General features: G+C 45.6%; 4 protein-coding genes and 1 long non-coding RNA gene across 9 annotated transcripts; 4 read left to right on the forward strand and 1 right to left on the reverse strand.

Moving 5' to 3' along the window:
- The first annotated feature begins 18050 nt into the window (after nucleotides 1-18050).
- On the forward strand, nucleotides 18051-18635 carry LOC125537577 (E3 ubiquitin-protein ligase RNF43-like). The gene has a single exon (XM_048700892.1). It carries the CDS (start codon nucleotides 18051-18053, stop codon nucleotides 18633-18635), a length of 585 nt encoding a protein of 194 aa, XP_048556849.1.
- Nucleotides 18636-23504: 4869 nt separating this feature from the next.
- LOC125533812 (E3 ubiquitin-protein ligase EL5-like) lies at nucleotides 23505-24779 on the forward strand. Its single transcript, XM_048697155.1, has one exon. The coding sequence runs from the start codon at nucleotides 23865-23867 to the stop codon at nucleotides 24393-24395; it is 531 nt and encodes a 176-aa protein (XP_048553112.1). The 5' UTR covers nucleotides 23505-23864; the 3' UTR covers nucleotides 24396-24779.
- A 22214-nt stretch (nucleotides 24780-46993) lies between these two features.
- On the reverse strand, nucleotides 46994-49628 carry LOC125539271. 4 transcript variants are annotated; one of them, XR_007296781.1, is made up of 5 exons: nucleotides 49392-49628; nucleotides 49214-49265; nucleotides 49020-49077; nucleotides 48538-48902; nucleotides 46994-48439 (listed from the first exon to the last, which is right to left on the reverse strand). It is a non-coding gene; the product is annotated as an uncharacterized LOC125539271 (long non-coding RNA). The 4 variants fall into 4 exon arrangements; XR_007296783.1 differs by having other exon boundaries at nucleotides 49004-49077; XR_007296780.1 differs by having other exon boundaries at nucleotides 49214-49628.
- A 2386-nt stretch (nucleotides 49629-52014) lies between these two features.
- LOC125533813 lies at nucleotides 52015-53327 on the forward strand. Its single transcript, XM_048697156.1, has one exon. The coding sequence runs from the start codon at nucleotides 52043-52045 to the stop codon at nucleotides 53165-53167; it is 1125 nt and encodes a 374-aa protein (XP_048553113.1). The 5' UTR covers nucleotides 52015-52042; the 3' UTR covers nucleotides 53168-53327.
- Nucleotides 53328-58329: 5002 nt separating this feature from the next.
- Nucleotides 58330-61111, forward strand: LOC125539272 (SUMO-conjugating enzyme SCE1-like). Of its 2 annotated transcripts, XM_048702702.1 has the most exons (5): nucleotides 58330-58578; nucleotides 58694-58777; nucleotides 60310-60456; nucleotides 60552-60665; nucleotides 60774-61111. In XM_048702702.1, the coding sequence occupies exons 1-5, from the start codon at nucleotides 58507-58509 to the stop codon at nucleotides 60834-60836; spliced, it is 480 nt and encodes a 159-aa protein (XP_048558659.1). In that variant the 5' UTR covers nucleotides 58330-58506; the 3' UTR covers nucleotides 60837-61111. The 2 variants fall into 2 exon arrangements, with proteins under 2 accessions (XP_048558659.1, XP_048558658.1); XM_048702701.1 differs by having other exon boundaries at nucleotides 58577-58777.
- Nucleotides 61112-71888: the final 10777 nt, after the last annotated feature.

Genomic DNA, 71888 nt, shown 5'->3' on the forward strand with positions numbered 1-71888 from the left:
CTAGAGATCAAGATTCATATGGTAGGAATGGAATATCTTGGTCTCAACACATGAGTAGGTGGTTCTCTCTCAGAACATATGAGTTGGAATGGTGTGTGTGTTCTGATAGCTCTCTCTTCGAATGAGAAGGAGGTGGAGGGGTATATATAGCCTCCACACAAAATCCAACCGTTACACAGTTTTCCAATCTCGGTGGGACCGAATCAATAAACTCGGTCGGACCGAAAATGTAAACCTAGTGACCATTAGTGATTTCGGTGGGACCGACTGGATCAACTCGGTGGGACCGATGTGCTAGGGTTAGGGTAAATCCAAAACTCGGTTTAACCGATTACTCAAACTCGGTGGGACCGATTTGGGTAATAAGTGAAACTGAGATTTGGTCAAGCAAACTCGGTGGGACCGATTGCATATCTCGGTGGGACCAAGAATATTGCAATGGGTAACAGAGAGTTTGCAAGCCCATCTCGGTGAGATCGAGATCCCATCGGTGATACCGAGCTGATTAGGGTTTGGCAGTGGCTTATGACAAGTGAAACTCGGTGGCGCCGGATAGGAAGAATCGGTAGGACCGAGTTTGGCTTAGGGTCTAGGTCATATGTGGATATGGGAAAGTAGTTGAGGATTTTGGAGCATATCATTAAGCACATGAAGCAAGAGGCTCATTAAGCAACACCTCATCCCTCCTTGATAGTATTGGCTTTTCCTATGGACTCAATGTGATCTTGGATCACCAAAATGTAAAAGTGAAGAGTCTTGAGCTTGAAGCTTTAGCCAATCCCTTGTCCTTAGCATCTTGAAGGAGTTCCCACAACCTTTAGTCCATGCCACTCCATTGTTGAACTTATCTGAAACATGCTAGATAGAAGTGTTAGTCCAACAAGAGATATGTTGTCATCAATTATCAAAACCACCTAGGGAGCACTTGCGCTTTCAGTCGCTACGGGTTATCGACAAGTTTAAGGGGTTGACTACAATGAGACTTTTTCACCCGTAGCAAAGCTGAAGTCCGTCCGAATCATGTTAGCAATTGCCGCATTCTATGATTATGAGATATGGCAAATGGATGTCAAAACGGCATTCCTTAATGGTTTCCTTAAGTAAGAATTGTATATGATGCAGCCGGAAGGTTTTGTCGATCCTAAGAATGCTGACAAGGTGTGCAAGCTCCAACGCTCAATTTATGGGCTGGTGCAAGCATCTCGGAGTTGGAATATTCGTTTTGATGAGATGATCAAAGCGTTTGGGTTTACGCAGACTTATGGAGAAGCCTGCATTTATAAGAAAGTGAGTGGGAGCTCTGTAGCATTTCTCATATTGTATGTGGATGACATACTGTTGATGGGAAATGATATAGAATTCTTGGAAAGCATAAAGGCCTACTTGAACAAGTGTTTTTCAATGAAGGATCTTGGAGAAGCTGCTTATATATTAGGCATCAAGATCTATAGAGATAGATCGAGACGCCTCATTGGTCTTTCACAGAGTACGTACCTTGACAAGATATTGAAGAAGTTCAAAATGGATCAGTCAAAGAAGGGGTTCTTGCCTGTATTGCAAGGTACGATATTGAGCACGACTCAATGCCCGACCACGACAGAAGATAGAGAAAAGATGAGTGTCGTCCCCTATGCCTCAGCCATAGGGTCTATCATGTATGCTATGCTGTGTACCAGACCTGATGTAAACCTTGCCGTAAGTTTGGTAGGAAGGTACCAAAGTAATCCCGGCTTGGAACACTGGACAGCGGTCAAGAATATCCTGAAGTACCTGAAGAGGACTAAGGATATGTTTCTCGTTTATGGAGGTGACGAAGAGCTCGTCGTAAAGGGTTACGTCGATGCTAGCTTTGATACAGATCTGGATGACTCTAAGTCACAAACCGGATACGTGTATATTTTGAATGGTGGGGCAGTAAGCTGGTGCAGTTGCAAGCAAAGCGTTGTGGCGGGATCTACATGTGAAGCGGAGTACATGGCAGCCTCGGAGGCAGCACAAGAGGCAATCTGGGTGAAGGAGTTCATTACCGACCTAGGAGTCATACCCAATGCGTCGGGCCCGATGACTCTCTTCTGTGACAACACTGGAGCTATTGCCCTTGCCAAGGAGCCCAGGTTTCACAGGAAGACCAGGCATATCAAGCGTCGCTTCAACTCCATTCGTGAAAGTGTTCAAAATGGAGACATAGAGATTTGTAAAGTACATATGGACCTGAATGTGGCAGATCCGTTGACTAAACCTCTCCCTAGAGCAAAACATGATCAACACCAGAACTGCATGGGTGTTCGATTGATCACAATGTAACTAGACTATTGACTCTAGTGCAAGTGGGAGACTGTTGGAAATATGCCCTAGAGGCCTAGAGGCAATAATAAAATGGTTATTATTATATTTCCTTGTTCATGATTGTCTATTGTTCATGCTATATTGTTATCCGGGAAATCGATACATGTGTGAATACATAGACACACAACACGTCCCTAGTAAGCCTCTAGTTGACTAGCTCGTTGATCAATAGATAGTATACGGTTTCCTGACTATGGACATTGGATGTCATTTGATAACGGGATCACATCATTAGGAGAATGATGTGATGGACGACCAATCCTAAGCATAGCACAAAGATCGTGTAGTTCGTTTGCTATAGCTTTTCGAATGTCAAGTATCATTTCCTTAGACCATGAGATTGTGCAACTCCCGGATACCGTAGGAGTGCTTTGGGTGTGCCAAACGTCACAACGTAACTGGGGACTATAAAGGTACACTACAGGTATCTCCGAAAGTGCCGAAAGTGTCTGTTGGGTTGGCACGAATCGAGACTGGGATTTGTCACTTCGTATGACGGAGAGGTATCTCTGGGCCCACTCGGTAATGCATCATCATAATGAGCTCAATGTGACCAAGTGGTTGATCACGGGATCATGCATTACGGCACGAGTAAAGTGACTTGCTGGTAACGAGATTGAACGAGGTATTGGGATACCGACGATCGAGTCTCGGGCAAGTAACGTACCGATTGACAAAGGGAATTGTATACGGATTGATTGAATCCTCGACATCATGGTTCATCCGATGAGATCATCGAGGAGCATGTGGGAGCCAACATGGGTATCCAGATCCCGCTGTTGGTTATTGACCGGAGAGTCGTCTCGGTCATGTCTACGTGTCTCCCGAACCCGTAGGGTCTACACACTTAAGGTTCGGTGACGCTAGGGTTGTTGAGATATTAGTATACGGTAACCCGAAAGTTGTTCGGAGTCCCGTATGAGATCCCGGACGTCACGAGGAGTTCCGGAATGGTCCGGAGGTGAAGATTTATATATAGGAAGTCAAGTTTCGGCCATCGAGAAAGTTTCGAGGGTAATCGGTATTGTACCGGGACCACCGGAAGGGTCCCGGGGGTCCACCGGGTGGGGCCACCTATCCCGGAGGGCCCCATGGTCTGAAGTGGGAGGGGAACCAGCCCCTAGTGGGCTGGTGCGCCCCCCTTGGGCCTCCCCCTGCGCCTAGGGTTGGAAACCCTAGGGGTGGGGGGCGCCCCACTTGCCTTGGGGGGCAAGCCACCCTCTTGGCCCCCCCCTGGAGATTGGATCTCCTAGGGCCGGCGCCCTCCCCTAGGGACCCTATATATAGTGGGGGGAAGGGAGGGCAGCCGCACCCTAGCCCCTGGCCTCTCCCTCTCCCTCCCGTGACACTCCTCCATCTCCCTATGCTTGGCGAAGCCCTGCCAAGATCACCGTTGCTTCCACCACCACGCCGTCGTGCTACTGGATCTTCATCAACCTCTCCTTCCCCCTTGATGGATCAAGTTGGAGGAGACGTCTTCCCAATCGTATGTGTGTTGAACGCGGAGGTGCCGTCCGTTCGACGCTAGGTCATCGGTGATTTGGATCACGACGAGTACGACTCCATCAACCCCGTTCTCTTGAACGCTTCCGTGCACGATCTACAAGGGTATGTAGATGCACTCCCCTCTCCCTCATTGCTAGATGACTCCATAGATTGATCTTGGTGATGCGTAGAAAATTTTAAAATTCTGCTACGTTCCCCAACATGAACTTGATCTTGGGCATCATTTGGTGCATCACCATCTCCATGGAGTTGATCTTGCCCTTGATCTTGTTCATTGGTTGAGGGCCTTCACTTTGTTCTTCAGAAGCGTGTGGGTCTAGCATAGGTGATGGCTCCACTTGAGTAGAGCATTGTCCTTATCCTTCAACCACAAGGGGTTCCCTCAATGGGGAGTATTTGACCAATCCCCATTGTTCTTATGGCTTTGGGAAGAATTTCATCACCTACATCACAAATACCACTTTGCTCCACTTGGGAGCCGTTATTTTCATCAAACTCCATGTTACACGTCTCCTCAATGAGTCCGGTGGACTTGTTGAGGACACGGTAAGCATGAGAGTTTGTAACATAACCAACAAAAATGCCCTCTTGAGCTCTAGGTTCGAATTTAGACAAACGAACACCTTTCTTGAGAATGAAACACTTACAACCAAACACCCGGAAGTACTTGAAGTTGGGCTTGTTGTCGGTAAGTATCTCATATGGAGTCTTGTTCAAGACTTTGCGGAGGTAGAGCCTATTGGAAGCATGACAAGCTGCGTTGATGGCTTCGGCCCAAAAGTTGTATGGAGATTTGAATTCCGCCATCATTGTCCTTGCCGCATCCATCAACGTCCGGTTCTTCCTCTCCGCCACACCATTTTGTTGAGGGGTATAGGGTGCGGCATATTGGTGCTTGTTCCCCTCGTCACTAAGAAACTCATCCAAGGTGTAATTCTTGAACTCGGTGCCATTGTCACTTCTAATCATCAAGATCTTTGCATCATGTTGACGTTTAGCTTCATTTGGAAATTTGATGATGGTTTGCTGAGTCTCATCTTCCTCTTGAAGAAGTATACCCATGTGTATCTTGAGTAGTCATCCACAATCACCAAGCAATACTTTCTTCCACCAAGGCTATCAAAGGATGGAGGACAAAGAGATCCATGTGTAGGAGCTCCAAGGGCCTCTTTTAGTAGATGATAGTCGATGGTCGGTGAGCCGTTTCATCAAGCTTTCCTTCGATACAAGCACGGTCTTTGGCAAAACTCACATTTGTTAGTCCATGCACGTGGTCCACTTTGAGGACACTTTGCAAAGATCTCATATTGACATGGGCTAGTCGGCGATGCCAAAGCCAATCCACATCAACTTTAGCGATTAGGCAAGTCGCGATCTTAGTGGGTCGCTCCGAGAAGTTCACCACATAGAGACCGTTCTCGACATGCCCAACAAAGACTACTTTAAGAGTCTTGCTCCACAAAAGTGCCACGGTATCAAGATCAAAGAATGTTGCAAAGCCCATAAGTGCGAGTTGATGAACGGAGAGTAAATTGTATGCAAGGGACTCAACAAGCATGACCTTCTCAATAGTTAAATCTTGAGAGATGACCACCTTGCCAAGCCCCAATACCTTAGAAGTTGAAGCATCATCGAATTGGACATGGGTGTGCATAGAAAGAATTGGATGCACATCCACAACTAAGTCCTTGCTCCCGGTCATATGAGTTGTTGCTCCACTATCAAGCAACCATGACACTCCACCAGAAGCAAACTCCTACAAGAGATCAATGCTTGGATTTAGGTACCCATTCTTGAATGGGTCCTTTGAGGTTAGTAACAAGGGTCTTAGGAACCCAACTAGCCCATTCAATGTACTCATAGTAAGAACCAACAAATTTAGCATAAACATGCCCATCACTAGCACGACACAAAACGTAAGAAGGGTTAAAGTCGTCGGCTTTGTTGTTAGGGGCAGTTTTGACCTTCTTGGCATTACCACCCACTCCCTTGTTCTTCTTCTTCTCATGAGTACCCTCACCCGCCTTGACAAACATTTCCTTGAGTGGGAGAGGTTGCTTGGTCTTGTTGTTCTTCTTCTTCTTCTTCTTTGACTTGGGCGCAAACCCAAGCCCCTCCTTTCCCACAACTTCCTTTTGATTCGTCAAAAGGTCATTGAGGTTCTTTTCACCTTGTATGCAAGTCACAAAGCCCTTCTCAAGTTGCTCCTTCAACTTGGCATTTTCCTCCACAAGATGCACATGCTCACAACAACGGTTAGAAGCATGGGCATTATCCATTAGAATGAAAGGAGGACACGTGAAAATCTCTTTAGTTAGTTTCACTTGGAGTTGATCATGTGACTCTTTGAGAGATGCATGAAGACCTTTCAAGACCTTTTGAGCCTTGTCAAGAGTGTCAAAATCTTCCTTGAGCCGATCATGGTCAACCCCAAGGGCAACTTTCTTAGATTTAAGCACACGGGAAAGAGTAGTAGCATGATCAAGATCTTTTTGAAATTTAGCACGATCAACGTTGTGTGACTCCCCAAGAGCCAAATGAAGACCTTGCTCTTACTCAAGAGCATTGGAAAGATCCGCAATCTCATTGGCATAATCACGACTATGTCCCCCCATATTGGAGATAGTATCCTGATGAGTCTGAATGATCTCATTGGCCTCACCAAATTGTTCCAAGAGAGCAACAAAGTGCTTCTTGGATTCACCCTTGAGTTTATTCACAAAATTTGTGAACTCATTCTCATCAACTTTCTCCACCTCACTCTCATAAACACAATTTAGCAATGAAGGAGTAGTAATGATGGTGGTTTTGATGTTAGGAGTTACCTTGTTGATACCTTTGGCCATGGGGCACTTAGCAATGGTGTTTTCGTTGGAGCGCCAAAGAGAAACACCTTGGAGGGGGTAGAAGTAGCAATGGCAATGGTTTCCGTTGCCATTCCTTCTCCACTTGTATCTTCCTCATCATCATCGGAGGTGTACTCTTCATGTGCCACCAAACCCTTTGGAGGATACTTCTTGGTGAAGTTGTTCTTGCTTGGGAAAGACATTGCTTTGTCTTTGCGAATGAGTTTGCCACCATTGTCTTCCCTCTTCTTGTAAGGACAATCCACCACAAAGTGACTCACATTGCCACAATTGTAACAAGTCCTTACTCGTTGCTTGTTCTTTGATCCACTTGAGTTATTCTTGGTGAAGTTGGGCCTTGAGTTCCTCTTGTTGCTCCAAAATTGCCTTGAAGCAAGAGCCATGTGCTCATGGTAGGCATATTTGGTGTCCTTGGGGCCACACTCCTCTTCTTCTTCCGGAATGGCCTTGGCCTTCAAAGCAAGGGAGGGAGTGCTCTTATTTGACCGGACACGAGCAAGAGCATTGTCAGCGGTCTTGTTCATGATGTTCATGGCAATGAACTCATCCAACACTTCAATTGAGGTCAAGGTGTGGAAGTCCGGCCTTTGACGAATCACGAAAGACATGGCCTTATTGAATGGCATGATGGCCTTGAGGAACTTGCGCTTGATCCAAGTGTCATCTGTATACTTACTTCCATGGTCTTGGAGAGCAACCGCAAGAGTTTTCACCCTCCGGTAGAGATCACGTGGATCCTCATCTTCAAGCATCAAAAACTCATCGGCCTCATCAAGGACCACTTCAAAGTTGGACCGTTGAATGCTTGAGCTTCCCTTGTACATAGACACAATGTGGTCCCAAAAATCCTCTGCATGAGTAAAAGGTCAAACATGCGAGAGATCTCCGGGAGGGACCGCATCTTGAAGAATGAACAAAGCGGAGTGATTGTATTGATTGTCCACTTCTTCTCTTGGGGTGAAGCTGTTTGGATCATGCGGGTAAAAGCCTTGCTCAATGATTCTCCAAAGATTAGTTGAGAAATAATTCAAATGAGACTTAATGCGAAAGACCCAATTAGCAAAGTAACCCTTAACAAGCTTGGGAGAAGGACCATGAATACTAATACGAGGTGTAGGGACTGGTCCTCCATAGACCAGGGGAGGGGGAACCGAGGCAAAGGTTCCCGTCCCATTCTTGTCATGAGGGGAAGGAACATGAGTACCTTTAGCCGCTTCCTTGGCCGAATTGGCCTCCGACTCTGATGATGTGGGATTAACCACTAGCAAGGGATCGGGAGTGGATTTCAACCCCTCAAGTAATTCTCTAAGCATGGACTTGACTTCGGTCGTCATAGATGTCTTAAGTGAAGCCATAGCTTCATTTAAGTCATCTCGAGTGATCGAAGTCACCTCCATGGCCTCAGGCACTTCCTCCTCGGAGTCAACCATACTCTTTGGGTGGTGAAACCCTTAATTGAGAGACGAGGCTCTGATACCAATTGAAAGGATCGATATGGTTGACTAGAGGGGGGTGAATAGGCAACTACTAATTAGTAGATTTTCTTAACAAATTAGGTTTAGCAACAAATAGGTTGTCTAGATGTGCAACTAGGTGAGCAACCTATATGATGCTAGCAACAACAAAAACAACAACAAGGGCAAGCAAGGGATACAACACAATATTGGCTTGCAAAAATTAAAGGGGAGAGATAACCACAAGTGGAGCCGGTGGAGACGAGGATGTGTTACCGAAGTTCCTTCGCTTTGGGGGAAGTACGTCTCCGTTGGAGCGGTGTGGAGGCACAATGCTCCCCAAGAAGCCACTAGGGCCACCGTATTCTCCTCACACCCTCACACAATGCGAGGTGTCGTGATTCTACTAGTGGTGCCCTTGAAGACGGCGACCGAACCTTTACAAACAAGGTTGGGGCTATCTCCACAACTTTATTGGAGGCTCCCAACAATACCATGGAGCTTCACCACAATGGAATGTGGCTCCGAGGTGAACTAAACCGTCTAGGGTGCTCAAACACCCAAGAGTAACAAGATCCGCAAGGGATTAGTGGGGGAATCAAATTTCTCTTTGTGGAAGTGTAGATCCAGGCCTTCTCAACCAATCCCTAAAAAATCAACAAGTTTGATTGGCTAGGGAGAGAGATCATGAGAAAATGAGCTTTGGAGCAACAATGGAGTTTGGGGGGGAAGAGGTGTGTCTTCTTGGGGAAGAAGACCTTCTTTTATAGTGGGGGAACAAATCCAACTGTTATCCCCTCCTCAGCCTGCACAGAGCAGTACTACTGCTCATGGGAGCGATACTACCGCTGGGGGCAGCGGTACTACCGTGAAGACTAAGAGCAGGGGCCTTGGAGGGGAAGGGGAACGAGAGCGAGAGCCCGGGCGGCACTAGCAGCGGTGGTAGGGGCGGTACTACCGCCTCTACTGCCGCTCCTACTGCCGCACAACCCGACACAAGAAATGACGCTCTCGAATCAAGGCGGTAATAGCACGGCAGCGAAGTCGTACTACAACCAAGAGCCCCTGGGCGGTACTACCGCTGATGAGCAGCGGTACTGCCGCCTGTGGTTTTGGGTGGTACTGTCGCTCGGCGCCGCGGTACTACCGTTGGATCACTATCAAGCCCACTTCCGAGACAACAAAGGATCCTCCAAAGATGCGGGGGAGATTTGGGGTGCAAAGGAGGCGTGTATGTGTTGATTCCACCCTAACCTTTCCGATACGGGCCCCCTCTTGATAGTACGGTGTTTCCTACGACTCAAGACCACCACAACTGAAACGAATGAAACACACCGTCTTCTCCTTAAACACCAAGGGGAAAGAATCGTCTCGTGTCAATGAATGAATATCTTAAATGCTCAATACACACGATTAGTCCGCATAAGTATTATCATCAATCACCATAACCACTTAGAGAGACACATGCCCTAACACCAGCATCAGGGATGACAAGCAACGAGAAGCAGATGGAACAAATCCAGAGCACCAAGTGGATCTAGCCTACCCAAAAAAAATCTTTTGAGATTTATCATCTACTATGCGAGAGCTCCTATTAGCCGCTCACTACAATGGATATGCGGGTGAACACACAAGGCATTGGCGTTATGGTCCAACCCGGTTGGCGTTACTAAGCTCTTATAAAGTCCAGTTTTCACGTGATTTTTATAATTTTGGTTGTTCTGTTGATTTTATTTTAGTTTTTTATAGAAGATAGGAACAAATTTTTAGAGGTAGAAACTTTTTTAATTGCATGAACATTTTAAAAAAGTTTATCGTGTATTGAAAACTTATTCACAATGCATTTTAAAATGTACGTCGTGCATTTAATAAAAAACCATCTTTTATCGAATAAAAATTTACTGTGTATTTTCTAATTTTATTATGTATTTCAGAAAAATTTCATGTGTATTGTAAAATATTCACAATGTATATAAAGATGTTTCTAAAGTATTTACAAAATACACATTGTATATTAAAAATGTGCACCATGTATTTTAAACATTATTGATGTATATTTTTAAATCTTGTTTTTACAAAAAAAAAGCATATGATAATAACAGGAACAAAAAATGAAAATGAAAAAGGAAATGAGAAAAATGGAAAATCTTAAACAAAAAGAACAAAAAATGAAATAAAAATGAATTTATAAAAATAAAAGGTAAATCCGAGAAGGAAAAAACTAGGAGAGAACCGAAGAAACGCACACTGACCAGGAAAAAGAAAAAGGAAAACCAGTGTGAAAATATCGGCTACATGGACCACCAGCCCAAGGTGTCTGTAAGAATAGCTGATTATCCATGAAGCTGCAGATTCTAAAAAAACCAAGAAGCTGCACGAAACAGCTGTGGAGCCTATCGATATGGCACAACTTCATACGTTATTTTATGCGGAATCGTTACTTAATGGGTATCTCTTACAATGGTTTACCCAGAATCTGAAGAAACTAATTGTGTAGTGAAAAAACAAAAAAATGTCTTATTTTTTTTACACGAATAGAATGCTTTTGAATTTCAAAATAAAGGTTCTTGTCTCTTTGGGGAATAATATGCATCACTTGTCACCACCAGAGTAGTTTCGTGGGTTTTCCACCGGTTCAGGACGTTGGGAGAGGGATGTACTTTGAGAGAAAATTCTTTATTTGACACTGTCTTAAAATCTGGTTCCTTATTTGACACCGGAAAAGTTTTTCTTCCTTATTTGACACTAATCCTAAATTTTATTCCCTATACGACACTTCCGTCCATTTTGAGCCTAAATGACATCTGAAAAGACGATTTTGCCCCCCATACGGTATGTATGTACGCGCGTGTGTGGGTGCACGTGCACATGTGTGCTGCTGCTGCATGTGTGTGTGCATGTGTGCCGCTGCGTGTGTACGTGTGCATGTGTGTGTGTGCTGTTGCGTGCCTATGTGCTGCCTGCGTGTGTGATGCTGCTGCGTGTGTGTATGTGTGTGTGTGCTGCGTGCGTGTGTGTTGCTGCGTGTGTGTGCGCGTGCATGTGTGTGTTGGTGCATGTGTATGTGTTGTTGCATGTGTGCTCCTGCCCTCACACTGGTGCTGCGTGTGTGCGCTATTGTCCCCCACACACATACCACATGAGGGGTAAAAGAGTCTTTTCAGATGTCATTTAGGCTCAAAATAAACGAAAATGTCATATAGAGAATAAAATTTAGAACTTATGTCAAATAGGGGACATTTTTTTCCGTATCAAATAAGGAAGCAAATTTTAAGATAGTGTCAAATAAGAAATTTTCTCCATCTTTAAGGTGAGCGCAACATACTTCTGCAGCATCACACAACACACCTTATGGAGCACATATGTGTTGCGTCATTTAATAACAGATAAGTCTTATGAACAAAGCAACCGCAAAACAAAAAGTCGTATGGACAAAGCAGAGAAGAAAAACATATGTAAGTGTGGCGTTTTTGCTCCCGAGCTCATCTGCACCTGTCTTTACAAAAAAAATCAAAACAAATATTAAAAAAATCAAAAAATCCTATTTTTTGTGTGGTAGATAAGTTTATGCCTGAGGTGCGCTTCAAGTTTCAACTCATTTAAACATCTGAGCAACTCTCGACAAAAAAGACAAATTCAGGATCTGTAAAAAAGTTTACTATTCACACATTGTTCTGACCCGATTTGTTTTTTGCTAAGAGCTGCTCGGATGTCCAAATAAGTTGAAATTTGGAGTGAACCTCACGCATAAAAGTATCTATCACACACAAAAAATTGGAATTGTTTTTATTTTTCTAGTATTTGTTTTGATTTTTTTTTCTGACTGGTGTGATGAGCCTGGGCACTGAATTGAAATTCTGGGTCAGCCCAATCAAACATGAAGGTGGTTGCACCGCGTACTGGTTTAGCTCAAAACGAAAAAGATCACGGTTGACCGGTTGACAGCTAACTAGTTAACCGGTCAATCGTTGACTTTTCAAAAAATAAAAAGAAAAATCGCAAAAAAATCCAAAAATCATGAATTCAAAATTGGTTCATGTATTTTGGTAAAAAAGTTCAGGAGTTTGAAAAAATGTTAATCGATTTTGAAAAAAGTTCATTGAACTTAAAAAAGTACACAAAATAAAAAAGTTCATCAATTTTCAAATAAAAGTTCATCAATTTTCAAAAAAGTTCATTGATTTTAAAAAAATTCGTTCAAATTTGAAAGAAGTTCATTTAATTTGAAAAAAATGTTCATCGATTTTAAAAAAACGCATCACAATCTGAAAATAGTTCATCAATTTTTTTTAAAAAAATTCATTGATTTGAAAAAAAAATGTCCGCTTGAAAAAAGTTCATTAAAATCGAAACAGGTTGTGCATTTTTTAAAAAGGAAAATAAAATGAAAAAATAGCAAAGATAAGAAATAGAAAATGAAAATGAGTAAAACCAAACAAAAACCAGTCCAGGAAAAAACCTAAACGAAAAAACCCGGCTAGAAAGCTTCCAGAAGCTTCCCAAAACTGAAAATAACTCCGTCCCACTGGAACTTAGATGGGTTGGCCCATTTCCGAACGCTTTAGGGGCCAGTTAATGAAATGCACTTTGGCAGCCCACCAGGGATACCCCGATAGAAAGGGGGGCGTCCTAGGCAGGCCCCACAAATAGTCCATATAGTCCGGCCTTGTTTTCGAATAGGACCCGACCAATTTGTGGTCCAATACTATAACATACGTGGTAAAAAACATGGAAGCTCCTAAGTGGCGCCGGCGCTTCAGGCGCGTGTTTGTATGCATTTCGCAAACAGGCGCGACCAGCCCCCTGGGCTGGACCGGCCCAGCTTCCCTTTTGTTCTCTGGTTTTCCGAGACACGAAAATTTGCACCCATGGAGTGAATTGAACCAGGAACCTCCCGCATCAATCTAATCTACACTAACCAGACGACCACTTAGCCGATTGTGATAAGCTACATTTTCCCTCTTTTGTTCTTCCGTCTTTCCTTTTTCCTTTTTTCCTATTTTCATTTCCATTTTCTTCTTCTTCCTTATTAGATTTTAAAAAATCAAATTCATGGATTTTTAAAATTCAATGATTTTTTTCAAAATTGATGAACTTTTTAAATAAAATTATGATTTTGTTTCAAAATTGATGAATTTTTTCTTCAATTCGATGAAGTTTCATTTTTTGATGAATTTATTTGAAAATCGATGAATTTTTTTAAAAATTGATGAACTTTTTTAAAAATTTGATGGACTTTTTTAAGAATTGATTAACTTTTTTCAAATTTGATGAACTTTTTCTCAAAATTGATTACTTGTTTTACCAAGTTTTGTCTATTTTTAAAGTTACTGAATGTTTTTTTAAATCCATGAATATTTTTGAAATTCAGGATTTTTTGTGTTTTTTTCTTCTATTTTTTCATTTTTCGAAAGTCAACAATTAACCGGTCAATCGGGACTTGGGCGAACCCATCCAGCAACTGCGAACGAGCAATCTCCCAAGCAAGCGAACACCCGCTATGGGGCCTGCCAAACTTTGGGGCTGCGTGAGCGCCACTTTCCCGAACAGGCGCCTGAAGCGCCATATAGGAGCGCCAAGTGGTGCTTGAAAGCTCCTGTTTGGCGCCTTAAGTGCCTGAACAGGCTGCTGCCGCCCACGCCGATGGAAATTTGGGCCGGATTTTCTCTCAATCGCAAGGTCACTCCTTCACTCGAGCGCTGGACTTTTTTGTCGGATCGTTGTATGAAAAAAAATGTGGTTGGTTGACCTTTGACGACAACCATGCACCACTTGCGAGGTTGTTAACTGTTGACATTTAAATAAAATTTTACGAAATTCATCCAAAAAATCAAATTTTGATTTTTTTTAAAGTTCATGAAATTTGAAAAAAAAATGAATGTCAGAAAAGTTCATCTAATTTAGAAAAAAGTTCATTGATTTGAAAAAAAATCATCTAATTTGAAAAAGTTCATCGAATTTGAATAAAGATTCATCGAATTTGAATAAAGGTTCATCGCGTTCGAAAAAAGGTCATCGAATATGAAAATAGGTTCATAGAATTTGAAAAAGTTCATCCAATTGAAAAAAGTTTATTGAATTTAGAAAATTGTTCATCGCATTTGAAAGAAGTTTATAGAAATGGAAGAACTAGCGAATAGGTCCGTGGCAGAAAACAGAAAATCGAATGAACGAAGGTTTGTTCACTAAACTGATCAAAACAAAAAACGTTCTCTAAATAAAATAAAAACAAAACAAAACAGTTTTTTTAATGAAATCTAAACTGGATCGGTTCGGCGGTTCGACGGCGGCGGGTTTCGACGGCGGTGCTCCGACGGCGGCGGCGGCGGCTTTGACAGCGGCGGCGGCTACGTGGGGCGGCGGCGACGGCCTGTGAGGAGGAGAAACGAGGCCCGGGGCGGCGCTATTTAAAGGTCAGGGGAGGGCGGCGGCTTGCGTGAAGGAGGGGGCAAGGCGAGGCGGAGTCGGAGTCGGGCACGGCGGCGGTGGGCGACGTGCGGGCGGCGGACTCCGCTCGGGGTCGGGGACGAGCGGCGCCTTGGACTGGGCCGCGACGGTCCGAAAGTTTTTTAAAACATTTTCCAGAAATAAGAAAAACATGAAAACTATAATAAAAAATTTCAGAAAAATTCACATAATTATATGGCCTTATACATGACCTTGTGAACATTTTTCTGGCCTAGAATGCAAGTTTTGAAAATACATTTTTAGTACCAATAAACTTCGTAATAAAATAAATAATCTTGCAAATAAAATCAAATAAAATATTCCAAAATTCAATTTTCAATTTTCAATATTTCTTTGCTGTTTTTGAAGAAGTCATTTTATCTTCTCTCTTTATTTTATTTATTTGAAATAATTGGGAAAAGAATTTTGAATAAAACCGTTTGATCCAATTTTTCAAATTTTGAAAATTCAAAAATGAATTTTTGGGAAACCTCCAACTCTCTTAATTGGTCATTGAGTTGCTTAAAGTCCCTTGGATCAATTTCCAACAAAAATAACTCAAAATGCACAAATTATGAATGCATATGAATGACCTAATTATTAACATCCAAATTGAAAATTGGGATGTTACACCGCCTCCTGCCAACGATGACATTTGGCCTACGCCTCGATTCCGACGGAGGGAATTGAGGATCGCCTGCTGGCCCACCTGCAGATCCGCGTCCCTAGCGTTTCCCACATCCTCCTCGTCCTTCTTCTGCTCAGCATCCTCGGCGTCCTCCTCCACCACCACCACCTCCTCCTCCACCTCCAAGTCCTCCGGATCCGCCGCATCCGGAGGTAGCCTCACGATGATCCGGGTCGCGCTGCCTGGATCTACTCAAGGAGCTGCAGCCGGCGCTACGACGTTTGATATGGGTAGCTCCTTGCCCGACGGTGTGGGGGCATGGCTACTAGTGGTGGTGGATGGCGATTGGAAAGTGGCGTCGCGACGGACGAGAAGAGGGAAATATAGACATGAAGGGTTCCGGTGTCGGCAGTCGGCTTAAATAGCCGGGCTTGGGCACTACGCGGCCCGCCGGAGCAGCGCCACGCAACGCCATAGGTTCGACGAAGGAGACGGGTTTCAGACTGCCGGGTTTTGGAGTGTTTTCATGTGGGACCCTCGTCAATCCAACGTGACGGACGCGCCCGGTCGTGCCTGGGCCTCCTCATATCCGTCTCAAATTTGGGCTGGATATGAAGAGTGCCGGTCAGCCCGGACGTTTGAGGTCCGTTTAAGGCGCCCGTCTGTGTTAGTTTTTTTTAAGGAGTGCCTAGAACTCATCTAGATGAGATATAATTTTCTGAGAAAACGAAAACAGATAGAAAGGAGTATCAACCCATGTCAGCACACACGCATCTTATACATTATATCTAATGACTATAAAGGTGAATAAGACATAACTAGAACTCAGCTAGATAAGTTCTAGCAAAACCGTTTTTTTTTACCGTTCACTCCGGGGCGTTGGAGGGAGGTTTAGGACGAGAGGCTGTACACGAAGAAGATGAGCTGACGTTGTCCCAAGTGAGAGTGCCACTGCATGGGCGCTCCCTACTTACCATGACTTTTCCTGAGGAAAATATCTTGGCACCTACCAATTGTGAAATTGTGAGCCACCCAACTTTCAACCCCCTTGATGCATGGGTGAAGTTTGAAATAAACCCTGAGATTATAGAGGCCGACGCAAATAAACGCTCACCTTCAAATCCCTGAAGTTCGTACCCCATATTTACACATCCCAATCAATCCAAACCCCTGCATGAATAAAATCTGTTTGGTGTGATAGGAAAGGCCCGATCCCAGACGGGATTGATTTCAAGTGTCACTTACTACATGGGCCTACTTCTCATGTGCATCTCCTTCCTCATTCTGTTCGTCACAGATTTACTCCCCAGCCGATCCATCCGCACGATGCCAAGCACCAGCTGATCGATGTGGTGCAGCGGCGATCGATGGCAGTTCGGACGAGCTCCTTAGCAGCATGCTGCACCTAAGCAGTCCGGAACAAGCCGGGAAGGGCGAGAAGACGGCGGCTGTGATCCAAAACAGGCGGTTCACACTTAAAAAACGGGCGGTTCCGCTAAAGCCTTGAAGGTGGGCGTTGTTCGCATGTTGCTTCCTCTGCGAGATTCAACGGGATATGTGAGTACTAAGTTAGTCCCGACGCTGGTCGCCGCATTGTTGGGCACGTCCCTGGAGGTTATGCTGATGAGCGTGTTCGCCACAGGGCGGTGACCATGAGCCGCTCCACGGTTCACAACACTGCTCTTGTACTCGACAAGGAATGTCAACAAGTCAAACTTCATGGCGGAGTAGTCCCGCCGCCATGCCTGTTGGCCTCTGATCTTGATCACTACTGCCGCCAATGTAATGCATCAACTCGTTGATTACTTTTGGGTGCGAGCAACATGCGCGAGTTGGCTCAGTTTTTCTTCCGATGCCATGCCATGAGGGGCAACACGCACGTACAAAACTTGTGATGTATAGCTACCTACAGCCACCAATACAAAGCTATCGATTTCTTCTAGTGGCCATAACACACACGACACGAATGCGAGCCGAGGAGGAAGAGGAGCGCCTGAAGCAGTGTAGAGGAGAGTGGCAAGCAGAGAACGACCTTCTTGCTGAAGCACATCAATCATTAGGAAAATTTGCACCTGTCCATGGTAGAAGCATATAACACATAAGCAAAACCAGGCCTCGTAGTTTCTTCAAGGATTGGTTTAGGAAAATCACCAGCAAAGGAGGTGACGCACATGCATGGGGCTGGACGCTAGACCCCTACAGCTGCGGCAGCCCGCAAGGCCGGAGGTTGTCCGGCGTGTAGACATGACGGCCGTAGAGATCCATCTTGCATGGACGCATCTAGTAGCGCGCCCGGGTGGAGATAGCTAGCACACAAAACTAGTTCTCTATAGCTATCAGAGAAGTGAGTTCCTGGTCAGGATTATGCTTTTCCACGTGCGCCAAACATATCGATGGTTAGGATCAGGGGCGAATCTACTAGGAGGGCTTTAACAGGCTTGAGCCCCCCCCCCCCTCCCCTCCAGCACTGTAAAAAAGTTTTTTACTACTAGTTTCAAGGCTCAACTCAGCCACTTGCAAGCCCAACCCAACAGATATTTGCATGATACAGGCTTTAAGCCCACCCTTCAGTTTCTGTCTAGATTATTAGGATAGACCGGGATCAGAGAGGTCAGGGTATGGACTTCAGGGATTTAGAGATGATGATTCATTTGCGTCGGCCTCTATAATCTCAAGGTTTATTTCAGACTTTGATGCATTGTAGAGCACCAAACGTACGTACTTGCTAGGCGACGATTTATAAGGCCGAGCCCTGTTGCAAATTAGTAGGCGCAGCGCAAGCGTAGCTGATCATTAACCACCATGACCATGGCCCATTCCTGCCACGGCTACGATCTTGTGCTGCGACGGTATCTCTTGGCCCTGCACCACCTCCTCCACTGCGTCCGCTTCGTCGCGGCGGTCGTCCTGGACCGCCTCGGCATCGCCTCGTTCGAAGGCGAGATGCTGCCCGGTGAGCCTTGGAGCGAGCTCGTCGACACTGCGCCGATGGAGCGCCTCATGGAGGCAGCGTTCTGGCAGTCCAGCTCGCCGCCGAAGGCGAACCGTTCGTCTTCATGGACGGCGCCACAGTACAGACGACGGCGGGTTGCGCCGGCGGATGTGGAGGGAGCCGAGGACGACGACGGGAGCGTGGGCATCTGCGCGATTTGCTTGGCGGCGCTCGACGTGGGAGGGCAGCTCGTCGCGGAGTTGTGCAACTGCTCGCATGCGTTCCACGCCGCCTGCATCGACTCTTGGATCGGCAGCGGCGAGGCCGCCGGCACTTGCCCGTTGTGCCGCACCCCGACGGTACCAACAACGGCGTGGTGGAACGGTGGCGGCTACGCGGAGCGGCGGCGACGGCCTGTGAGGAGGAGAGACGGGGCCCGGGACGGCGCTATTTAAAAGCCAGGGGAGGGCGGCGGCTTGCGTAAAGGAGGGGGCAAGGCGAGGCGGAGTCGGAGTCGGGCACGGCGACGGTGGGCGACGTGCGGGCGGCGGACTCTGCTCGGGGTCGGGGACGAGCTGCGCGTTGGACTGGGCTGCGGCCTGGCTGGCGAGCTGGGCCGGCCCGGTCAGGTCGGTCCAAAAGTTTTTTCAAGAAGTAATAAAAACACAAAAACTATAATTAATAAAATCCTAAAAAAATTCCAGAAAAAATCACATAATTATATGGCCTTATGTATGACATTGTGAACATTTTTATGGCCTAAAATTAAAGTTTTGAAAATACATTTTTAGTACTAAGAAACTCCGCAATAAAATAAATAATCTTGCAAATAAAATATTCCAAAATTAAAAATTCAATTTTCAATATTTCTTTGCTGTTTTTGAAGAGGGGTTGCTTGCAGCGGACAACCCAGTATCTCGGAAGCATAGGCCACACACAATGCTTGCAACTGCTCCACCAACGCAAAGGCTTCAAAACGGTGGTGTTGGGGCACCTATGCCACGGCCTTCTGCCACCGGGAGTGTCTCAGGACAGATGCAATATGTTAGGCTGCCGCCGCGACTTGTTGGTCAATACCCTACCATGCAGATGCATGGACACGCTGCCTGGCCTGGTCCTCCACAAAATATTCAAGTACCACCTTTGATGCAACAACAACTTCAATACTGGCTTCCAGGGATGCCCCTACCGCAAACAGTGAGTCGATGCCTGTGATGTGACCATTCATTCAAACAAAAGAAGAATGACAACACAAGGACGGATGCTGCGGAAGTTGTTAGATTCATCCATGAGGATATTTTTTTAGTTTGTGGTGTTTCATCCAATGTATTGACTGACTTGCACTTGGAGTGCATGAATGAATTTTTGAATGAACAACACCAAACCATTTTTGTTAATTTGGATTCTTTTCAACGCGTTATGCTGCCAAAATTTCTAGCCATGACTTGTTCAAATTTTGACATTGTTTGTAAGAAACCTACAACTTTATGGTCTTTGTTGCAAATTTTTGGCCTTGTTTGTAAGAAAGCTAGAACTTTATGGTCTAAGTTGGCTCACCTTGTGCTGGTCCAGCCTGCTGCCTCGTCAGCAGGCATTTTTAGTTCTTTACTACCATCGCTTCCTATATGTTGTAGACGGTTGTCTTGATCTGAAGATCTTATTATTACTACTTTTTCTTAACTTGTGACTTTCCTCCTTCACACATAGTTTTATTAACTCTGTTGTTATATGTTGGCAGAGAGGTTGCTTGCAGCGGACAACCCAGTATCTCGGAAGCATAGGTCACACACAATGCTTGCAACTGCTCCACCAACGCAAAGGATTCAAAACAGTGGTGTTGGGGCACATGTGCCACGGCCTTCTGCCACCGGGAATGTCTCAGGACAGATGCAACATGTTAGGCTGCCGCCACGACTTGTTGATCAATACCCTACCATGCAGATGCATGGACACGCTGTCTGGCTTGGTCCTCCACAAAATATTCAAGTACCACCTTTGATGCAACAACAGCTTCAATACATGCTTTCAGGGATGCCCCTGCCGCAAACAGTGAGTCGGTGCTTGTGATGTGACCATTCATTCAAACAAAAGAAGAATGACAACACAAGGACGGATGTTGCGGAAGCTGTTAGATTCATCCATGAGGATATTTTTTTAGTTTGTGGTGTTTCATCCAATGTATTGACTGACTTGCATTTGGAGTGCATGAATGAATTTTTGAATGAACAACACCAAACCATTTTTGTTAATTTGGATTCTTTTCAACGCGTTATGCTGCCAAAATTTCTAGCCATGACTTGTTCAAATTTTGACATTGTTTGTAAGAAACCTACAATTTTATGGTCTTTGTTGCAATTTTTTGGCCTTGTCTGTAAGAAAGCTAGAACTTTATGGTCTAAGTTGGCTCACCTTGAGCCACGATGCATAAACTATAATTTTTTAATTTATAAAAATTACAGTGCAGCCATGTTCTATCGTTTCGGGTACAAAAAACTTTTTCGCTCGATCACGATGATGGGGAAGTAGATCGGCTGCCAAGGGGGAGAAGAGGAGGAGTCATTCAGCTTGGCGTTCCAGGAGAAGACGAAGGTGTAGCCGGCATAGACGACGACACTCCACTTGCACAAGGTAGCGGCGACCAGATCCGACGAAGAGCGCGCCGGCGGGGGTGTCGTGCTCTCTATCGCGTTCATGATAGGATGGGGCGACGGCTATGTTGGTTAACTCACCTGGCGGTAGCGGATGGAAGATTCTGTAAGTTTCATAAAATTCTCTTAAGTTTCATAAAACCCGGTCAACTTCTATGAATTTATATTTGCAAAAAAATCTATGAATTTGTGTTAATCAGCTCACACTACTCATGTGCCATACTAGACTAATAATTTGCACGTGCTTCGCACGTAAAACTTACAGTGCAATACCAAATTATCATGCTATGTGGTAACTAAAATGGAATGTTAAAATTCTAGTGCAAAATCACAATTATTTTTTGGAAACAGGCTCTTGAGGCGAATTGAAATCATTTAGTTTTCGAACTCAAAATGAAAATGTTGGAAGAAAGGAAAACATTATATCTAATGTACTCCCTCCGATCCATATTAATTGTTGCTGGTTTAGTATAACTTTGTGTCATGTTAATTATCTGCTCCTGGTGTCATGCCAAAAGTTTCACTTATGTTTTCTTGTGCACTCAGCCCAAGTGTGTTCACAAATAGACTTACAACAGTCAGTTCAACCAAATAGAAAGAAATACTAACTGGTCTCCCCATTGTGCTGTGTTTATTTGCACGTCTGTGTCCATTCTAACTGGTCTCCCCATTGTCATGCTCTTTTTGCATTTAAAAAGAAGAGGAGGAAATGCATGTATGATGCATGCATGCATGCAACAGTTGATGCTACGGTGCTGCTCCTACAATCTTGCTAGATAGATGTAGAAATCAATTTAAAGCTCTTTCTCCCAGTGCGTTGTTGTACCATAGTCACATGCGCGTACAGTAGCAATCTGGTTAGCTCCAGCTGTACGAAAGTTCTAGAGCTTTGGTCAGACCGTGGCTCACCGGCGAATCCCTGAAGTTCTGGCCGTAGGATTGACAAATCCAACGGCATGTGTGCTGCAACGATTTATTCAATTCAGAAACAATTAATGAGAGCCATCCGATGGTGAGGATCCAACGGTTCATATGGTCTATTACTCGTACACTATATAGTGGTATAGAAGATACATCTCTAGCGAATGCGGGCATGAGTCGTCTGCCTAGTCAGATGCCATGTTATATTGTCATATGAATCAACCTTAGTTTGGAGAAAATGATAAAATATGTACCAGGTCAGAACTAACGGGAAATGTGGTACTCCCTCCAATCCATATTACTTGTCTTAGATTTGATACAGATGTGGATCGGGTGAAGTAGTAAGATTTTTGTCACGCCTAGAGTTACCAATGGAATTTAATCATAAATAAAAACTCAATAATTTAATTTTGCAATTTTCCTTTTTACTAATATCTAAATAATTGGCAGTCTCCATTTTTATTTTTGGTGGTGCAATATTGTACATGCACTTGACCGTGCTATGGTGGCAATTGCTAGCATGAACCACTTCAGAACAAACGAGAGTCACTGTATAATACTCTAGTAGTTTAAATAATAACGAAATCATGGAACAATTATTGCACCATAACTAAGAAGTGCCTTATACATAAGAATGACAAATCAAAATAGATGAAGTATACCGAGTCGAAATGACGCACCACCGAAAGCACCATCACGCCTTCCTCGCCATCGACAAAGAAGGCAACGGAACCGGTGTCGCTCCTGCACGACAACCATCGACCCAGATCAAAGGCCGGCAAGGAGAGCCCCCCATCGGAAGGGATCTGGTCGAAGAAAAATTTGATACTGCGGCCATATAACACAAAGGCAAACGAACGCCGACCAAATACAAAATCTCACCGCTAACCGGCGAGAAGAGCGGACCTCCAACGCGTCGACGGCCGAATCGCTGGGATGGGGAGCGAGTTGAGGTAGAGATATTCGCCATGCCTCTACCTCCACTATCCAAACGCCAGCGCTCGAAACCCTAAATCCTACCGTATGCACAAGCCCAACACGAGGCGCCGCGATTCCCCACCCCTCCCGTCGCCGAAGCGACCGCAGGCAGTTTCGCCCCTTACAGGAAGGGGAAAGCGAAGCGAAACCGGTTAACTAGTTCTTTTTAAATATGATCACATGCAGTTCTTCGACATGGTTGGGGAAAATATTTCTTAAATATGAGTAACATCATTCATGTGATTGATTGTATGTTAGTAATAGGTATGGTAATCATCTATCCATTGAGTATAGATTAAGATTCAACGCTTTCCCCCGCCAAAAAAAGAGATTCAACGCGTTGAAGAATTGCACAGAGCACCATAGAGTGGCCACAAGACCACACGTGGACGCTCGCAAATTAGATAAGCTGCCGAAAGATGTGAAAAGGGCAGAAGGAAACGGAGTCCCTGACGAAGCTGGCCTATGGAGTATGGTCGTGGTATACATGCGAACGTTGCCGGCCGGGCGCCAAACCTGTGTGACATCGCACGCACGACATGCCAAACCTAAGCTCGGATCATGCTAAACTTGTGAGTACTCTGTGCAGCACGCGGTTTGCCCCAACCGGAAACAGGACGGTGTTCCAGCCACCGGTTTCCTTTCACCAAATCATCCAACGCGCACGTGCCCAGACGACGGAACACCCTCAAATCCTGTTCGCGGTTGGCGTGCCGAGAGAGAGAGGACAGTGGAGAGAGGAGTCACAGTGACCCCGCACCACACTGATGGACACGCGGAGCCGTGAGCCCGCGACATGAGAGATGAGAGCCGGCCGGTCAGCCCGCGACGACGCTGCCCACACGAAATCCTCGAGCGCGCGACAGCCACGCCGCAACGGCACGCCCTTTCCGGTCCATTTCCCGGACCCCGGTCGACACCACGCGCGCGCACCTCGCCGGACACGATAAAACAAGCCGCTTTTCCCTCCTCTTCAGCGTATACACGCGCCGCTGGTGTACCAACTCGCGTTTTGCCTTCTGAAGCCTTCTGAAGCCGAGACGCCACCTGGTTGGCTCGCTGCTGCCCGTTGCGCTCCGGCGGCAGCCAAGCCAAGTGCTCTCGCCCGCCCGCCGGAAGTCCGGCCGCGCGTGCGCGATGACCTTCCCGCTGGTGTGCTACTGCAACGCGGTGCCCCGGCCTATCGCCGCCGTGTTCAGGTTCCTCCACGCCACCGCGCTGGCCTTCGTGCTCATCCTCTGCCTCCTCGGCCTCTACGAGTTCCCCTACACCCCCGAGGAGCACGCGGCGCTCATCAGCGGCCCTCGCCGCCGTCCCAACCGGGACGGCGCGCTTCCGGAGACGGTGAAGCGGCGGCTGCCCCCCGTCGAGTTCGCCGCGCACCTGGCGGAGCGGTCCCGATCGTCGACGTCTAAGAGGCCGGGTCGCCACGAGGACGAGGAGGAGGACGACGGCGGCGACGCGAGCACGTGCAGGGTGTGCCTGGAGCGGCTGGAGCCGACGGACGAGGTGCGGCCGCTGGGCAACTGCGCCCACGCCTTCCACAGAGGCTGCATCGACCGGTGGATCGACGTCGGCGAGGCGACGTGCCCGCTGTGCCGGTCCAGCCTGCTGCCTCGTCAGCGCGGGGGGCTGCTCGCCAGTGCCAGGGCCCGGTTCAGCGGCTAGTTCTCCATCCGTACCTGCACGAGGGGCAGTTTTGTCATTTCAGCGTCGATGGTACTTGGTGCAGCAGGCCGATCGCGGGCTGTTCGCGATCAGGACGACTAACCACCGAGCAGTACCTGTGCTAATCAATGGGCACGCACGAAATTATTTGACCAACTCCTGGTGAGAAAATATATGGAGCAGTACCGTCCGTGTTTAGGGAAGAGATCGGATCAGTGATCACAATAAAAGATTGGCCCATTGAGAATTTGAGATGGGCTGGCAATGTGTCCTGCGTGTCCGTCAAGTCCAGTCCAGTCCAGTGCACTGTTCTATCTTCTGGAATTGTTGGGTACGAAGCTGCATCCGTGTTGACACGTTGTTATCGATGATTTAATTTCTTAACGTTGCTCGGCTTCAACTGCATGGAATCGACGTGTAACTAATCATCGTTATCTTCCCCGCAAGAAAAGAGACAATCATCATTATATTCACAAACAAAAATGCTACACCTACGAAGAAAACCTACAAACTCTTACGTAAATTTCCTAACTATAACCTCTCCGCCCCCTGATTTCAACTGGGTGGGTCCCCTCCCCCTTATTTCTTTCAACCGAAGCCATTACATTAGTTACGTATGAATCAGTACGTAGGTCTAGCATTGTTGATTCACGAATATAGTGAAGGAAATATGCCCTAGAGGCAATAATAAAGTTATTATTTATTTCCTTATATCATGATAAATGTTTATTATTCATGCTAGAATTGTATTAACCGAAAACATAATACATGTGTGAATACATAGACAAACAAAGTGTCACTAGTATGCCTCTACTTGACTAGCTCGTTAATCAAAGATGGTTATGTTTCCTAACCATAAATAAGTAGTTGTTATTTGATTAACGGGATCACATCATTAAGTGAATGATCTGATTGACATGACCCATTCCACTAGCTTAGCACCCGATCGTTTAGTATGTTGCTATTGCTTTCTTCATGACTTATACATGTTCCTATGACTATGAGATTATGCAACTCCCGTTTACCAGAGGAACACTTTGTGTGGTACCAAACGTCACAACGTAACTGGGTGATTATAAAGGAGCTCCACAGGTGTCTCCAAAGGTACATGTTGGGTTGGCGTATTTCGAGATTAGGATTTGTCACTCCGATTGTCGGAGAGGTATCTCTGGGCCCTCTCGGTAATGCACATCACTTAAGCCTTGCAAGCACTGCAATCAATGAGTTAGCTGCGGGATGATGTATTACAGAACGAGTAAAGAGACTTGCCGGTAACGAGATTGAACTAGGTATTTGGAATACCGACGATCGAATCTCGGGCAAGTAACATACCGATGACAAAGGGAACAACGTATGTTGTTATGCGGTCTGACCGATAAAGATCTTCGTAGAATATGTAGGAGCCAATATTGAAGGAAATATGCCCTAGAGGCAATAATAAAGTTATTATTCATTTCCTTATATCATGATAAATGTTTATTATTCATGCTAGAATTGTATTAACCGGAAACATAATACATGTGTGAATACATAGACAAACAAAGTGTCACTAGTATGCCTCTACTTGACTAGCTCGTTAATCAAAGATGGTTATGTTTCCTAACCATAAACAAGTAGTTGTTATTTGATTAACGAGATCACATCATTAAGTGAATGATCTGATTGACATGACCCATTTCACTAGCTTAGCACCCGATCGTTTAGTATGTTGCTATTGCTTTCTTCATGACTTATACATGTTCCTATGACTATGAGATTATGCAACTCCCCTTTACCAGAGGAACACTTTGTGTGCTACCAAACGTCACAACGTAACTGGGTGATTATAAAGGAGCTCTACAGGTGTCTCCAAAGGTACATGTTGGGTTGGCGTATTTCGAGATTAGGATTTGTCACTCCGATTGTCGGAGAGGTATCTCTGGGCCCTCTCGGTAATGCACATCACTTAAGCCTTGCAAGCACTGCAACCAATGAGTTAGTTGCGGGATGATGTATTACAGAACGAGTAAAGAGACTTGCCGGTAACGAGATTGAACTAGGTATTTGGAATACCGACGATCGAATCTCGGGCAAGTAACATACCGATGACAAAGGGAACAACGTATGTTGTTATGTGGTCTGACCGATAAAGTTCTTCGTAGAATATGTAGGAGCCAATATGAGCATCCAGGTTCCGCTATTGGTTATTGACCGGAGACATGTCTCGGTCATGTCTACATTGTTCTCGAACCCGTAGGGTCCGCACGCTTAAGGTTACGATGACAGTTATATTATGAGTTTATACATTTTGATGTACCGAAGTTTGTTCGGAGTCCCGGATATGATCACGGACATGACGAGGAGTCTCGAAATGGTCGAGACATAAAGATTGATATATTGGAAGCCTATGTTTGGATACCGGAAGTGTTCCGGGTGATTTCGGAGAAAACCGGAGTACCGGGAGTTACCGGAACCCCCCCGGGAGCTAATGGGCCATGATGGGCCTTAGTGGCAAAGAGAAGGGGCAGCTAAATGGGCCGCGCGTCCCCTCCCCTCCCTTGTCCGAATAGGACAAGAGAGGGGGCCGGCCCCTCTCTCTTTTCCCCCCTCCGCGAATCCTATTCCAACTAGGATTGGGGGGGGGAATCCTACTCCCAGAGGGAGTAGGACTCTCCTGGCGCGCCGTCCTTGGCCGGCCGCCTCCCCCCCTTAGTCCTTTATATACGGAGGCAGGGGCACCCCAGAGACACACAAGTTGATCCACGTGATCATATTCTTAGCCGTGTGCGGCGCCCCTGCCACCATAGTCCTCGATAATATTGTAGCGGTGCTTAGGCGAAGCCCTGCACCAGTAGTACATCAAGATCGTCACCACGCCGTCGTGCTGACGGAACTCTTCCCCGACACTTTGCTGGATCGGAGTCCGGGGATCGTCATCGAGCTGAACGTGTGCTAGAACTCGGAGGTGCGTAGTTTCGGTGCTTGATCGGTCGGGCTCGTGAAGACGTACGACTACATCAACCAAACGCTTCCGTTGTCGATCTACAAGGGTACGTAGATCATACTCTTCCCCTCTCGTTGCTATGCATCACCATGATCTTGCGTGTGCGTAGGAAATTTTTTGAAATTACTACGAAACACATCAGTGGCATCCGAGCCTAGGTTTTATATGTTGATGTTATATGCACGAGTAGAACACAAGTGAGTTGTGGGCGATATAAGTCATACTGCTTACCAGCATGTCATACTTTGGTTCGGCGGTATTGTTGGACGAAGCGGCCCGGACCGACATTACGCGTACGCTTACGCGAGACCGGTTCTCCCGACGTGCTTTGCACATAGGTGGCTTGCGGGTGACAGTTTCTCCAACTTTAGTTGAATCGAGTGTGGCTACGCCCGGTCCTTGCGAAGGTTAAAACAGCACCAACTTGACAAACTATCGTTGTGGTTTTGATGCGTAGGTAAGATTGGTTCTTGCTTAAGCCCGTAGCAGCCACGTAAAACTTGCAACAACAAAGTAGAGGACGTCTAACTTGTTTTTGCAGGGCATGTTGTGATGTGATATGGTCAAGACATGATGCTAAATTTTATTGTATGAGATGATCATGTTTTGTAACCGAGTTATCGGCAACTGGCAGGAGCCATATGGTTGTCGCTTTATTGTATGCAATGCAATCGCGCTGTAATGCTTTACTTTATCACTAAACGGTAGCGATAGTCGTGGAAGCACAAGCTTGGCGAGACGACAACGATGCTACGATGGAGATCAAGGTGTCGCGCCGTGACGATGGTGATCACGACGGTGCTTCGGAGATGGAGATCACAAGCACAAGATGATGATGGCCATATCATATCACTTATATTGATTGCATGTGATGTTTATCTTTTATGCATCTTATCTTGCTTTGATTGACGGTAGCATTATAAGATGATCTCTCACTAAATTATCAAGAAGTGTTCTCCCTGAGTATGCACCGTTGCGAAAGTTCTTCGTGCTGAGACACCACGTGATGATCGGGTGTGATAGGCTCTACGTTCAAATACAACGGGTGCAAAACAGTTGCACACGCGGAATACTCAGGTTATACTTGACGAGCCAAGCATATACAGATATGGCCTCGGAACACGGAGACCGAAAGGTCGAGCGTGAATCATATAGTAGATATGATCAACATAGTGATGTTCACCAATGAAACTACTCCATCTCACGTGATGATCGGACATGGTTTAGTTGATTTGGATCACGTAATCACTTAGAGGATTAGAGGGATGTCTATCTAAGTGGGAGTTCTTTAAGTAAATTAACTGAACTTAAATTTATCATGAAACTTAGTACCTGATTAGTATCTTGCTTGTTTATGTTTGATTGTAGATAGATGGCTCGTGCTGTTGTTCCGTTGAATTTTAATGCGTTCCTTGAGAAAGCAAAGTTGAAAGATGATGGTAGCAATTACACGGACTGGGTCCGTAACTTGAGGATTATCCTCATTGCTGCACAGAAGAATTACGTCCTGGAAGCACCGCTGGGTGCCAGGCCTGTTGCAGAGCAACGCCGGATGTTATGAACGTCTGGCAGAGCAAAGCTGATGACTACTCAATAGTTCAGTGTGCCATGCTTTACGGCTTAGAATCGGGACTTCAACGACGTTTTGAACGTCATGGAGCATATGAGATGTTCCAGGAGTTGAAGTTAATATTTCAAGCAAATGCCCGGATTGAGAGATATGAAGTCTCCAATAAGTTCTATAGCTGCAAGATGGAGGAGAACAGTTCTGTCAGTGAGCATATACTCAAAATGTCTGGGTATAATAATCACTTGATTCAGTTGGGAGTTAATCTTCCAGATGACTTGCGTCATTGACAGAATTCTCCAATCACTGCCACCAAGCTACAAGAGCTTCGTGATGAACTATAATATGCAAGGGATGAATAAGACTATTCCCGAGCTCTTCGCGATGCTGAAAGCTGCGGAGGTAGAAATCAAGAAGGAGCATCAAGTGTTGATGGTCAACAAGACCACTAGTTTCAAGAAAAAGGGCAAAGGGAAGAAGAAGGGGAACTTCAAAAAGAACGGCAAGCAAGTTGCTACTCAAGAGAAGAAACCCAAACCTGGACCTAAGCCTGAAACTGAGTGCTTCTATTGCAAGCAGACTGGTCACTGGAAGCGGAACTGCCCCAAGTATTTGGCGGATAAGAAGGATGGCAAGGTGAACAAAGGTATATGTGATATACATGTTATTGATGTGTACCTTACTAATGCTCGCAGTAGCACCTGGGTATTTGATACTGGTTCTGTTGCTAATATTTGCAACTCGAAACAGGGACTACGGATTAAGCGAAGATTGGCTAAGGACGAGGTGACGATGCGCGTGGGAAACGGTTCCAAAGTCGATGTGATCGCAGTCGGCACGCTACCTCTACATCTACCTTCGGGATTAATATTAGACCTAAATAATTGTTATTTGGTGCCAGCGTTAAGCATGAACATTATATCTGGATCTTGTTTGATGCGAGACGGTTATTCATTTAAATCAGAGAATAATGGTTGTTCTATTTATATGAGTAATATCTTTTATGGTCATGCACCCTTGAAGAGTGGTCTATTCTTGTTAAATCTCGATAGTAGTAATACACATATTCATAATGTTGAAGCCAAAAGATGCAGAGTTGATAATGATAGTGCAACTTATTTGTGGCACTGCCGTTTAGGTCATATCGGTGTAAAGCGCATGAAGAAACTCCATACTGATGGACTTTTGGAACCACTTGATTATGAATCACTTGGTACTTGCGAACCGTGCCTCATGGGCAAGATGACTAAAACGCCGTTCTCCGGTACTATGGAGAGAGCAACAGATTTGTTGGAAATCATACATACAGATGTATGTGGTCCGATGAATATTGAGGCTCGTGGCGGATATCGTTATTTTCTCACCTTCACAGATGATTTAAGCAGGATATGGGTATATCTACTTAATGAAACATAAGTCTGAAATGTTTGAAAAGTTCAAGGAATTTCAGAGTGAAGTTGAAAATCATCGTAACAAGAAAATAAAGTTTCTACGATCTGATCGTGGAGGAGAATATTTGAGTTACGAGTTTGGTGTACATTTGAAAAATTGTGGAATAGTTTCGCAACTCACGCCACCCGGAACACCACAGCGTAATGGTGTGTCCGAACGTCGTAATCGTACTTTACTGGATATGGTGCGATCTATGATATCTCTTACTGATTTACCGCTATCGTTTTGGGGATACGCTCTAGAGACGGCCGCATTCACGTTAAATAGGGCACCATCAAAATCCGTTGAGACGACGCCTTATGAACTGTGGTTTGGCAAGAAACCAAAGTTGTAGTTTCTGAAAGTTTGGGGCAACGATGCTTATGTGAAAAAGCTTCAACCTGATAAGCTCGAACCCAAATCGGAGAAATGTGTCTTCATAGGATATCCAAAGGAGACTATTGGATACTGAAGGAAATATGCCCTAGAGGCAATAATAAAGTTATTATTTATTTCCTTATATCATGATAAATGTTTATTATTCATGCTAGAATTGTATTAACAGGAAACATAATACATGTGTGAATACATAGACAAACAAAGTGTCACTAGTATGCCTCTACTTGACTAGCTCGTTAATCAAAGATGGTTATGTTTCCTAACCATGAACATAGTGATGTTATTTGATTAACGAGGTCACATCATTAGTTGAATGATCTGATTGACATGACCCATTCCATTAGCTTAGCACCCGATCGTTTAGTATGTTGATATTGCTTTCTTCATGACTTATACATGTTCCTATGACTATGAGATTATGCAACTCCCGTTTGCCGGAGGAACACTTTGGGTGCTACCAAACGTCACAACGTAACTGGGTGATTATAAAGGAGCATTACAAGTGTCTCCAAAGGTAGATGTTGGGTTGGCGTATTTCGAGATTAGGATTTGTCACTCCGATTGTCGGAGAGGTATCTCTGGGCCCTCTCGGTAATACACATCACATAAGCCTTGCAAGCATTACAACTAATAAGTTAGTTGTGAGATGATGTATTACGGAACGAGTAAAGAGACTTGCCGGTAACGAGATTGAACTAGGTATTGGATACCGACGATCGAATCTCGGGTAAGTAACATACCGATGACAAAGGGAACAACGTATGTTGTTATGCGGTCTGACCGATAAAGATCTTCGTAGAATATGTAGGAGCCAATATGGGCATCCAGGTCCCGCTATTGGTTATTGACCGGAGACGTGTCTCGGTCATGTCTACATTGTTCCCGAACCCGTAGGGTCCGTACGCTTAAGGTTACGATGACAGTTATATTATGAGTTTATGCATTTTGATGTACCTAAGGTTGTTCAGAGTCCCGGATGTGATCACGGACATGACGAGGAGTCTCGAAATGGTCGAGACGTAAAGATTGATATATTGGAAGCCTATGTTTGGATATCGGAAGTGTTCCGGGTGAAATCGGGATTTTACCGGGTTACCGGGAGGTTACCGGAACCCCCCGGGAGCCATATGGGCCTTATTGGGCTTTAGTGGAAAGGTGAAAGGGGCTGCCCATGGTGGGCTGCGCGCCTCCCCCCCCCTCCCCTAGTCCTACTAGGACTAGGAGAGGTGGCTGGCCACCCCTCTCCCTCTTTCCCCCTTGGGAATCCTAGTTGGAATAGGATTGGGGGGGGGAGTCCTACTCCCGGTAGGAGTAGGACTCCTCCTGCGCCTCCATAGGGCTGGCCGCACCCCTCCCCCTTGGCTCCTTTATATACGGAGGCAGGGGGCACCTCTAAACACACAAGTTGATCCACGTGATCTATTCCTTAGCCGTGTGCGGTGCCCCCAGCCACCATATTCCTCGATAATACTGTAGCGGAGTTTAGGCGAAGCCCTGCTGCTGTAGTTCATCAAGATCGTCACCACGCCGTCGTGCTGACGGAAATCTTCCCCGACACTTTGCTGGATCGGAGTCCGGGGATCGTCATCGAGCTGAACGTGTGCTCGAACTCGGAGGTGCCGTAGTTTCGGTGCTTGATCGGTTGGATCGTGAAGACGTACGACTACTTCCTCTACGTCGTGTCAGCGCTTCCGCAGTCGGTCTGCGTTGGGTACGTAGACAACACTCTCCCCTCTCGTTGCTATGCATCACATGATCTTGCGTGTGCGTAGGAAATTTTTTGAAATTACTACGAATCCCAACAGTGGCATCCGAGCCTGGTTATTTATGTTGATGTTATATGCACGAGTAGAACACAAGTGAGTTGTGGACGATATAAGTCATACTGCCTACCAGCATGTCATACTTTGGTTCGGCGGCATTGTTGGACGAGACGACCCGGACCAAACTTACGCGTACGCTTACGCGAGACTGGTTCCCTCAATGTGCTTTGCACATAGATGGCTTGCGGGCGACTGTCTCTCCAACTTTAGTTGAACCGAGTGTGGCTACGCCCGGTCCTTGCGAAGGTTAAAACGGAGTCTATTTGACAAACTATCGTTGTGGTTTTGATGCGTAGGTGAGATTGGTTCTTACTTAAGCCCGTAGCAGCCACGTAAAACTTGCAACAACAAAGTAGAGGACGTCTAACTTGTTTTTGCAGGGCATGTTGTGATGTGATATGGTCAAGGCATGATGCTGAATTTTATTGTATGAGATGATCATGTTTTGTAACCGAGTTATCGGCAACTGGCAAGAGCCATAAGGTTGTCGCTTTATTGTATGCAATGCAATCGCGATGTAATGCTTTACTTTATTACTAAACGGTAGTGATAGTCATGGAAGCATAAGATTGGCGAGACGACAACGATGCTACGATGGAGATCAAGGTGTCACGCCGATGACGATGGTGATCATGACGGTGCTTCGGAGATGGAGATCACAAGCACAAGATGATGATGGCCATATCATATCACTTAAATTGATTGCATGTGATGTTTATCTTTTTATGCATCTTATCTTGCTTTGATTGACGGTAGCATTATAAGATGATCTCTCACTAAATTATCAAGAAGTGTTCTCCCTGAGTATGCACCGTTGCCAAAGTTCGTCGTGCCCAGACACCACGTGATGATCGGGTGTGATAAGCTCTACGTCCATCTACAACGGGTGCAAGCCAGTTTTGCACACGCAGAATACTCAGGTTAAACTTGACGAGCCTAGCATATGCAGATATGGCCTCGGAACACGGAGACCGAAAGGTCGAGCGTGAATCATATAGTAGATATGATCAACATAGTGATGTTCACCAATGAAACTACTCCATCTCACGTGATGATCGGACATGGTTTAGTTGATTTGGATCACGTGATCACTTAGAGGATTAGAGGGATGTCTATCTAAGTGGGAGTTCTTAAGTAATATGATTAAATTGAACTTAAATTTATCATGAACTTAGTCCTGGTAGTATTTTGCAAATTATGTTGTAGATCAATAGCTCGCGTTGTTGCTTCCCTGTGTTTATTTTGATATGTTCCTAGAGAAAATTATGTTGAAAGATGTTAGTAGCAATGATGCGGATTGGATCTGTGATCTGAGGTTTATCCTCATTGCTGCACAGAAGAATTATGTCCTTGATGCACCGCTAGGTGACGGACCTATTGTAGGAGCAGATGCAGACGTTATGAACGTTTGGCTAGCTCAATATGATGACTACTTGATAGTTTAGTGCACCATGCTTAATGGCTTAGAATCGGGACTTCAAAGATGTTTTGAACGTCATGGAGCATATGAGATGTTCCAGGAGTTGAAGTTAATATTTCAAGCAAATACCCGAGTTGAGAGATATGAAGTCTCCAACAAGTTCTATAGCTAAAAGATGGAGGAGAATCGCTCAACTAGTGAGCATGTGCTCAGATTGTCTGGGTACTACAATCACTTGAATCAAGTGGGAGTTAATCTTCCAGATAAGATAGTGATTGACAGAATTCTCTAGTCACCATCACCAAGTTAATAGAACTTCATGATGAACTATAATATGCAAGGGATAACGGAAACAACTCCCAAGCTCTTCGTGATGCTGAAATCAACAAAGGTAGAAATCAATAAAAACATCAAGTGTTGATGGTTGACAAGATCACTAGTTTCAAGAAAAGGGCAGCGGGAAGAAGGGGAACTTCAAGAAGAACAACAAGCAAGTTGCTGCTCAAGTGAAGAAGCCCAAGTCTGGTCCTAAGCCTGAGACTAAGTGTTTCTACTGCGAAGGGACTGGTCACTGGAAGCGGAACTACCCCAAGTGATTGGCAGATAAGAAGGATGGCAAAGTGAACATAAGTATATTCGATATACATGTTATTGATGTGTACTTTACTAGTGTTTATAGCAACCCCTCAGTATTTGATACTAGTTCAGTTGCTAAGATTAGTAACTCGAAACGGGAGTTGCAGAATAAACAAAGACTAGTTAAGGGTGAAGTGACGATTGATATGATCATCATCGCACACTCCCTATACTTTCGGGATTAGTGTTGAACCTGAAAAAGTGTTATTTGGTGTTTGCGTTAAGCATGAATATGATTTGATCATGTTTATTGTAATACGGTTATTCATTTAAGTAAAAGAACAAATTGTTGTTCTGTTTACATGAATAAAACCTTATATGGTTACACACACAATGAAAATAGTTCGTTGGATCTCGATCGTAGTGATACACATAATCATAATATTGAAACCAAAAGATGCAAAGTTAATAATGATAGTGCAACTTATTTGTAGCACTGCCGTTTAGGTCATATTGGTGTAAAGCGCATGAAGAAACTCCATGCTGATGGGCTTTTGGAATCACTTGATTATGAATCACTTGGTGCTTGCGAACCATGCCTCATGGGCAAGATGACTAAGACTCCGTTCTCCGGAGTGAGCAACTGACTTATTGGAAATAATACATACTGATGTATGCGGTCCGATGAGTGTTAAGGCTCACGACAAGTATCGTTATTTTCTGAACTTCACCGATGATTTGAGCAGATATGGGTATATCTACTTGATGAAACATAAGTCTGAAACATTTGAAAAGTTCAAAGAATTTCAGAGTGAAGTGGAAAATCATCGTGACAAGAAAATAAAGTTTCTACGATCTGGTCGCGGAGACAAATATTTGAGTTACGAGTTTGGTCTTCAGTTAAAACAATGTGGAAAAGTTTCACAAACTCATGCCATATGGAACACCACAGCATAATGGTGTGTCCGAACGTCATAACCGTACTTTATTGGATATAGTGCAATCTATGATGGCTCTTACCGATCTACCACTATCATTTTGGGGATATGCATTAGAGACAGCTGCATTCACGTTAAAAGGGCACCATCTAAATCCGTTGAGACGACGCCTTATGAACTGTGGTTTGGCAAGAAACCAAAGTTGTCGTTTCTGAAAGTTTGGGGCTGCGATGCTTATGTGAAAAAGCTTCAACCTGATAAGCTCGAACCCAAATCGGAGAAATGTGTCTTCATAGGATATCCAAAGGAGACTATTGGATACACCTTCTATCACAGATCCGAAGGCAAGACTTTTGTTGCTAAATTCGGAAACTTTCTGGAGAAGGAGTTTCTCTCGAAAGAAGTGAGTGGGAGGAAAGTAGAACTTGACGAGGTAACTGTACCTGCTCCCTTACTGGAAAGTAGTTCATCACATAAAAATGTTTCAGTGACACCTACACCAGTTAGTGAGGAAGCCAATGATAATGATCATGAAACTTCAGATCAAGATACTACTGAACCTCGTAGATCAACCAGAGCAAGATCCGCACCAGAGTGGTACGGTAATCCTGTTCTGGAAGTCATGCTACTAGATCATGATGAACCTACGAACTATGAAGAAGCGATGGTGAGCCCAGATTCCGCAAAGTGGCTTGAAGCCATGAAATCTGAGATGGGATCCATGTATGAGAACAAAGTATGGACTTTGGTTGACTTGCCCGATGATCGGCAAGCAATTGAGAATAAATGGATCTTTAAGAAGAAGACTGACGCTGATGGTAATGTTACTGTCTAGAAAGCTCGACTTGTCGCAAAAGGTTTTCGGCAAGTTCAAGGGATTGACTACGATGAGACCTTCTCACCCGTAGCGATGCTTAAGTCCGTCCGAATCATGTTAGCGATTGCCGCATTTTATGATTATGAAATTTGGCAGATGGATGTCAAAATTGCATTCCTGAATGGATTTCTGGAAAAAGAGTTGTATATGATGCAACCAGAAGGTTTTGTCGATCCAAAGGGAGCTAACAAAGTGTGCAAGCTCTAGCGATCCATTTATGGACTGGTGCAAGCCTCTCGGAGTTGGAATAAACGTTTTGATAGTGTGATCAAAGCATTGGATACTGATAAGCTCGAACCTGATAAGCTCTCGGAGACATGTCTCGGTCATGTTTACATTGTTCTCGAACCCGTAGGGTCCGCACGCTTAAGGTTACGATGACAGTTATATTATGAGTTTATACATTTTGATGTACCGAAGTTTTTTCGGAGTCCCGGATATGATCACGGACATGACGAGGAGTCTCGAAATGGTCGAGACATAAAGATTTATATATTGGAAGCCTATGTTTGGATACCGGAAGTGTTCCGGGTAAAATCGGGATTTTACCGGAGTACCGGGAGGTTACCGGAACCCCCCGGGAGCTAAATGGGCCATGATGGGCCTTAGTGGAAAAGAGAAGAGGCAGCCCTCCATGGGCCGCGCGCCCCTCCCCTCCCTTGGTCCGAATAGGACAAGGAGAGGGGGCCGGCCCCTCTCTCTCTTCCCCCCCCCTCCGCGAATCCTATTCCAACTAGGATTGGGGGGGGGGAATCCTACTCCCAGAGGGAGTAGGACTCTCCTGGCGCGCCCTCCTTGGCCGGCCGCCTCCCCCCCCATTTAGTCCTTTATATACGGAGGCAGGGGCACCCCAGAGACACACAAGTTGATCCACGTGATCTATTCCTTAGCCGTGTGCGGCGCCCCCAGCCACCATAGTCCTCGATAATATTGTAGCGGTGCTTAGGCGAAGCCCTGCAGCAGTAGTACGTCAAGATCGTCACCACGCCGTCGTGCTGATGGAACTCTTCCCCGACACTTTGCTGGATCGGAGTCCGGGGATCGTCATCGAGCTGAACGTGTGCTAGAACTCGGAGGTGCCGTAGTTTCGGTGCTTGATCGGTCGGATCATGGAGACGTACGACTACATCAACCAAACGCTTCCATTGTCGATCTACTAGGTATGTAGATCATACTCCCCCTCTCGTTGCTATGCATCACCATGATCTTGCGTGTGCGTAGGAAAAATTTGAAATTACTACGAAACCCAACAGTGGCATCCGAGCCTAGGTTTTATATGTTGATGTTATATGCACGAGTAGAACACAAGTGAGTTGTGGGCGATATAAGTCATACTGCTTACCAGCATGTCATACTTTGGTTCGGTGGTATTGTTGGACGAAGCGGCCCGGACCGACATTACGCGTGCGCTTACGCGAGACCGGTTCTCCCGACGTGCTTTGCACATAGGTGGCTTGCGGGTGACAGTTTCTCCAACTTTAGTTGAATCGAGTGTGGCTACGCCCGGTCCTTCCGAAGGTTAAAACAGCACCAACTTGACAAACTATCGTTGTGGTTTTGATGCGTAAGTAAGATTGGTTCTTGCTTAAGCCCATAGCAGCCACGTAAAAACTTGCAACAACAAAGTAGAGGACGTCTAACTTGTTTTTGCAGGGCATGTTGTGATGTGATATGGTCAAGACATGATGCTAAATTTTATTGTATGAGATGATCATGTTTTGTAACCAAGTTATCGGCAACTGGCAGGAGCCATATGGTTGTCGCTTTATTGTATGCAATGCAATCGCGCTGTAATGCTTTACTTTATCACTAAACGGTAGCGATAGTCGTGGAAGCACAAGCTCGGCGAGACGACAACGATGCTACGATGGAGATCAAGGTGTCGCGCCGGTGACGATGGTGATCACGACGGTGCTTCGGAGATGGAGATCACAAGCACAAGATGATGATGGCCATATCATATCACTTATATTGATTGCATGTGATGTTTATCTTTTTATGCATCTTATCTTGCTTTGATTGACGGTAGCATTATAAGATGATCTCTCACTAAATTATCAAGTAGTGTTCTCCCTGAGTATGCACCGTTGCGAAAGTTCTTCGTGCTGAGACACCACGTGATGATCGGGTGTGATAGGCTCTACGTTCAAATACAACGGGTGCAAAACAGTTGCACACGCGGAATACTTAGGTTAAACTTGACGAGCCAAGCATATACAGATATGGCCTCGGAACACGGAGACCGAAAGGTCGAGCGTGAATCATATAGTAGATATGATCAACATAAAGATGTTCACCAATGAAACTACTCCATCTCACGTGATGATCGGACATGGTTTAGTTGATTTGGATCACGTAATCACTTAGAGGATTAGAGGGATGTCTATCTAAGTGGGAGTTCTTTAAGTAAATTAACTGAACTTAAATTTATCATGAAACTTAGTACCTGATTAGTATCTTACTTGTTTATGTTTGATTGTAGATAGATGGCTCGTGCTGTTGTTCCGTTGAATTTTAATGCGTTCCTTGAGAAAGCAAAGTTGAAAGATGATGGTAGCAATTACACGGACTGGGTCCGTAACTTGAGGATTATCCTCATTGCTGCACAAAAGAATTACGTCCTGGAAGCACCGCTGGGTGCCAGGCCTGTTGCAGGAGCAACGCCGGATGTTATGAACGTCTGGCAGAGCAAAGCTGATGACTACTCAATAGTTCAGTGTGCCATGCTTTACGGCTTAGAATCGGGACTTCAACGACGTTTTGAACGTCATGGAGCATATGAGATGTTCCAGGAGTTGAAGTTAATATTTCAAGCAAATGCCAGGATTGAGAGATACGAAGACTCCAATAAGTTCTATAGCTGCAAGATGGAGGAGAACAGTTCTGTCAGTGAGCATATACTCAAAATGTCTGGGTATAATAATCACTTGATTCAGTTGGGAGTTAATCTTCCAGATGACTGCGTCATTGACAGAATTCTCCAATCACTGCCACCAAGCTACAAGAGCTTCGTGATGAACTATAATATGCAAGGGATGAATAAGACTATTCCCGAGCTCTTCGCGATGCTGAAAGCTGCGGAGGTAGAAATCAAGAAGGAGCATCAAGTGTTGATGGTCAACAAGACCACTAGTTTCAAGAAAAAGGGCAAAGGGAAGAAGAAAGGGAACTTCAAAAAGAACGGCAAGCAATTTGCTACTCAAGAGAAGAAACCCAAACCTGGACCTAAGCCTGAAACTGAGTGCTTCTATTGCAAGCAGACTGGTCACTGAAAGCGGAACTGCCCCAAGTATTTGGCGGATAAGAAGGATGGCAAGGTGAACAAAGGTATATGTGATATACATGTTATTGATGTGTACCTTACTAATACTCGCAGTAGCACCTGGGTATTTGATACTGGTTCTGTTGCTAATATTTGCAACTCGAAACAGGGACTACGGATTAAGCGAAGATTGGCTAAGGACGAGGTGACGATGCGCGTGGGAAACGGTTCCAAAGTCGATGTGATCGCACTCGGCACGCTACCTATACATCTACCTTCGGGATTAATATTAGACCTAAATAATTGTTATTTGGTGCCAGCATTAAGCATGAACATTATATCTGGATCTTGTTTGATGCGAGACGGTTATTCATTTAAATCAGAGAATAATGGTTGTTCTATTTATATGAGTAATATCTTTTATGGTCATGCACCCTTGAAGAGTGGTCTATTCTTGTTAAATCTCGATAGTAGTAATACACATATTCATAATGTTGAAGCCAAAAGATGCAGAGTTGATAATGATAGTGCAACTTATTTGTGGCACTGCCGTTTAGGTCATATCGGTGTAAAGCGCATGAAGAAACTCCATACTGATGGACTTTTGGAACCACTTGATTATGAATCACTTGGTACTTGCGAACCGTGCCTCATGGGCAAGATGACTAAAACGCCGTTCTCCGGTACTATGGAGAGAGCAACAGATTTGTTGGAAATCATACATACAGATGTATGTGGTCCGATGAATATTGAGGCTCGTGGCGGATATCGTTATTTTCTCACCTTCACAGATGATTTAAGCAGATATGGGTATATCTACTTAATGAAACATAAGTCTGAAACGTTTGAAAAGTTCAAGGAATTTTAGAGTGAAGTTGAAAATCATCGTAATAAGAAAATAAAGTTTCTACGATCTGATCGTGGAGGAGAATATTTGAGTTACGAGTTTGATATACATTTGAAAAATTGTGGAATAGTTTCGCAACTCACGCCACCCGGAACACCACAGCGTAATGGTGTGTCCGAACGTCGTAATCATACTTTACTAGATATGGTGCGATCTATGATGTCTCTTACTGATTTACCGCTATCGTTTTGGGGATACGCTCTAGAGACGGCCGCATTCACGTTAAATAGGGCACCATCAAAATCCGTTGAGACGACGCCTTATGAACTATGGTTTGGCAAGAAACCAAAGTTGCCGTTTCTGAAAGTTTGGGGCTGCGATGCTTATGTGAAAAAGTTTCAACCTGATAAGCTTGAACCCAAATCGGAGAAATGTGTCTTCATAGGATATCCAAAGGAGACTATTGGATACACCTTCTATCACAGATCCGAAGGCAAGACTTTTTTTGCTAAATTCGGAAACTTTCTGGAGAAGGAGTTTCTCTCGAAAGAAGTGAGTGGGAGGAAAGTAGAACTTGACGAGGTAACTGTACCTACTCCCTTATTGGAAAGTAGTGCATCACAGAAAACTGTTTCTGTGACACCTACACTAGTTAGTGAGGAAAATAATGATGATGATCATGAAACTTCAGAACAAGATACTACTGAACCTCGTAGATCAACCAGAGTAAGATCCGCACCAGAGTGGTACGGTAATCCCATTCTGGAAGTCAAGCTACTAGATCATGATGAACCTACGAACTATGAAGAAGCGATGGTGAGCCCAGATTCCGCAAAGTGGCTTGAAGCCATGAAATCTGAGATGGGATCCATGTATGAGAACAAAGTATGGACTTTGGTTGACTTGCCCGATGATCGGCAAGCAATTGAGAATAAATGGATCTTCAAGAAGAAGACTAACGTTGACGGTAATGTTACTGTCTACAAAGCTCGACTTGTCGCAAAAGGTTTTCGGCAAGTTCAAGGGATTGACTACGATGAGACCTTCTCACCCGTAGCAATGCTTAAGTCTGTCCGAATCATGTTAGCAATTGCCGCATTTTATGATTATGAAATTTGGCAGATGGATGTCAAAACTGCATTCCTGAAATGATTTCTGGAAAAAGAGTTGTATATGATGCAACCAGAAGGTTTTGTCGATCCAAAGGGAGCTAACAAAGTGTGCAAGCTCCAGGGATCCATTTTATGGACTGGTGCAAGCCTCTCGGAGTTGGAATAAACGTTTTGATAGTGTGATCAAAGCATTTGGTTTTATACTGACTTTTGGAGAAGCCTGTATTTACAAGAAAGTGAGTGGGAGCTCTGTAGCATTTCTGATATTATATGTGGATGACATATTACTAATTGGAAATGATGTAGAATTTCTGGATAGCATAAAGGGATACTTAAATAAAAGTTTTTCTATGAAAGACCTCGGTGAAGCTGCTTACATATTAGGCATTAAGATTTATAGAGATAGATCAAGACGCTTAATTGGACTCTCACAAACCACATACCTTGACAAAATTTTGAAGAAGTTCAAAATGGATCAAGCAAAGAAAGGGTTCTTGCCTGTGTTACAAGGTGTGAAGTTGAGTAAGACTCAATGCCCGACCACTGCGGAAGATAGAGAGAATATGAAAGATGTTCCCTATGCATCAGCCATAGGATCTATCATGTATGCAATGCTGTGTACCAGACCTGATGTGTGCCTTGCTATAAGTCTAGCAGGGAGGTACCAAAGTAATCCAGGAGTGGATCACTGGACAGCGGTCAAGAACATCCTGAAATACCTGAAAAGGACCAAGGATATGTTTCTCATATATGGAGGTGACAAAGAACTCATCGTAAAAGGTTACGTTGATGCAAGCTTTGACACTGATCCGGACGATTCTAAATCGCAAACCGGATACGTGTTTACATTAAACGGTGGGGCTGTAAGTTGGTGCAGTTCTAAACAAAGCATTGTAGCGGGATCTACATGTGAAGCGGAGTACATAGCTGCTTCGAAAGCAGCAAATGAAGGAGTCTGGATGAAGGAGTTCATATCCGATCTAGGTGTCATACCTAGTGCATCGGGTCCAATGAAAATCTTTTGTGACAATACTGGTGCAATTGCCTTGGCAAAGGAATCCAGATTTCACAAGAGAACCAAGCACATCCAGAGACGCTTCAATTCCATCCGGGATCTAGTCCAGGTGGGAGACATAGAGATTTGCAAGATACATACGGATCTGAATATTGCAGACCCGTTGACTAAGCCTCTTCCACGAGCAAAACATGATCAGCACCAAGGCTCCATGGGTGTTAGAATCATTACTATGTAATCTAGATTATTGACTCTAGTGCAAGTGGGAGACTGAAGGAAATAGGCCCTAGAGGCAATAATAAAGTTATTATTTATTTCCTTATAATCATGATAAATGTTTATTATTCATACTAGAATTGTATTAACCGGAAACATAATACATGTGTGAATACATAGACAAACAAAGTGTCACTAGTATGCCTCTACTTGACTAGCTCGTTAATCAAAGATGGTTATGTTTCCTAACCATGAACAATGAGTTGTTATTTGATTAACGGGATCACATCATTAAGAGAATGATCTGATTGACATGACCCATTCCATTAGCTTAGCACCCGATCGTTTAGTATGTTGCTATTGCTTTCTTCATGACCTATACATGTCCCTATAACTATGAGATTATGCAACTCCCGTTTACCGGAGGAACACTTTGGGTACTACCAAATGTCACAACGTAACTGGGTGATTATAAAGGAGTACTACAGGTGTCTCCAAAGGTACATGTTGGGTTGGCGTATTTCGAGATTAGGATTTGTCACTCCGATTGTCGGAGAGGTATCTCTGGGCCCTCTCGGTAATGCACATCACTTAAGCCTTGCAAGCATTGCAACTAATAAGTTAGTTGCGGGATGATGTATTACAGAACGAGTAAAGAGACTTGCCGATAACGAGATTGAACTAGGTATTTGGAATACCGACGATCGAATCTCGGGCAAGTAACATACCGATGACAAAGGGAACGACGTATGTTGTTATGCGGTCTGACCGATAAAGATCTTCGTAGAATATGTAGGAGCCAATATGGGCATCCAGGTCCCGCTATTGGTTATTGACCGGAGACGTGTCTCGGTTATGTCTACATTGTTCTCAAACCCGTAGGGTCCGCACGCTTAAGGTTACGATGACAGTTATATTATGAGTTTATGCATTTTGATGTACCGAAGGTTGTTCGGAGTCCCGGATGTGATCACGGACATGACGAGGAGTCTCGAAATGGTCGAGACATAAAGATTGATATATTGGAAGCCTATGTTTGGATATTGGGAATGTTCCGGGTGAAATCGGGATTTTACCGGAGTACCGGGAGGTTACCGGAACCCCCCGGGAGCTATATGGGCCTTAGTGGGCTTTAGTGGAAAAGAGAAGGGGCAGCCCAAGATGGGCCGCGCGCCTCCCCCCTCCCCTAGTCCTATTAGGACAAGGAGAGGTGGCCGCCCCCCCTCTCTCTTTTCCCCCTCCGCGAATCCTATTCCAACTAGGATTGGGGGGGGGGAATCCTACTCCCAGAGGGAGTAGGACTCTCCTGGCGCACCCTCTTTGGCCGACCAGCCTCCCCCCCTTAGTCCTTTATATACAGAGGCAGGGGCACCCAGAGACACACAAGTTGATCCACGTGATCTATTCCTTAGCCGTGTGCGGCGCCCCCAGCCACCATAGTCCTCGATAATATCGTAGCGGTGCTTAGGCGAAGCCCTACAGCAGTAGCACGTCAAGATCGTCACCACGCCGTCGTGCTGACGGAACTCTTCCCCGACACTTTGCTGGATCGGAGTCCGGGGATCGTCATCGAGCTGAACGTGTGCTAGAACTCAGAGGTGCCGTAGTTTCGGTGCTTGATCGGTCGGATCGTGAAGACGTACGACTACATCAACCAAACGCTTTCGTTGTCGATCTACTAGGTATGTAGATCATATTCTCCCCTCTCGTTGCTATGCATCACATGATCTTGCGTGTGCGTAGGAAATTTTTTGAAATTACTACGAAACCCAACATGCAGACCCGTTGACTAAGCCTCTTCCACGAGCAAAACATGATCAGCACCAAGGCTCCATGGGTGTTAGAATCATTACCGTGTAATCAAGATTATTGACTCTAGTGCAAGTGGGAGACTGAAGTAAATATGCCCTAGAGGCAATAATAAAGTTATTATTTATTTCCTTATATCATGATAAATGTTTATTATTCATGCTAGAATTGTATTAACCGGAAACATAATACATGTGTGAATATATAGACAAACAAAGTGTCACTAGTATGCCTCTACTTGACTAGCTCGTTAATCAAAGATGGTTATGTTTCCTAACCATAAACAAGTAGTTGTTATTTGATTAACAGGATCACATCATTAAGTGAATGATCTGATTGACATGACCCATTCCACTAGCTTAGCACCCGATCGTTTAGTATGTTGCTATTGCTTTCTTCATGACTTATACATGTTCCTATGACTATGAGATTATGCAACTCCCGTTTATCAGAGGAACACTTTGTGTGCTACCAAACGTCACAACGTAACTGGGTGATTATAAAGGAGCTCTACAGGTGTCTCCAAAGGTACATGTTGGGTTGGCGTATTTCGAGATTAGGATTTGTCACTCCGATTGTCGGAGAGGTATCTCTGGGCCCTCTCGGTAATGCACATCACTTAAGCCTTGCAAGCACTGCAACCAATGAGTTAGTTACGGGATGATGTATTACAGAACGAGTAAAGAGACTTGCCGGTAACGAGATTAAACTAGGTATTTGGAATACCGACGATCGAATCTCGGGCAGGTAACATACCGATGACAAAGGGAACAACGTATGTTGTTATGTGGTCTGACCGATAAAGTTCTTCGTAGAATATGTAGGAGCCAATATGAGCATCCAGGTTCCGCTATTGGTTATTGACCGGAGACATGTCTCGGTCATGTCTACATTGTTCTCGAACCCGTAGGGTCCGCACGCTTAAGGTTACGATGACAGTTATATTATGAGTTTATACATTTTGATGTACCGAAGTTTGTTCGGAGTCCCGGATATGATCACGGACATGACGAGGAGTCTCGAAATGGTCGAGACATAAAGATTGATATATTGGAAGCCTATGTTTGGATACCGGAAGTGTTCCGGGTAAAATCGGGATTTTACCGGAGTACCGGGAGGTTACCGGAACCCCCCGGGAGCTAAATGAGCCATGATGGGCCTTAGTGGAAAAGAGAAGAGGCAGCCCTCCATGGGCCGCACGCCCCTCCCCTCCCTTGGTCCGAATAGGACAAGGAGAGGGGCCCGGCCCCTCTCTCTCTTTTCCCCCCTCCGCGAATCCTATTCCAACTAGGATTGGGGGGGGGGGAATCCTACTCCCAGAGGGAGTAGGACTCTCCTGGCGCGCCCTCCTTGGCCGGCCGCCTCCCCCCCTTTAGTCCTTTATATACGGAGGCAGGGGCACCCCAGAGACACACAAGTTGATCCACGTGATCTATTCCTTAGCCGTGTGCGGCGCCCCCAGCCACCATAGTCCTCGATAATATTGTAGCGGTGCTTAGGCGAAGCCCTGCAGCAGTAGTACGTCAAGAACGTCACCACGCCGTCGTGCTGACGGAACTCTTCCCCGACACTTTGCTGGATCGGAGTCCGGGGATCGTCATCGAGGTGAACGTGTGCTAGAACTCGGAGGTGCCGTAGTTTCGGTGCTTGATCGGTCGGATCGTGGAGACGTACGACTACATCAACCAAACGCTTCCGTTGTCGATCTACTAGGTATGTAGATCATACTCCCCCTCTCGTTGCTATGCATCACCATGATCTTGCGTGTGCGTAGGAAAATTTTGAAATTACTACGAAACCCAACATATAGGGCGTTGCCTGGATCGGATTTGTAGGCTGGATCGGCGACCCTTGGTGTTGCCTGGTATTTCTCTTTTGCATCCTTCAGATGCTTTTTGTTTGGTCCTTTTTGTTTTTCTTTTTCTTTTCGTAGTTTCTTTGTTTCAATTTTCTTTGTCTGGACAATCTGTTCCGTTATGATTGTAACTAGATCATGATTGGCGCGCGTTGCTGCGCCCGTCTCTTTTTTCGATGAACCAATATGAGTTCTCATAGAAGGGTCTCAAAGATGGACATGATATTCTATTAAAATTTGACTGCATGAATAGTTGAAAATCGGTTTACTACTTGGAATCAACATAATTTAGATCTATCTTTCAACCAACTAAATCTTATAGAAGATCCAAACACTCGGAAAGTAGCCCAGCGCCAAAATTAGGATAATACAGAGTAGTAATACCCTAGTATGGCATACGACATGTACAGCAGAGTAGCAATATGTGCAAAACATGCCAAAATAGAGTAACCCAAACTATAGTTCATATGCCATAAGATAAAATTTTGCATTGAGTAAACAGGAAGATCCTAGGTAACTAAGTATTTCTAAGTGTACATAACCATGGAACCAAGCTGTTAGTTGATATCTTTTCTTGTTATGTAAGATCCACAAGAAGATATTGCAATCATCACACAAAGTACATGGTATGATCAAACAAGAAAGAAAGCTCCTTATAACCTCCAAAACCTGACATAAGTAGTAGAGAGGTGACTTGCTGGTTACTGCAACTGGGCATCTTGTTTTCATAATACTTAGCATCACACTGTGAACCCTCTGGCACCAAAGCTAACCATCATTTAAAGAACAAATCCTACAGGGTTGGCATTAGGCTCATACACAAAACTTGACCTATAATCACCAATAGTTGGAAAAGCCAATCGACCAAATAAAACATATTTTGAAAGGCTACATCATATGTAAGCAGAATAATAGAAGTTAAGAAGTAATTTTAGAAAACAAAATTATAAGGGGTGGAGGTGCTGGTTGTGACCTGAGGAATCAAATCTCTCCTTGTATATTCTCCAGTACCGTACCCAACTCCCAATTAAACAACACACAAGTAGAGTTGATGGTTAGCGTATAAAGAAACCAAAGCAATAGGCATTCCATTGTATAATAAGGTGTCGTTAGATGTGAACGACCATGATACGTAGCTGATTAGGCAGAAGGGTAATACAGAAGGAATCAATTTCAGTTGATTATTATGTACATGAATAGCAGGTAAGCATTATCTTTGGTAACCAGATAACCTATAAGGGCATTTGTATTCTCTTTGCTGAGAGACAACTGTATCCGGCTGTGGCATCACGCAATGGTCCTGAATTAAGCATTCATGTTATTTTTATCTAATATGGGCCGAGCGATTTCATTTACATGTTGCACCATGCATTTAAGGAAAAAATGTCGACATAATTATTTGGCTTTCCTCATGTATGTATAAAGAAATTGTCCACATAATTATTTGGCTTTCCAAATGTATAGATAAAGAAATTGTCCACATAATAATTCGGCTTCCCTCATTTATGGATAAAGAAATTTTCCACATAATTATTTGGCTTTCCTCATGTATGGATAAAGAAATTGTCCACATAATTATTCGGCTTTCCTCATGTATGGATAAAAGAAGAAGATGTTGAGGTTTTACACCCTTCTAGAACAGCATGGTAACACTTTTGCGCTTTTTTTTGTATAACTCTAAGTAATCTGTCCAACAACAGTAAATATCCTAACTTAGAAACACGTAATCTAAGCAGTCATACACTATACAAAAAATGGATGGTAAAAGATAAGGTCTAGCAGTGCACCTGAAGTAATTACCTGCTCTAGAAACCATTGGAGATATGAGCTGAGAATTCCTGAAATAAAAAAATGCGACATCCAGTCTCCAAGATCTGCCTGAATCAATTGAGCATAAGCCAGTATGAACAACGCCTGTACAAATTTTTGATTGAGAGGAAATTAGCACAATGTAATCCTGTGGTGGAAGGAATCATTATATGAATGGGGAAAAATGAAGATTATAGGGGAACCTAGCAGAGCACCATGTTGAATTGTTGATGGATGTTTTGTCGCCGGATTGAAAAAGGTTAGCGAGGAAGCATATATACACGGCAGCTGAAGGATGGGAAAACAGAGAGGCAGACATCCATTAATCAACGCCGGCGAGAGAGAGACATCATCCAACATGAATGCCTGAAGAGAAACTGAAGAGTAATTGTTTGCCTTCAATTCCCGGCGGAACAGTTTCGCTCACGAACATACGAACAGCAAGACGAGATTGGCATGAACGTGAATTGGCGTGCGGTCCGGAGGCCTGAATCATTCCAATCCCGCAGAGCCGTACGCCGTATCGCCTGGGCTAGGTCGCCATCTTCACTGACATCTCCAGCGCCTCCTGTTAGCTCGCATTCAGAGAAAAAAACAGAGATGATGATGGGTTTGACTGAAAGATGGAGCACTGGGGTTTTGAAATTTTTGTCCGCAAAATGTGTGTACCTGTGTGCCAACCTACCTCTTGTTTTCTAAATCAACCTTGTTGCCCACTAACGCCATTACCAAACCTGGGTTCCCTGTTTGGACATGTGCATATATAAAAATCTAAGCACTGGCATACAGATGACTTCCACCGACAAAAGGCAGAGTGTTCTTTGGATCCAACTGAAGCAGTGCGACAAGATGGAAGTACAGAAACATGTTTAGTTATACCTAGTCTTTGAAGCTCGTCAACCCACCTCTTCATTGCTCGGATGTAAGAGTCCTGACGCCCACACAGAAAAAATCAAACAGATTAACGTGAACAGAAAGCAGACGATCAACTCATCCGGCACATATTCAGAGAATATCGCTAAATGAAGTACCGAGGAGAAGAGAAGATCTCTCTCACCGTGCTAGTGATGTCGTAGACTTACTACGGCGGCGGCGCCGCGGCGGAGCATGGGGGCGAGGTTGTGGTAGCGCTACTGGCCGGTCCAACAGTCCAACCCTCCCTCACGTACTGGACTGCATCGGCTGGACCTGGATCCCGCTCCTCCGGCTGATCCCAGCGCACACATCGACTTGCTCGATCTCGCACCTGCGATGGATCCAATGGAGCGATGCACACCGGCCGCTCCTTTGTTGCTCCGGCTCCTACGCCTCGCAAGCCTAGCAGACCTTCTTTTAGCGCTAGAAATGGGCTGGCGGCTGGCGGACGGCCCAATGCACCACAGGCGTCCGTTTTGGCCCGTGGAGCAGCAGCCCACAGGACAGCTGGGCTAGATTAGCCACACCGCGAAACAGATTGCTTTTCACAATAAATCTGACGGCCAGGAACTTCGAGATCAATAAAACGGACGGCTGAAAATCCAAATCGCTGTGAGGGCAAGGATTAGATGCGGTTATACTGTCCTTAATGAAACCCAACTCCTATTTTTGGGAGGCGTATGAAAAAAGATATAGTGTAAGCTGATGATTAAAGTTAGAAAATCTAATGGAAGATCATTTTTGGAACCTAGGTACTACCGAAATCCACTTTCTAATATTTCAAGAAACAAAAATCCACTTTCTAACACTTAGTAAAAAAATAGTTCCTTCATCCGAATTTATTAGAGCATTTAACCGAACGTCTTAAGCCCGTCTCAAACACCCGGGCGAGCAGATCGGTCACAAAAAACCAACCCACCAAAGCGTCTCAAACCGGTCTCAAACGCCTGGGCTGCCCACCGCCCCTCATATTCAGCCCAAATGAAGGGCGGACATGGGGCGACCTGGGTACGTCCGGGTGAGTTTGCCACATCATCCCGGCCCACCACCGATCCCATGATTGTCGCACAAAAACCCCCAATCTATCCCCTCTCCAAACCCTAGCTCACTCATTCTCCTCTCTCGCTCCGTCCGCACTCTCTCCTGTCTGATTTCGATCAAATACGGGATATGTCAAGCCTCGACAGCCACTTCGGCTCCGACCTCGTCATCGAGGAGGAGCTGGCCCTCCGCATTTCGTTTGAGCGGTCGAAGGTGGACACCAGGGGCAGCTCCGGATCTGCATTGTAGCCGCTCCCGCGCCAACAGTGCCACCCAGTTCCTCGCTAAAGGGAGCCCACCCGCTCCCTTGCGTGGCTCGAAAGGCGTCGCACCGTCAGGCGAGGAATGCTCACACTAGAGCCTAGATGGAAACTGACACCAAGGCATGAGAGGAGGCCTCCGGACATAATCACTTCATATAAACCCGGCTCCCCTTGAGAGCACGAAATCGTCACACAAGGAGAAGAAGCTGCCGTCCGCGAAACCCACCTGACAACCAGCATTGTGGGACCTTGCTCACAAGACAGAGCATCCAAGAAGAGAACGACGCTAGAGCGCCGCCACTACCCGGTCAAGCAAATGCAGGACCAAGGTTATCACCGAGAGCCCCGGGTGGGGGACAACCCACGATGACACCTTGGGAAAACAGCAACTTCTAAACCATATGTTTAACGCCCGTTTCGTCCGGGAAAAGAAGCTTTTCCACCGTGTGTTAACGGCTGGTGCTCTGTAATAATAATATAATGCGCGCTTGGGCCCTCAATTATACCGCCCTATGGATCGAGGAGACAGTTCGTGGACAAGCCTAATGCTGCCCCGAGCACGCCGACGGCCGCGCAATCATCTCAGCCCGATCGAGTTTGCTCGGAAACACAAAAGAACTCCTTGCTCCAGAGGCCTCGTGTCCTTCCTCCTCCAAGTGGACAAAGTCACTGAAGCTGACAACAAAACCTGCATGTACTGCATGTGCGCAGTAGATTTTCCAGATCAGAACCAAGAGGGTTCCGAGTATCACAAGAGGTGAGTGCTGAATCTCTTGGGATCATCGCATCGGCTCTGATGAAATTTTCAGCGACCTTTGTACCTCAGGTGTGCCGCAGTGGACAGTAGCAGTAGCACTACGTACCGTCAGGATAACTGCATCCGACAATGAATTCAATCAACTGCAAGGACGTGGTATATCTAGAGCAAAAATCATGAGCAATGCCTTAGAAATGACCAATCCGCGTGAGATCCCTACTCGGCTAATCCCTGCTTGGCACCGCACTCTGCCGCGCGATGTTCTGAATGAAGAACGTGCTCTGTTCTTCCGTCTGTCACTCTGTCAGGCATACAACCTGTGGCAGGTTACTTGTTATCTTTCTCTCTCGGAAATCAGAACGTTCCATTGCACACATAGGTACATAGCGCAAAGATGATCACGCTGTGCCGGTAGAGTTTCCTAGAAAAGGCCTCTTTTGTTCTTTGACAAACGGCAGAGCTCGCTACACCGGCATGAATGGCTACTCCTTTGGAGAGGCCAAGAACCTTGGTCACCAGCCCATGTCTCGCAAGTGGCAACGCTTTCCTGCCCCCTCATCACCGGGGCTAATCAACAGCCCTACAAGGCGCGTGTCGACTGTCCCACCGAATTGACACCGCTCCCCTGCGTACATTTTCGCCCGTTGCACGTAATAATACACCGCACCATCATCATCCTCCCCATCGACTTTGATCGGGCGTCCTTCCTAGCCATGTTGTTACCTCGTGCCCATGCTTCACTCGCAAGCCACAGCTCCCACAAGAGAACAATGCCAACGGGCCTGCTCTCGACGCCATGCATTGCAAAGAAGCTCTGCTTTGCGCGTCGCCATCATGCTCGCTTTCGCCCCTCCAACAAAAATGTCCCCATGCTGCCCGCTCCTCCTATTATTTCCAGCAATGCCGACCGCCGGCCTGAGTCGCGAGGCTCTCCCCGTGCTGCTGCTGATGCTCGCCGCGGCCGTTGTCGCGCTCGCGTGGCCGTGCGGCGCGCTGCAGCTGCAGGACGCCGCCCTCATCGACGACGTCATCATGGAGGCCGCGGAGGAGTGCTACAACGGGAAGCACCGGCGGACGGGCGTCACGTACCCGCTCTCGCTCCCGGCCAGCCTGTCCGCCGTCGACGGCAGCGTGTCGCGGTTCCGCTCCGGCAGCCTCAGCCGGCACGGCGTCCGTCTCTTCGGCGAGTTCTCCGTGCCCCCGGGGCTCGTCGTGCCCGGCCGTGCTGCCGGCGCGCACCTCCTCGCCGTCCGCGTCAATATGGGCAACCTCTCGGCCGTCTACGACGAGCACGCGGCGAGAGGCGGCGGCTACCGCATCGCGTCGCCGGTGCTCGGGCTCATGTTCTACGGCCTGGACCCGCGCGACGGCACGGCGCCGCTCCAGGTCCGCGTCACGGGCGCGGCCATCCGCGTCAACTTCTCCATGGCGGTCCCGGCGCTCCAGCCAGGGGCCGTGCCGCTCTGCATGGCGGTGTGGCTCAACGGCAGCGTCGCCGTGACGGACGTGCAGGCCGGGACCAACACCTGCCACCTGAGGGACCAAGGCCACGTCGCGCTCGTCCTGGGCGGCGTAGGCGACGGCGACGCGGTGGCGGAGGACGGGGAGGTGAGCAAGTGGAAGCTGGCGTTGTTCGGCGCGGCGCTGGGCGCGGGCGGCACGGTGCTGCTGGGGCTCGTCCTCGTCGCGATGCTGAGCGTCCAGCGGCGCAAATCGGAGATGGCGGAGATGGAGCGGCGGGCGTACGAGGAGGAGGCGCTGCGCGTGGCCATGGTCGGCCACGTCCGTGCGCCGTCAGCGTGCGGGTCGCGCACCACGCCGGACGAGCTGGAGAACGAGTACCGTGCCACCTTGTGACACAAACAAGTGCACATTTGGAACAAAGGAATAGTAGCATTTGAATTTTTATCCTACAATATTCTTTATGTACTATGTTATAATACTTTATTTATTACGAAAAATAATCGATGTAAACTGTGAAGTAGCTGTAACTTGATCCAGAGATGCATGATTACCACGATCGTTCATTTTAGTTACATTACATTGTTATAGGCGGGGGGGGGCTAACTTTAGCCTCTAAATTTCGTTGTAACTAGCTAACAAATGTTCAAAATAGTGCATATCACTCACTTTGTTGGTGAGACGGTGACTTAGAGCATCTTCAATAGATCCAAATGTAAAAATAACTAACTTTCGGACCGTCTGGGGCAAAAAACGCTGCTCCAACAGACGGTCCATATGCAAAAAAAATTGGACCGTGGCTTCCTTGTGATGTAAAATGCAACACCTTGCGATGCAAATATACATCACGAGATGCATCTGGTCCAAAACTAGCCGCCGTCCGCGAACGCCCAACCGCCACTTCATTTCCGTTCCCGCCCGTGCCCGCCCGCAACACCGCCGCCGGAATCCGCCGCCGCGACCGCCCAAAACCTCGCCGTCGGCGCTGCCACCACCCCGCATCCCCTCCGCCGCCGCAGCCCTCCGTCCCCGTCGCCGCCCGTCCGTCGCAGAATCGAGTGGTAGCCGGCGCGGGATTCGGCCCCTCCGGCGGTCCGGCTGCCGCGGTAGGCCTTCGCCGGGTCTTTTAGGTTGCCGCCGACCTCCTCCCTTCGGCCGTGAGCCTGTCCACGGTCGTTGCGCTGGCCGCACGACCGCCTCCCCGCCGCCCTCCGCCCGGCTGCCGAACTAGTCTTCGCCGCCCGCCGAGCTCCTCTTGGCCGGCCTCCAACCTCATTTCTTATCACCGCCGCCGTCCGGAGCCGACCGCAGCCGTCCGCAGACGTCAACAGCAGCCAATCCAACCGGCGGCCATCTTCTTCCACCGCGCGCACAAGGTGTTCGACGGAATTCCCCATTGTAGATTCATTATTTGTTTGTTCAAAACTATGTTGTATTTGTGTTGCATTGCATCTCCTGGATCTGACGAACTATGTAATAATTTGGTATTGTGGACATGATTTTTTTTATGTTATTTTCAAATATTTGCGGCTGTACAGTGGTTGGACAACGGCTGAACAGCAGCCGGGCGGCTGCTGGCAGGTTTTTGGACCATGAATTTGGAGTTGCTCTTTTGGACCATCTATTGGAGTTGGCCTTTTTTCGGAGCTCCAAAACACACTTTTTGACGGTCCAAAATTTACATCTTCTATTTTGGACCGTTGTAATTTGAACCATCTATTGGAGATGCTCTTAGAAGTTGGAGCCAAAAACCGTTTTATGACTCAATTTTGACTAAATCGAATGACCTTCTGTCCTCTCGCAGCTAATCAAGTTGAATCTAATTGATTGGTTACCAAAACTAGCAGCCTAACGTCGTAGTGTTACATTAGGAAAGCCTTTAAATCTCAGATTATTGTACAACTGTCTTCTGTCAAACTTTATTCTATAGCCTGTTACTCAAATAACATCACATGAATACAATACATTGGTCCGTAAATTAAGCAAAAGCTAGTTAGATACACAATTTTTTCATAAAACCACCAGGCTACCACAATACGTAAGGCTCGATGTTCTTGATCTTTAACTATACATTCTATGTTTTCCCATTATTAAAAAACTTCCCATACTCCCTATTTTTTATAAGAAATAAGTAGGTTCTAGTACTTTTTGTTTAATTATTCAAAATTGACTGCTTTTAGAATTACTCAATGGATAGACCTTTTAAAATGGATGAGATGGAATGGCAAGTTTGAGGGGTACACTTTTGAAGATATAGATGGGATCATGGGAAATAGTATGGTTGGTGGCTGATTGAGAATAATCTTTGCAGAAAAACCCGTACTAGTTCCGAGATAGTATTTTTCAATGACTCGGGTAATTTATTTAAGGAGATCGAGATTCATAATGGACAATTAAGATTTACCAATTATCAATGCCAAGACCTAATTCTCACATTGAGTAAGAACGGAAACTCTCCAATGAGTAACATAACAAGCAACGAGTAAACAACTTTGCCCATAAACATGCACACGAGCTTCAGATGCTCTAAGAGGGAATAGTATTCACTTTTGGGCTAATTGGGTTGCACTTGTTGAAAAGAGAAGGAGAGAAACCGTGAGCGCTCGCCTCCAGTGATGCTGTAGCGGGCCAGCCCATTAGTGTCCACAAATGTTAGTTAAGCTATCTAATTTATTTTTATTTACTTTTGCTTATATTTCAATGGATTAATTTCTTTAAACGTTCTAACATATTTAAAATGCTAATGCACTGTACGTAATTGTTTGGATAATTCGTAAAAAATGTATGTAATTTACCATTCAAAAAAATGTCCATGACATTTAGACAATGTTCAGACATTTCGAAAAAACAATTGTGACATTTATAAAGAATATTACATATTTTTTTTAAACATCATACCATCCAGAAACAATTGTGCCATTTTAAAAATGTCACAAATTTTATAAAAAATATTTTATTATAAAATTTTATATACAATATAAAAATATTCATGTAATTTTAAAAGTGTTTCATAACATTCAAAAATATGTCAACATGTATTTGAAAAAAATAAACATGTGTTCAAAAAATTATCTTGTGTTTGAAAAAAAATCACCATCTATCTAATAAATATTTAACGCATATCAAAACAATATTCAACATGTATTAAGAAAATATTTCGTGTGCATACAAAAAATGTGCATAATTTTTTAAGGAAATTTGACGTATATTTAAGAAAGTAAAAGGAAAAAAATAAAAAAGGGAAAAGAAAAAACAACAAAACTGCTAAAAAGCACATAGTAAGAAAGAAGAAAAAAACAACAAATTCCTTCGGCAAGCATGGGAATTCCATGACCTTTTTTTGAAACTATGATGATTTTTATATTAAATTCAGAAATTATACACCCTAATGCAGAACAATCAAAAGTATCACCCTGTCGGCCTCCCGTTGGCCGAAGAGGGACTTTTCGGCCTACTGCTGGCCAAAAAGGAAGAGTCCCTCTTCGGCCAACACCGGCTCTACTGTTTTAGAAAATTCATATCAATTAGGATTTTTAGTATTTTAATTTGATTCTTTTTGCATTAGATTAGAAATTTTATGAAGTTTCTATAGATATCAAGTTTGACTATATTTGAAAGTTTGAATTTGAATTTTTATGAATTTGCTCAAATCACTAGATTGCCTATAATTTGAGTTAGGAGTATTCTATTTAGATGGTTCTTTTTGCTACTGGTTCTTTGTGACTTTGTTTATCAGTAGTAATTAATTGGTGAATTTTAGGATTATTTAAAATTAGGTTTTCATGAAAACAGTTCTGTTTTAGTGTTTTATAGGGTTTGTGCTATTTCTTTTAATTTTAATTGCTTTAAATTGTTTTCTTTATTTTTTGACATGTTTTTTTAGTTTCTGTTAAGTTATTAGTAGATATTTTATTTGTAGTCTTTTTTGTATTTTATTTTCTTTATCCTCCATTTTCTTTCCCGTCGTTTTTTCCCTCTATTTTCTCCCACTATTTTCTTTGCCGCCATTTTCTCCCGTCATTCTTTGCCGCCATTCTCTCCCGCCATTCTTTGCCTCCATTTTCTTTCCCGTCATTTTATTTGCCGCCATTCTCTCCCTTCATTCTCTCCCGCCATTTTATTTCCTGCCATTCTCTCCCGCCATTTTCTTTCCCGCTATTTTCTTTCTCGCCATTCTCTCTCGCCATCTTCTTTATCGCCATCTTCTTTCTCAACTTATAAAACGAGCCTCATGTTGTCCACGACCGTAGATAACATCGCCTGACACGGTCTGTGTCTCCTGCGTCGATGCTGCTGATAGAGTGTGAAACACTGTCTGAGGGAAGTCATAAGTGTTTGCAGCTTCGTCATCATCATCGGAGAGTGTTTCACATTTATGACTTCTCTCACACAGTGTTTTCGCACTCCACATGAAGGCATCATAGTCATCCTCCGTTGATGCAGCACTCCTTAGTGTGGCGGGAGAGAATGGCGGGAAAGAAAATGGTGGAGAAAATGGCGGCAAAGAAGATGGCGGAAAGAAAATGGAGGGAACAAGATTGCGGAAAAGTATTTTTTTTTCATGTATAAAACGGCAATGGTTGTACAGGATTTATAAGGAACTTTTAAATATAAACTCCTATGAAGCTCAAAACAAGTTTTCTAGTAGGATAAAAGAAATAAAATACAAAAAAGTACTACAAATAAAATAGCTACTGATAACTAAACAAAAACAAAAAGAATATGTCAAAAAAACTAAAGAAAACAATTTAAAGCAATTAAAATTAAAAGAAATGGCATAAAACCTATAAAACACTAAAACAGAACTGTTTTCATAAAAAACTAATTTTAAATAATTATAAAATTCGCCAATTAATTACTACTGATAAACAAAGTCACAAAGAACCAGTAGCAAAAAGAATCATCTAAAAAAATACTCCTAGCTCAAATTATAGGCAATCTAGTGATTTGAGCAAATTCATGAAAATTCAAATTCAAACTTTCAAATCTAGTCAAACTTGATATCTACAGAAACTTCATAAAATTTCTAATCTAATGCAAAAAGAATCAAATTAAAATACTAAAAATCCTAATTGATATGAATTTTCTAAAACAGAAGAGTAGGTGTAGGCCGAAGAAGGACTCTTTGGCCAATTGTTGGCTGAAAAGTCCTTTTTGGCCAATGGTTGGCCGAAAAGTCTTTTTTGGCCAACGGTTGGCTGAAAAGTCTCTCTTCAGCCAACATGAGGCCGAAAGGGTGATACTTTTGATTTTTCTGCATTAGGGTGTATAGTTTCCGAATTTGCTATAAAAATCATCATAGTTTCAAAAAAAATTCAGTTTTTTGCCAGGTTTTACCATGTTTACTTAAGAAAATTACCAGGTTCGCGATATCATAATTTGCCATAATGTCAGATTTATGCTTAAAAATCTAAAATCAGATTTCTTTCTTAACAAGGGCTTCTTAAATCAAAGACTTTTTTGTTCAAATCTATATTAGGTCGCCTTTCATAAAAAAACTAATGTTATGGTCGTCCGCCTGTTCGGTTGCGGCAGTGCAAGTCGCTGGTATATTCATTGCCCATTCGCCTCGCCCCAACCGACCGGCAGCCGAACCAAAGAGGCAACCTAAAGTAGAAAACAGTCCACGCCGCCGCGGCACCGAGCGACCCCGCGGGCGTCCTCGGAAGAAGACGAAGCGGCGGCGACGACCTAGACCCCGGCGCGGCAGACCGCTCGCTCGTGTTGGAGCCTGGATGGCGTCCGGAGGCATCGCCCGCGGCCGCCTCGCCGAGGAGCGCAAGTCGTGGCGCAAGAACCACCCCCATGTGCGCGCCCGCACCACGACCTAGCTACCTGCTTTCTTTGCCCAATTTTCTTTGTTTCTTTCTCCGGATCTACGCAAGTGGTAATGGGGACACTTGGGCTTCTTGGCTGTTTCAGGGCTTCGTGGCCAAGCCGGAGACCCTGCCGGATGGGTCCGTCAATCTGATGCTCTGGCGGTGCGTCATCCCCGGCAAGCCAGGGGTAAGAAAATAGATACTGTGTCCTTTTTTACTCGCGCTGTGCCGTGGCTTGCAATTGTGATAAATCTGCGCTTCTTGTTTAGTTTCTCTGAACCTGCTCGTGGTTATGTAGTTTGATTTTGTTACACATTGCAACCCGAGAGAAATCTCACCATGATTTTCTCAGAGTTTCTCTGAACCTCTTTGTGCCTCTGTACTAACAGAGGAGGGGTTTCAGTAGGTGCAGGGTTTTGCAATCCTTGATATGCAGAACTCTTTCGACTAGCTGAACATTAGACGTTGGTAGCACAAAGCCCTTGGCCCCTTCACTATTGCAAGCGGAACATTGCATATTGTTGTTGAAAAAGCAGGGCATGAACGGACATTGTCATGCCGACATATTATATCATATCCTAATACAATCGAATCTGAGTTTGTTCTCTTGCATAAAAGAACCAAACCAATGATCCATCTTTCTTAATTTGATGCTTCATTGTAATGCTTTTGTTTTTTTATCTCTGCCACTGTATTATTTTGTTGCAGGATAAAACTTGATTACATTTTACTATCTTACGGGTCAGTTTGCCAGTCCGTGTCCCAAATTATGATGATGCGAAAGTAACTATTTTAAGCTTATGATAGTGTTGGGCAATTGATCAACATATAAGGATGCATGTGAGGTGTCAATAACATACATTAAGCCCATCAAGCGAATGATTGCACAATCCTGTCTCTGTTCGGTTGGCATAGTACTTTTATTGAAGTTTTAGCATGACCACCTTATCAGGACATTGCATTTCGATTGACCTTGTTTGGTTGTAACAAAGACCCCATACAGGACAGAAGCATGACCAGATAATACCAGTTTGAATATGGAATGGTGCACTGCTGCTTAATTTCTTTCGCCTTCTCGAAGATGAAACCAAATAAGCGGCACATTGAATATTCATTTCGCAAAAACATGTTTTAGATATTCAATCCTCTCTTGTAAACATTTTGAAATGTTATTCTCAAGGCCAGACTGACAATTTCGATAAAAATCTTGTAAGCTACAATTTACCTCAATATTCTGCTGTCTTTGTTTGTGATGCCCGCTTTTACTGCTTCACAAATTACAATTCAATAATGATGACCACGAGCCTACAACCTGTTTCATTCTAGTCATGCAAACAACCCTAATTGATGTTGGACTGTTCACCTCTATTGAACTACCATTGTTGATGGTCCTTTGTCGAATATGGGTGCATTAAACCATACATTGAGTCTTTTGTCGATGAGAAAGAAAAGATAGACCCCCATCCTGTGGGAACTGAATTGAACTTTTCCCTTAAAACCCCTATGAAATTCGAAACAGACACTTGGTGTATAAAATGCAGCATTGTAAGTCTGTAACTTATTCTTATCTGATACTTCTTCGTTCTTTGTGTGTGAATAGTGTAGTACTACAATAAATATTCTTTTACGACAGATTTGTGTGCTCTCTAGCCTCTAGTCCATGCTGTGTAGCTCAGCAAACTGACCTTTTTCTAACGCAATAACTTTGTTTTTCTGCAGACTGACTGGGAAGGTGGATATTACCCGCTCACTATGCAATTTGATGATAATTACCCAACTACCGCTCCTAGCTGCAGGTTCCCAGCAGGTTTCTTCCATATCAATGTCTACGATTCTGGAGCAGTATGCCTATCGATCCTGGGTGGTGTGAGTGTAGACTGACTGAAACTTCCCTTCCAGCATGTGTCTGCACCATGCCAATATCCCCGCTGATCTTTCATGACTTGCCTCATCCTTTTCAGGCATGGAAACCTTCAATTACAGTGAAGCAGGTTTTGGTGGGCATCCAGGAGTTGCTTGATGACCCAAATCCTGACTCATCCGCACAGCATCGATGCTACGAACTCTATAAAAAGGTTATCTCCCGTAACTAGAACTTGCTTAACTTGAAGGCACGTCTCCTTTAGTTTTAATACGGCTGTGCTCTCTTAACACTCCCTGCTTGTTTGTGCCTGCATTTGCAGAACATGCCAGAGTACAAGAACAAGGTCCGTGAGCAGGCCAAGCGCTACCCTTCGCGCATGTAGCTAAGTGAACTCGCGTCGGCTAGGCTTTAGTGCTTGCATAATATCAGCATGCATTTTGGTTTTGGTGGAACTGAAGTCCAGAACTGCGCTGCGACGGGGCGTAGTTAGTGCAATGGTAGTGTGTTTGTTGGAACCGCTGAACTGCACTTTTGAGTCCATCTTCGCTACGAATTGCTTCGGGCCTTCTAGCTTAAATCAATGGAGTGTGTAGTTTGGGGTGAGCTTTGCTGACCCTTTTTTACTTTGTGATGAAAAGAGACATCCTTTTCTTCCAAGTGATTCCTCCTACCTTGTCTTGCCATTATTCATGCAAGAAAGATGGGTCGGATCAGCCCAAATGATTGAAGTTAGGCGCGGGTTTACGACCACGCTGCTCTTCCTGGTTACGTACAGGTCAACAAAGCCTGGGTTAAAATCCGCATCTGGGTTTTCCCCAAAGGAGAGAGACCCGTAAAGCCCGGGAAGTGGGTGAACCCGGGAAGTAAAAATAGCCTCTCGCTGCTGTGTCCAGCCTACCTGCAGTTGATGAGGGAGGATGGGGACAAGGAGAGGTGAAGGATTTTGTGAGGAGAGATAAAACATACATACTCCTGTGATGCATTGAATTCAGACTGTCCGATGTGCTGCTGCGGGTCAATTCGGTTCCGTGCTTCGGGTTCATGACGGGAGCGAGCTGTCCGTCCGGGCGCAAGTTGTGGGGGCACGCACGCAAGCGCGCATGTGCTGCTGCCCTCTTCTCTTTGCAGTTCAGGGTAAGAGCGATCAAGTATGGTCCGAGATATTGCATGGGAAAAGGATCTACCAAACCATCAATGCAACACAAGACGTCTGAATTTAACCTTGTTTTTCTCTTTTCTTCTTCTGAAAGGGACGGAGGAGTGGAAAGGCCTACTGCTTGATTCTGAAACTAACGAGTTTGCACCATTATTAGCTGCCGGTAAAGCTTACTTTGAGCTTAACCTCGTACCTGATTGTTATATATGAAAGCACAATCCTGGCAGACACTCTTCTTTTTTTGCTTGGGTTCTGGTGAGAATCTTTAAGGTAGCTTAGTGGAAATAAGGCAAGGGGTGACTGGGTGGGTGGTGCCTTTCCAAGTTTCCAGATTCTGTGAGACATTTCCTGAAGAGTGTGCATGGGATTAACTTCTGGGCACCTTTTGTATGAGCTAATTCCTGCCAAACAACTCCAAGCTCGGCCAGACCTTGATCGCTTCGCCTCGTCATTAGCATGCTACTTCCAGGAAACCAAAACATAGATCCCAGACTTATGTTCGTTAGATTTACCAGGAGGATCTTTTCTCCGTGCATTCCAGGCGTGAGGTGGTAGCATGGCTGCAGTAAAGTTTGCACCCCCTCTTCTTAGGTCTATTTCTGCTCAGGTATTGGCCTAGCTGGTCTCTGTGATTTGGGCCATCCTTGCAATGTCAGTCCTGCTCATCATCTCCCGTGGGCCATCTTGCAAATGTAAAAGGAACATTGCATAGTGGTGCTGGAGCCTACCAGCTAGTGGCTGCGCTATGCTGTTTTAGAGGACGGGAAGATGGCTTCCGACGAAATCGGAGGAGAGAATCGTCTGTGAGCAAGCTACTAAGCAGAATTTTTTTCCTCCAAAACCGAAGCAGAAGTTTACGACGACTAGTAGGACGTGAAGTTAACATTTAAAAAATGTTCAAAAAAATCTGTTTTTCTTTACGACAAGATTTGACAAATGATCTAAGATCTTACAAAGTTTCATTATGAAATCATATTTATGGAAGTCGTGGCAAAAAAACAAAATCGATACTCTGGAAATACTAGTACTTTCGAAAGCATCATGGAGACTCTTTCCAAAGCACCGGCCGTGAAGGAATGATTATTCGAGCCTGTCGAACAAACGGCTGGGTGGTTGACGCCGTCGACGAAGGGGAGAATGTCCTTCCTGGCTGTGTCCAGATCACTCTCACTGGACCGATTCCTAATTCCTACCGGTAGTACTTGTTCTCCCAACGGAAACGAGTTTTGCATTGGACCCTCCCTCCTGCCCGATTCGAGCGAGCCTCGTCGCTTCCGCCCCCCTTCGCTTCCTCTTTTCCAGGTTCCGTTTCGCTTTGATTAGCAATCGGACCGGGCGTCGGGGAATCCAGCGATGCCCGCCACAAGATGCTCCGCTCCGCTCCACTTTCCAGTCTCCGGTGTGCATGCATGCGGCGTCACCATGGCGGCTGCGTTTAGGCGGGAAGAATATTACCACTCGCAGTCGCGGCTATTTTACAGGAAGCAGCCGACGGCCGAATCCAAGCACGCGCGTGGTTGATGAGAAACGTAGTACGTGAGTAACGTGACGGCATGCTACGCCTTTTAGGGCGTGTACGCATAGCCTCAAGGTGATGTCTCGCATGCCATGTAGGATCAAATATGATGTAAAGTAGGTTTGGATAGGGAAGCGAGATTCTTTTCAGGAGGTGGGTGCTTGAAAGGAAAAAGTGTGGTCCGATGACAAAAACTGAAAAAGTTGGAATGAAAAGTAGAGATGCATTTGTATTAGAGTTTTTATTTTTTATTTTTTAATAAAACCAACTAGTGATAGGTTGCATTGAAGAGAACAAATTAATATAGATAACTCAAATTACTTTTTGAAATGAGGGGGGGGGGGGGGGGGGGGGGGGGGCAGCTCGAAGCTCGCGCGACTTTGCTTGCGCTGCCCCGGGCCCCGTTGCGGCGGCCAAGTTGGGGCCGATGCTGCCTACATACGGCTCGTCCGTTTCGACCATTATTAGTGGTACTTTCCCTGCTAATTAAAACTATACAGCTTTTTTCTCCATGTGTAGATAGATGTGATGCTTCCATGGCCAGGGAGGGCCAGCATCCACTTGAGTCGATCTGACATGTTTTCCTTTCTCGGCGCCTAGGAATGGGGGTCCTCGGATCAACCAAGGGTGGCCTAATCGGACGGCTTCGGGATGGTAACATCAAAGCAAGTGCAGAAAGTGTTTTCACGCGTTCAGTGGTGTATTTCAGCACCATCAGCAGATTCAACACAGTTAAAAAAAGCAGATTCAACACGGATTTGAAGCTTTCTGGTGGCAACTCCACCGCGCATCACCAAACCTCCCGCAAAGGTCTTTATTGGACAATCTGAACACTTGGAAAAAACAACACTCGTCGAAATTGTACAGACCAATCCAAACATTTGAAATTCCGCAAGCCGGTACCAAACTAATGCCAGCTCCAATCCGGGATCACCAAATCTGTCCCAAATGTCCCGACCGAACTCTCCGGACACTTTTAGTCATCCAACGGCGGTCAGCTAATGTTTGCGAAGAACGAACGGTTGGCCATACAATTTGGACGTCCAAATTTTCTCAAACCGGCACCAAACTGGGGTAAGGTTTTGGGGAATAAGGATGTTTGCCTTGCACGTCTCCATGGCAACGAGGGCAGCGCCTGACCATGATCTCGGAGTGACCGCTCGAGCAACAGCTCGAGCTATTGTGGGTGCTCCTCATCCGTCTGCGCGGCCTCGGTGAGGAGGGGCGGCTGCTCCTGCCGCTCGACGTCGTGGATCACCACCTCCTTGACCGTGGGCGCCGACGGAGCGGTGGATGGCGATGGGCCCAGAGACTGTGGGCGGCAACGCCACGATTCGGTTGACCCAGGGGATCCACTTGCCGGTACCGAGAACTAGCCGCTGCCATACTTGACCATGTCTGCCGTGTGCAGAGGAGAGGAGAGGAGGGAAGAGGAGGAGGTGTGCGGAGTGGAGATGTGGTTTGCCGGTGAGGTCATCCTACTTAAATAGTCTGACCATGCCAACCGATGCCGCTTCAATGCGGGCACAATGATCGGAGTAAGCTTCTCGGTCGCCTTGAAGCGCCGTGAATGCGTGGCAAGCCGTCTGGCCACGTTGGTCCGATCGGCATGAATGCAGGTAGCCCATCCCGTTGAGTCCACTTTGAGCGACAGTGAATGCGGCAAGGGTTTTTGATGGGACCGCCCAGTCATGCGTATACGTGACCAACGTTCACATGAGTAGACTTTCTACCAGTTTGCTTCCGGTATGTGGGATTTCAACCGGTCCACTTACGTTTGATGCATTTGTATTTTGACTGTGTCATTCAAGTATTTAGGGGCGTTTTGATGCACGATATTGGAATATGCTCACAAAATAGACAACCGCATACACCTAATCCAGCCCCTCAAACGTCTGTAAACGTGCCTGGGCGCATCCGCGGACAGTGATCGGTCACCCCTCAGATTTACACTTTCAAAACTAGGTACCTCATAGCAAATCCCAAATCCATACAACCACATGCATCGCAAACTATCTTTGTGATCCAACACAAATCGTCCGCTCAGTCCGGCGTCTACGTGATTGACGTTCAGACGAGTAGACCTCCTACCTATTTGCTTCCGATATGTGGGGTTTCAATCGGTCCACGGAAGTTTGATGGATGACGTTGGATGACAAAAAGTATTTCGACTATGTTGTTCAAGTATTTAGGGGCGTTTTGATGCACAATGTTCGAATATGCTCACAAAATCTACAACCGCATACATCTAATCCGGCCCATCAAACGTCCGCAAACAATGACCGGTCATCCTCAATTTTTCGCTTCCGCAATTGGTGTGCCGACGACCGACGTTGAGGGGAAAAAGAAGAGGAAGCGACTGGCCGGCCCGGTAGCGAGAAAGAGAAAAGATGCTGACGGCGTGAGGCCGCACGTCTCCAGTCTTGTTGGGACTTGGAATGGGTCCCGACTCCTCAGTGAGACAGACCCATTCCCGATCCATCGACCCGGTTGTGCCAGGCTGTAAAAGGTTCCCCGTCACTACCATCACACAGCAGCACCGATGCGTTTTCACCGGTCGCATGGCACCGGAACCCGCCTCAACCGAACGGACGCGACCGCCCGGTTTAATTCCACCACCGGCGCCTGCAGCGCAGAGGCAATGGCAATGGCAGCAGCTGCACCACAAATGCCACCGCTCCAAGTCACTGTAGCAGCAGCAGCACAGTATGTCCAATGGTGCAGGAGTACGCGTCCAGGACAAAGATGCCGGTGGCCTCGCCTCGTCGCGTGCCGTACCGTACCGTTTATACGCCATACAGTTCTCGTCTTCGCCTCGCGCCGTACGCCGCATGTGCAGATACCGGGTGCGGTGCGGACGGTGCAGTCAGATACCGGAAGAGGCATGCGTGAGCAGTGGCGTGGAGCGCGGCGCAGTGCATGGGCGCTGTACGTTCACGTCCCAGCGGTAGTGGAAGAAGCAGAGGGAGAGAGGGAGATGCTGACATGAACAGTGCGCCGTGCTCCGAAAGAAATCCGGCCAAGGATTCCCTGGGCAGCTCGTTGAATGAGACCGCCGTATGCATGCATGCATGCACCGCTCGCCCTGTCTATGCCCGTGTACACAGGAGTGGGGCTTGCATTTTGGTCACCAGCACATGGCAGGGAGATGTATAGTAAAACAAAGAGAAACCTCGCCGGTGCATGTGGCTGCTTTCTGCCGGTGAAACCTACCATTCGCCCAAAGGGCATCTGCTCCTTTCCAGTATACTGTTTGCAAGTAAAGTGACAAACTTGCATGATGATTACGAGTATCGTTGTAGTGCTCCTGATTCTTTCCGTTCCGAGGATTAATAACCGGCGGTGGCGGTAGCTTGTTTTTCTAAAGAGTACCGTCGACATGGTTAGAGCAAGTATAATAATGGGCTATAATCCAAAAAGCTTCTTTGGTGTATGGCGTCCAGTGGTATGCTTATCCTCACCATTTGCTTGCATTTGGATCATCATCGAGCATTTATTGAACAATGTATAAGAACGTTGCGTCTCTTTTTCGCTTGCATTCGGATCATCATTGAGCATTCATGGAACAATGTATAAGAGCGTTGCGTCTGTTTTTTATCAGGCTGTATTGACCGCGAAATGCAGCTAGTTTGGTCCTGGATTTGTCCAACATACGCAGCAGATGTCCCGTGAGCCAGCACCATGACATGCCGCATTCTAGAACAGGTTGCATTTTGTACCATCTCCCGGCACAGGTTGGGCACTGAATAGTTTGTAAGTACGCTCGGCTGGTTTGTTTATCCTGGTTAGCAAAATAAATCATCTGCACTTATAAGTTGCTCATGTAGTCAAACCTTTTTATTTTTTTAGGCAAGCATTTTTTTGATAATCACTGTAACACTTTTAGCTAATCAGCCGCTACAAATCAACGGACGGCGTGTATTTTATACTAGCCCCACAATTAAGGGCATGCATTTGTTAATCGTTATACGGAAGCATACAGCTAATTGTGAAATATAATTTTCTCCATCACTAACCATCAGAGATGCAAGTTGCCCCGACAGTCGGCCGGTATTTAGCACTGTAACCATCGATTTTGTTTAGACCAGGCCACACTTCTCTGCTCACCATCACGTGCAGGCAAAACATTTACTGTTCTTCTCCCCTTCCCCATCTTTCACCTACCCAAAAACGCTCACGGCGGCGCCGAAGATCAAGCTCTCCAGGGTTTCCACCGCCCTCGCCGCCGGCACAAAATCAACCCTTGGCGCCCTAGTGCCCCAATAGCTCGTCTGCTTTCAGCCCCAGTCGTCCCACCCCATGTATTGAAATTATGCATATCAACAACAGTATCGCCCTGGAATTTCACCTAGATCCACAAATCCATCTTCATTTTTGTTTCATTAGGCATTGCAATCCTAGTTCCTCTTAGATAGACTTTCACCGCAAGATTCTATATTGATAATTTTGCCTTTTCAAGTATTCAGTATTTGCCATATTTCTCGTCGTTTCACATCGCCAGATCGTCCAGTGTTAGAACGATATCCAGCCGCAGCAACACCGGAGGAGAGCCCCCCACCCAAGATGTAATGAGCCCAATATCTGATAGAGCCAATGAGCATGCTAGGAACACGCTAGCCGATGCTACTCTTACTTCTCGCATATCTATTCAGAAGTTTTGTTGCGTGGTATCCCAGTTTAGTAACTTCAAGCATAGTCTCATGACTGAGACTGGATTCGAAGGGCTGATGCATTTAAAAATTACACACAAGCTGACTTGAAATTTAGCTCTTCACTGATGGTTAGAGTAGATCCAGACGATTGCGTATTAGAACTTGATCAAACAAGGAAAATACCAATCACGGACCAAGAAATAAAAGATGTATTTGATTTGCCACAAGGAAGTAGGACCATTCCTCCGGGACATTCAGATCTATCTGAAGTTTGCGTATAGTTCAGCAGATTGGCTTCAAGCATTAGTACGAAAGGCGTGCATAGTCTGAAGGCTGCTGAATTTATTTTATCAAAGCCATTAGATGAGAATTCAAGCAAAGTGGAATGTGAATGCTTTAAGATAGCATTTGTAATTTTCTCATTCAGCCACATCCTAAACCCTTGCGCCAAGCACGACTATACTAGTGTTGATTACCGGATAGCACTTGTTGTCCCGTTAGAGATGAATTCCTACAACTGGTGTAGGTTAGTCAAAGACAGTTTGATGAAAGGCGCCAGAAAGATCAAGTCCGACATCGTCAACGGCAACAACACAATTCACATAGTTGGATGTCACCTTCTTCTCCAGGTTTAACAGCTCAACTTTTTGCTCAACATTCACGTGTACAACATGTTCTATTCATGTTCATCTCACATATCTTCCACACAGGTAATTGCTTTTGACAATATTGAAAAGTCAAGCAGGCACATTGCACAGAATATTCTCCCCCGTGTCAAAGTTTTCGATCATGAATCGGTAAAGAAGGCAATTGACTCAACTATATCGCATCAAGGACAAGAAGTTATCTTCGTTGTGGAAGAAGTAATCAAAAACGCAACTTGGGAGCCAAGGAAGCACCAGAGGGGAGGCCTATGGGGCCCATAAGACACCAGGGCACGACAGGAGGCCTAGGTGCGCCCTGATGGGTTGTAGGGCCCACAGGGGTCTCCTCCACTGCCTCTCAGCTCTATAAATACTCAAATATTCCAGAAACCCTAAGGGAGTCGACGAAACGCAATTCCAGCCGTCGCAAGTTCCAGAACCACGGGATCTAATCTAGAGCCCTATTCCGGCACTCTTCCGGAGGGGAACACTATCACAGAGGGGTTCATCATCCTCATTGGTGCCTCTTCAATGATGTGTGAGTAGTTCACCATAGACCTACGGGTCCATAGGCAGTAGGTAAATGACTTCTTCTCTCTTTTTTATTCTCAATACAATGGTCTCTTGGAGATCTATTTGATGTAAAGACTTTTTGCGGTGTGTTTGTTGGGATCCAATGAAGTTCGAGTTTGTGATCAGATCTATATCCATGAATATTATTTGAGTCTTCTTTGATCTCTTATATGCATGATTATTTATAGCCTCGTATTTCTTCTTCGAATCTTTGGTTTAGTTAGGCCAACTAGATCGATTTTTGTTGCAACGGGAAGATGTGCTTTGTGATGGGTTCGATCTTGCGGTGTCCTCACCCAGTGACAGAAGGGGTAGCGAGGCATGTATGTATCGTTGCTATTAAGGATAACAAGATGGTATCTATTCCTACATGAATAGATCTTTTCTACATCATGTCATCGTTCTTATTGTATTACTCCGTTTCTCCATGAACTTAATACACTAGATGCATGCTGGATAGCGGTTGATGTGTGGAGTAATAGTAGTAGATGCAGACAGGAGTCGGTCTACTAATCTTGGATGTGATGCCTATATACATGATCATTGAGGGAGTCCTGGATTAGGGGGTCCCCGGGCATCCGGGCTATGTGACGTGGGCCGGACTGGTGGGTCATGAAGATACAAGACAAAAGGTTTCCCCCCGTGTCCGGATGGGACTCTCCTTGGCGTGGGAGGCACGCTTGGCGTTCGGATATGAAGATTCCTTTCTCTGTAAACTGACTCTGTCCAAACCCTAGCCCCCTCCGGTATCTATATAAACCGGAGGGTTTAATCCGTAGAGGCAGTCATAATCATACATGCTAGACATCTAGGGTTTAGCCATTACGATCTCGTGGTAGATCAACTCTTGTAACCCCTATACTCATCAAAGTCAATCAAGCAGGACGTAGGGTTTTACCTCCATCAAGAGGGCCCGAACCTGGGTAAACATCGTGTCCCCTGCCTCCTATTACCTTTGATCCTTAGACGCATAGTTCGGGACCCCCTACCCGAGATCTGCCGGTTTTGACACTGACATTGGTGCTTTCATTGAGAGTTCCTCTGTGCCGTCGACAAAGGATTCGATGGCTCGTTCAATCAACACAATGATGCCGTTTCGAGGGAAATATTTTCCCCGGGCCAGATTTTCGTATTCGGCGGCTTCGCGCCGCGTGCCAACTCGATTGGCCACCTCGAGCAGATCGATAGCTATGCCCCTGATCATCAGATCAGTTTCGGGAACCTAAACTATGTCGCCGATATCCAAGGGGATTTGATCTTCGAAGGGTTCACGGCCCCGATCACTGCTCTGGCCATAGATCCAGAGCAGGTTGTCAGGTCCGAAGACGGGAGTTTAGAGCCTGCTGGATCCTTTGCAATTACGAAACTTGTTACCGGAGATCCGGAGGGGACGGCGTCGTCAGCTAACCCGAAGACAAACCGAACTCCCCTTGTCACTCAAGCACTAGACACTCCGCCGGACTCTATGTCCGAACTCTCGAGGTCTATGTTAAGCAGGCGCCGCCAGGAGGCTCCAACTCTGGACAGCCCCACGGACTCTCGCTTCCCTGTCCAACCCTCGCCTTTAAACGAGGCTCTGTACTTAATGCGATCACTCGCCATTATGGAAGGATCGCTTCTGAATTATGCCCAGCCCAGACTAGTGGCTGAGAGCGGGGAATTTTACGTCCCACCCACCACCCACTTCATAGCCACTGTCGAGGATCTAACCGACATGCTGGACTACGCCTCCTAAGACATCGACGGTATGGACGATGACGCCGGAGATGAACAAGGCCAAAACCCTTCGTTTACCGGACGATGGACGACCACCTCCACATACGACGTGTACATGGTGGACACACCCAAAGAGGATGACGACGACGACAAGGAGAATCCGGTTGAGGACAAGCCTGCCGAAGCACCTCCAAAACATTGACGTCAGCGGCGCCGCTTAAAATCGCGTCGCCAAAAAGACAGCAATACCGACACCGAAGAGAATAACACTCCGGAGAACGCCGAAGACCCCAAAGCCCATGTCGAGCCAACATCCGAACATGATGATTGGGAGCATGGGCAAGTTAATCCAGACGATCCTATCGGGAACGAAGACTCAGAGGACGGTAATTACCTACCGATCTCCGAAGAGGAAGTGAGCCTCGGCGACGAAGATTTCATCGTGCCAGAGGAACCCCTCGAACAAGAATGCTTCAAACGCTAGTTAATCGCCACAACAAGAAGCCTGAAAAAGAAGCAGAAGCAGCTTCGAGCTGATCAAGATCTACTCAATGATAGATGGACTAACGTCCTGGCGGCCGAGGAATACGGCCTCGAGCGCCCAACTAAGAGTTACCAAAGCGCAAGCTACTGCCTCAATTCGATGACGAGACCCTTGAGCCCATACCGCCAAAGCATAAAGCTGCTGACGAGCCCGACCGACCCCCACAGGGACAGGGCAGACCGGCTACTCATGCCGAACACCAGCCCGCACCACCCTGCCCTCGAGGCAAGGAGGTAACGGCCCCGGGCTATACCTACGACTTACGCAAGGACCTGGACAATAGAGCCGGTCTGACAAGATCAATCTACAGATCCAGGGGGCGTGCTCCAATGCGAGAGGGTGACCTTCAGACTTGGCGGGACAGACACAATCTCGTACGGGACGAAAACCGCATACGGCTCCCGTCCGAATTACACCGCGATGCCGCCCGGTATAGAGGCGCCGCACACCCCCTATGCTTCACTGATGAGGTAATGGAGCACCAGTTCTCAGAAGGGTTTAAACACATGAACATTGAATCATATGACGGTACAATAGATACCGCGGTATGGATTGAAGATTTTCTTCTCCACATTCACATGGCCCGTGGTGACGATCTACATGCCATCAAATACCTCCCCCTAAAGCTTAAGG

The sequence above is a fragment of the Triticum urartu genome, chromosome 2, assembly GCF_003073215.2.
Source record: "Triticum urartu cultivar G1812 chromosome 2, Tu2.1, whole genome shotgun sequence".
In the NCBI taxonomy this organism is placed as follows: Eukaryota; Viridiplantae; Streptophyta; class Magnoliopsida; order Poales; family Poaceae; genus Triticum; species Triticum urartu.

Excerpts from the sequence above, each read along its gene's own strand:
- LOC125537577 (XM_048700892.1), top strand. The coding sequence starts at position 18,051 with ATGACCATGGCCCATTCCTGCCACGGCTACGATCTTGTGCTGCGACGG.
- LOC125533812 (XM_048697155.1), top strand. The coding sequence starts at position 23,865 with ATGACCTTCCCGCTGGTGTGCTACTGCAACGCGGTGCCCCGGCCTATC.
- LOC125539272 (XM_048702701.1), top strand. The coding sequence starts at position 58,577 with ATGTGCGCGCCCGCACCACGACCTAGCTACCTGCTTTCTTTGCCCAAT. Across the intron at positions 60,457-60,551 it reads GCCTATCGATCCTGGGTGGT|GCATGGAAACCTTCAATTAC; the intron begins GTGAGTGTAGAC and ends CATCCTTTTCAG. Across the intron at positions 60,666-60,773 it reads GCTACGAACTCTATAAAAAG|AACATGCCAGAGTACAAGAA; the intron begins GTTATCTCCCGT and ends CTGCATTTGCAG.
- LOC125533813 (XM_048697156.1), top strand. The coding sequence starts at position 52,043 with ATGCTTCACTCGCAAGCCACAGCTCCCACAAGAGAACAATGCCAACGG.